The 72,089-nt window shown below is 35.0% G+C and overlaps 3 protein-coding genes across 17 annotated transcripts; 1 reads left to right on the plus strand and 2 right to left on the minus strand.

The window, feature by feature from the left end:
* The first annotated feature begins 37,493 nt into the window (after positions 1-37,493).
* Positions 37,494-40,065, plus strand: LOC120075518 (transcription elongation factor TFIIS). Its single transcript, XM_039028989.1, has 3 exons — positions 37,494-38,018; positions 38,239-38,433; positions 38,863-40,065. Exons 2-3 carry the CDS (start codon positions 38,272-38,274, stop codon positions 39,826-39,828), a joined length of 1,128 nt encoding a protein of 375 aa, XP_038884917.1. The 5' UTR covers positions 37,494-38,018; positions 38,239-38,271; the 3' UTR covers positions 39,829-40,065.
* A 169-nt stretch (positions 40,066-40,234) lies between these two features.
* On the minus strand, positions 40,235-51,475 carry LOC120075517 (E3 ubiquitin-protein ligase SHPRH). Of its 13 annotated transcripts, XM_039028981.1 has the most exons (22): positions 51,249-51,469; positions 50,578-50,797; positions 50,358-50,457; positions 49,976-50,249; positions 49,657-49,863; positions 49,471-49,532; positions 48,857-49,340; positions 47,883-48,083; positions 47,142-47,397; positions 46,641-46,881; positions 46,356-46,525; positions 45,680-46,279; positions 45,279-45,442; positions 44,945-45,161; positions 44,665-44,865; positions 43,666-43,782; positions 43,126-43,365; positions 42,771-42,975; positions 42,011-42,219; positions 41,220-41,371; positions 40,779-41,049; positions 40,235-40,579 (listed from the first exon to the last, which is right to left on the minus strand). In XM_039028981.1, exons 2-22 carry the CDS (start codon positions 50,788-50,790, stop codon positions 40,328-40,330), a joined length of 4,836 nt encoding a protein of 1,611 aa, XP_038884909.1. In that variant the 5' UTR covers positions 50,791-50,797; positions 51,249-51,469; the 3' UTR covers positions 40,235-40,327. The 13 variants fall into 13 exon arrangements, 12 of the variants coding, with proteins under 12 accessions (XP_038884909.1, XP_038884908.1, XP_038884907.1 ...); XM_039028980.1 differs by having other exon boundaries at positions 49,976-50,457; XM_039028979.1 differs by having other exon boundaries at positions 50,358-50,797.
* An 8,412-nt stretch (positions 51,476-59,887) lies between these two features.
* LOC120075389 lies at positions 59,888-64,865 on the minus strand. 3 transcript variants are annotated; one of them, XM_039028737.1, is made up of 3 exons: positions 64,709-64,865; positions 63,650-63,843; positions 59,888-63,372 (listed from the first exon to the last, which is right to left on the minus strand). In XM_039028737.1, the coding sequence occupies exons 2-3, from the start codon at positions 63,768-63,770 to the stop codon at positions 60,347-60,349; spliced, it is 3,147 nt and encodes a 1,048-aa protein (XP_038884665.1). In that variant the 5' UTR covers positions 63,771-63,843; positions 64,709-64,865; the 3' UTR covers positions 59,888-60,346. The 3 variants fall into 3 exon arrangements, with proteins under 3 accessions (XP_038884665.1, XP_038884663.1, XP_038884664.1); XM_039028735.1 differs by having other exon boundaries at positions 64,630-64,864; XM_039028736.1 differs by having other exon boundaries at positions 64,535-64,864.
* Between the last annotated feature and the right edge of the window lie 7,224 nt (positions 64,866-72,089).

Consider the following 72,089-nt stretch of genomic DNA (forward strand, 5'->3'; position numbering starts at 1 on the left):
TCCTTTCAGTCGACTAAGCGAAGTGGCACATTCCAGCCCGTAAGACTAAGGATTCCTCATCATCTTATCTGACGTGCTGGCTATCTTATCCTTCCTCCCATCCAGAGTGGCTTACTTTATCGCATCTTTACAGTCGTGTGTAATATAATAGTAATAAGGGCTCTTAGTTCAGTTGTTAGCTAGAACGTCGATCTACCCAATATCTACGGTTCCAATCCTTATGAGCGTGAAAGTCTGCGAAGTGAGGTGCTGGAGCCATGATTTTCGTCTCCGCAATGGTGATCCAATGCATGCGCCTATTTGGGTATCGCGACTCCATCCGCCTATTGTCTTCTTCTTTGAGTTTCGCCTGTTTTCTATCGTCTCGACTTTCGGAATTGGCCTGACCCTTGAAGGTCCTACGAAGCTTGTCTCACGCCCCCCTCTCACAATAAAGCTAGGGTTTGCCCCGAAAGGGCTGCCGTCCGATGGGTACACGAAAGTGACGAAGTTGCTTTGACTACAGAACCATGCCTGTCTGTTGGCTTTTGGGGAATGACTTATTTGATCTCTTCTATGCTGAGAATCATCTGAGAATCCCCATTTTGATTGACGAGATGCGGAAGAAGGAAAAAGGACATCCTTTGTTGCATCTGGCACGAGATGATAAAGAGAGAGCTTCGTCTATCGATGACCACACGGGTTCTTTGATTCTATTGAAGGGGTTCCCCTTCTTCTATGTAAGGTGGGGCGTACGTCAGAGCGGAACCTATCTCGAACGCAGAGCGCCGGCTCCAGCCCCCTCCCTTTACTCAATGGATAGCGCTTATCCTCTTTCAAGAGAAAAAAGAAGAAATAAATGAGGGAGAAAGACGTTCTGATTGCCATGAATGCTGCCTTCGAGGACATGTACAAGAAGGTCTTTGCCGATTCCTATCAACATCCCTTAAAAAACTCCCAGTGTATAATGGAACGTTCGGGCCCCCCAGTCGTCGCAGGGGTCCCTCACTCGGGTATCAGGACGGGCATAGATCCATTTTTGTACTAATACAAATGCGCACTATCAGGAGCATCTTCCTGTGAGTCTGCCTAGCTATTAGGAAGTAGGGTCCTAGAAACTCGGATATACCTCACCTTGATGTGGTATTCTCAGGGGCTGAAGTGCAAAGCCCCGTAGCTTATCCGTGGTCAGGAAGGCAGGCGAACCGCATGAAGTAGCTCGACTGAAAGGAGAGGGACGAGACTTTCTATCACTTTCGCTCCGAGTTTCCAGACACATTGCACTTCCACTCGGGTCGAGGCCGCCACTCGGCCCTAAGACAGATCAAAGGAAGAGTGGGGAAACCTCTCACCCAGTCGTCATGGAGAGCAACTGGTGAGCACGCTTGACATCCTCCGGATCTTTCGAGGCTTGGAGGGAGATCTTTCAAGATCCACCCGGGTCAAAAAGCCAAAATAAATGATTTTAGCCCTTCTCAAATAAAAGAAAACCCGGGATAAAAGGCTGGTCCCAACCCGTCTACCAATGTCATTTCATGAAGATGGACACTGGCTTGGGGCGGGCGTCTATCCGTACCAAAGAAAAAGGGTAAACCAATGTGATCATGACATTGTAGGTGCTTGCGATGTGGACGGATGCGACTTCCCTCAGTTGGTTTGGTGGTATAGCCCGTTCATTCCCTTCGCGAGAGTATCAAATTTCGCTATCTTATGCCCGTGCTCTTTCTTGAGTGATCCATTCTATAAGCTGTGAGTGGTTGTCAAAGACTCAAATGACTGAAGCGGACTTCCTGGTCACTGATTACTTTTTGTATAGGGCATTTTGACTCTCACAGCTCAAAATTCTTTTCGAATCTTCTTCATCTTGTCTAAGTGCTGAGACACGCTCGTCCCCTCCATTAACCACTCACTCATCGGCCGCTCGGGCTCCGCGTTTCAAGTTCGTTATCCTATCCGTCTCATCTGCTTCACCGGGAGCCTACCTTGACCATCTTCCAAAGAAAAAAAGAATCGACTAATCAAACGTTGTAGGGGCGGACTGCTCTACATTCAGACATGCCACTGTGTGCCCTCCAGCACAAATTCTTAAGCTTGATCGGTGTCATAACCTGGGACCTTGCAAACACTCACTCCTCGCCCGTTGCGCGTGGTCGTCGCGTGAAGGCCTAACCTTATACCAGGGATTCCATTCCATATACCCCGGATGCCAAGTCCCGTAACTTGCTCTGCTCCCCATCGAAAGAGACTGCACTAGGAAATAGAGTAGGCTCCGACCTAAGATATGGTAGTAAAGTCAGTCTAAAGCCTTTGATGAATGGCAAAAACGGGAAAGAAGGATCCACCTTATTCACAACAACAACACTTCTTCCACGAATAGGTGTTCGCCATGGGGAAGTAAAATATGAGGAAGTCATTTAATCAAATCAGCACGAGGATATCTAGAATGGCTGGAAGACTTGTGGTGGTCCCTACCTAAGAAGCCCACCAATTCTCGTCCTGTTCAGTTCTTAAACGAATGAGCTGTGAATATAGAATTTTTTTTCTTCTTTAATTTCACTTTTTATCTTCTAGTTCACCTTAAAGCATTTCCAGTAAACTAAGGAAAGACTCTGGCTAAGGCATTTTAGTGCCCCTGAAAGTGACTTCGGTTCGCTAGTTCAGGCTCAACTCCTCGCTTTACGTTAGCGGACCCACAGTCGGCGAATCACTGATCAAAGAGCGAGCTGCCGCCAGGTTTAATGATTTGGTGGGATCCACAGATGTAGTGGCTGGTGAACCGCTTCTTCTTTTATGGAAGTCAATGACAAGCGAACTATTCTAGGAAGGAAGGAAAGAGTGGTTTTCATTATTCTATGGAACCAGAGAGATTCTAGTTTTCGGGCATAAGAAACAAGCTGGGGCTTTCATATTGATTTGTCCCTCGCAACTCATGGATGCATTAGGGGCGGCGGCGTTCTTGAATGAAGTCGAGATGAACCGAATTAGCACTTCTCAGATCAGGCTAGGCCTCTCCAGCGGAGCTGGGCGTCGGGGCCTAAATAGGGTTCTTTTCACCTTTCCCTCACAATACTTGTACGCTATCGGTCATTGAGGAATACTTAGGCTTAGAGGGGAGCCTGGTCTCAGGGCATCGCTCTTCTAGTAGCAGCAGATTTCGTTCAATATATAGAAGTCATTTTGGGACCATGTCCCCCGAGAAATGACTCGGTCGATATGGCATAAGACGTTTCCTCGTTTCGATCCTTTACTAAGAAAGACCCGTGAGTTGGGTATGGGGAATATGATCGAATGCACCAATTCCACAGGTAAAGGGTTTGGTATGTAAGTAAAAAGGCCTGATTTTCCTGGAATCCTACCAAGATTTTCTAATAAACCAAGGGAATTTATTTATATATATAGTCTGAAAAGATGGATTCAAAAGAGACCCGGATCAATTACTTGAAATTACGGAAATGGTGACTCCAATAACGACCGGTTTGCAGTGTCCGATCCATCCTTTCTAGGCCTTTTGACTATTAAAGATTCATTAACCATTTAGCCAAATGGATTCTCTGGTAGAGGGGAGTCGAGGTGGAATTCTTTGGTGGGCTGGCTTAAAAGAAGCCCCCAATTGCAATTGCAGTAGGAGTAGCTACTTGTTTCATGGCTTTAATTTGAGCTGAAGAGGCGCTTCCCTGCTTTTTCTTTGAAGCGTGCATTCGTCACATAGATGACTTTGTTAAGGAAAGCTGCTTGAAAAGTGCTCATCTCTTCGCTCTCCTCCCTTCCGCTAATGCGAATATCCCGTTCTTGGTTCTTAAAGATATGTCTCCAGCATAGCCCTCGATTTATGTGTTATTTATCCATTTTTACCATTTTTATGCCAATGTTGGTGACTGGAGATAACTCTCTTCAATTATTCCTGGGATGAGAGGGAGTAGGTCTTGCTTCATATTTGTTAATTCATTTCTGGTTAGTGTAGTAAGGGCCTTCTGCTTTTTTTTTCATCGTCACTATCTGCTTTATAGTCGAATCTGGAGAATATGAACTCATCACATTCTTCTTTTTGGTATGTTGTTATGAGCTGCTCTGGTGCTCAATCTTGGGTCTTAGGTGTGGGTCGGATCATGATAAAGAAGGTTCGATGGTTGTATAATTCCCAAGCGGAAAGTCGTCTACTTGCAAAGTCGATGGGGTTCCGTAAGGCTGTTTCGACCATTCCTTTTAAGCGCAAGGGACGAGAGTTGCTCGAGCGTCAGCGAGAGGGATGAGAGTTTGGCTCCACGGGAAGCTGCTGCGTGACCTCTGGCGCGACTATCTTAGTCGTAGATCGGTTCTGAGTTCCTATCCTATTAGCTATTAACTCGTAGCTCTCTTTTTGTAACTAGGTAGCTAGGCATTTGTTCCTATCCGACTAGTAGGAATGACAAGAACAAGAACTACTAGCTACCCAGCTCTTGGATTGGTAATGCACTCGGGCATAGATCCATTTTTGTACTAATACAAATGCGCACTATCAGGAGCATCTTCCTCCGAGTCTGCTTAGCTATTAGGAAGTAGGGTCCTAGAAACCCAGATATACCCATCTTAGTAACGAGAGTAAGTACCTATGATTCACTATTTCCCTCGGGGTTCTGTCTTCTTAAGTAGTTTTCCTGTAGGGTTGGCCTAGGGATCCGGTTTTTGGATGGGAATAAGCGGCCTACCTTATCCTTATAGCTTAAGGGGACAGTGAAGAAAGCTCAATAAACACAGACGAACACAATGCAGGGCATAACATAAATGAAACCGCTGGTCATTTCATAAAACATATATGCTTGACCTTTCTCGATGCTTTTTTTGGGGTGACTCACCAACCGACCCAGCAGTGATCAATGACAGAATGGTACGAACAAATCCAATGACTTGGATTTGGTAGTTCTCCATTTTTTTTCTCTTTACCCCTTTTGATATCTTTCTAAATGGGTGTGCACCTCCAGATGGGCAGGGGCGAACCTCCCACTCTCTTATGCAGCATTTATTAGTTTAGCTGAGTTGGGTGGATCGTGCAATAAACCTCTCTCGACCCTCCCTGAGACCCCCCGGGCAGAAGCTTCACGACATTTTCTAAAAACGAATTCATATTCAAATACAAAATACACACCCCTTCGAGCCTATTGATCAAACTTCCCAAAGACATCAATTGCCATAATGACCAGAGCAAGACAAAAGCCAGGCCAACCTACGCCTTTTCCTCACCGTCACATGAGTGAATCTCAATCTATATCTATGGCCTATTTTGATTGAAGCAAGGTCTGTTCATCAGATAGGTGGATGGAAGACAAGAAAATGGCTGGATTGCTGGCTAGCTCGTGCAATAAAAGTCCTTCGCTTTAGAAATCCTCTCGCCATTTCAACCCATATCTAATATAGGCCCACAGCTCGCCCAAAACCCTAACCTCAGCTTTCCAGGCCATCCAACTCGACCATTTGTCCCACTTCCCTCCCCATTTCATCAAGTGTCGTGCTAGAGACAGAAACAGTCATAGATAATTATTGAGACGATATCCTTCCGAATGGGATAAGATAATTCGAATCCTGCCCTCAATCTTTTTCGTGGCCGTATGCTTGAGGCATCTTTTGCTATGAGTCCCGGGTGGGTCGCTTCGTGCAAGACATTGCTTAGACCAACGGGTCACACGACAGGTGCACGATTGATTTGCACGCTCCATCCTTCGGCCCTTCGCCTATCGGCTTGGCAGGTAAAGCTACCTTGATCCTCTTAGTGGCCAAATCCCGCGACTAAGATTAGTCGCACCAGAGGTCGCGCAGCAGCTTACCGTGGAGCCTCCTACGGATCATCAGGTCCGCCTCTAGTCGAAATATGGGAAAACTCCATTCAATTCTCGATGGAAACGGAGTTTTGCGAATTCTCCCCGAAGCCTTGGCAAGTAGTCTCCTACCAAAAAACTCTCCATCTGCGCCGAGTCAGAAAGGCTTTGATGACTCAAGGTTCATATTAGGGAAAGGAGAGTGAGGGGAAGAGGGGGCCGCCCTCGCTCAAACAGCCGGTACGCTTTCCGGCTTGGAACGACCGACTCAAACGGGCGGAGGCATTTTCGCTATATGGAGCACCCCTTCGACGTTTCAGATCGATATTGAGTTCCATATCCTCTTACAGATATTCCAGATGTAGAGACAAATCCAAAGCCCTTTGATCGAGATGACTTCCTTTATCCAATGCTGTTTCAATATTGAAACTCTTTTCTTTCCTATTCTTCTGGCTCGATGCTAACTAAAGTCCGAAGGACGACCAAGGTTTTCCAATCTTCTTGCTCTTGTTCAGATCGCCTACCCAATCACGAACAATCTTCTCCACGAACAAGCACTCTTAGACACCACCACTCGACAACCTTGGTATTCTCTGAGTGAGAATCCAGGAGGTATAGGCTCTGTTATGAATTTGTAGAGGGATGGAGGAAGGCAACAATCAAACTATATGATCAAGCAAGTGGGAGAAAATATTGTCTATCGCATAGACTAAGATGCTTGATTGTTTAGTAAAACTTGGTTGGTACACAATCATTTAGTAAAACACTCTTGATCTTTTATAATCATTTAGGAAAAGGCGCTTAGCACGCGATTGTTTAGTAAATCGCTTTACACGATCGTTTAGTAAATCACTAGTACACGATCGTTTAAAATCTCGCTTGAAGGCTATCGTGTGGTCTTTCGTGAGCTAAACAATTAGTAATGCACACTATGAAGTGATCTCTTTCAAAATGAAAACACTTTTCATTTTATCCTTCAGTTAATCAAAACTGAAAATAACCTCCCACTTTCACGGCTAATGGAGAAAATAACCAACCACAATTATCTCATAATTGTTTTAATTATAAATAAATATAATAATTTATCATATTATATTTATAACCTATCGTTTTAATATCACATCATATATAATATTTAAACCATATTTCTTTTCTTCTTTATTCAATATAAATCATACTTATATCAAATTCCTCCAATTAATGTATCTCATACATCATGTCAACTATATCACATATAATTGAACCAGTTTAATTATATCATATATAATCAAACTCCCTCTTGTTAATTTGAACACTTCAAACTAACCCACAAACTGATTCTCAACTTGAATCCATTAAGCTACCAAGGGGACCTTATGGACCTGTAGCTTGAAGCTCCAATGGTACGTGAATAACTGACTAAACTATTTAATCACGAGATCCAACATCCGTTAACTGTCGGGCACTTCACTAAAGACCGACAGCTACACTCTTCTTACTACAAATATATTTTTGTGTCCATTGGATATGACCAATCAATGTACGATAACCCTTCACAGATCGCTCGTAAGTACAGCTAGGCCAATTTACCATTTTTCCCATGTAGTTACATCAAACTTCTCAAGTACCACTGATTCCTCTAATGAACAATACATCATAGTCCTACTATGAGTGAACAGCTCTCGGGCCACGAGAAAGTGTGTGGCGTCACATAGTTTAAGCCTCGGAATCAGCCTTTAAGGGAGATATCATCTACTTACCCCTGCTTCGAGGAATGAGTGAATTCCATCTTGTGTAGCTAAGTTCCCAGCTCTTCAATCAGACGAATCCTCAAAATGGTAGGTTTGAGTCGGCAATCTGGTCACTCGCTCCCATGCAAATCAAAAGACCGCCCTCATAGGTAGGAGTTCCCAACTCACTCGGGATTAAGGTCATGTTACCTATGGTCATCCTAGTGAAATGAAAGTCTTTGTCATGAACGACATTATATAACAAGACTAAACACTTCATAGTTCGGTCTTATACAAACTCCTTTGTATAGAACACCCCATTCGCATGTCTCCACATGAATGATCAGGATCAGACCATCTATAGCACTTTACAACACTTGTAACATCTACAAAGTGGGTCGTATCCGTAGTGTCACCAGGATAAGGTTTCCCTTCTATATCCATATACTACAGACCATTTATGTTATCACTTAAGGCATGATCCACTTGTATGTCTCCACATACATGCTTAAGTTACAACGACAACTAGGGATCTGAGTTTATTGGTTTGTGGTTAATGTAAATAAAATATCTCATATTTCATAAACAACAGTGAAGAAAATATCTCATGTTGTTACATCACAAGTGTTTGTTCATACAGGTGTTTACAAACTATAGGACCCTACGAGATTTAGAGCATCAAACCCAACACCTGGATATAGTCATTGGACTGTCGTTAAGAACATTCCCAAGTATCTTCGGAGAATGAGGGACTATATGCTCTCGTATTGCTCTAAGAATTTGATTCTTACTGGATACCCAGATTCTGATTTTTCGACCAATCACTACTATAAAAATAGTGTTTCTTGGCCTTTTTTAAATGTCAAGAGTGACTTTTCTTGATGTTTTTTAAAAATGTCAAGGAAGCCAGTGTCAAAAATGTCGATTTTCTCAACGTGTTAAAAACATCAAGAAAAGTGATACTTGACATTTAAAAAACATCAAGAAACACAAACATTTGACATGTTTGAAATGTCAAGAATATGGGCATTCTTGACAAGGAAAAAATGTCAAGAAATTTTGTGAACTTGACATTTAAAAACCGTCAAGAAACACAGACATTTTACATGTTTGAAATGTCAAGAATATGGGTATTATTGACAAGGAAAAAACATGAAGAAATTTTGTGAACTTGACATTTAAAGAACGTTAAGAAACACAGACATTTGACATATTTGAAATGTCAAGAATATAAGCATTCTTGCTCCCTTAAGGGCTGATTCTTGGGCTTGAACATAGTGGCCACAACTTCTCTTTGGAAGAGAGGATTCAGTCATAGTAGGACTATGACTTATGTTCATTAGAGGATTCAGTTGTACTTAAGGAGTTAGATGTAACTACAGGGGCATAACGGTTATTGGCCGAGCTGTACCTACGAGCGATCTGTGAAGGGTTATCGCACTGTTGATTGGTTAAGATGGACACATAACATATCTGTGGTAAGAAGAGTTTACCTGTCGGTCTTTAGTGGAGTGCCTGGAAGTTAACGGATGGTATATTCCGTGACTAAAGAGTTTAGTCAGTTATTCATGTACCGTTGGAGCTTCGAGCTATAAGTCCATAAGGTCCCCTTGGTAGCTCAATGGATTCAAGTTGAGGATCAGTTCTTAGTGTTGATTAGGAATTTTCAAATTGATAAGAGGTAATTCAATTATATATGATATGATCGATATGATGTATGAGATACATAAAATGGAGGATTAATGTAAATGAGATTTACATTAAGAGCCATGGAATAGAAAAAGAGATATGGTTTATATGTTTCATGAGACGAAATATTAAACTATAGATGGTAAGTTTGTTATCATTTATATTTATAATAATATTAATTATTGGATAATTATCTCTTTTTCTCTAATAACTAATTGAGTGGGAGGTTATTGGTGGTTTCATGGTAACCGTGAGATAAAAGGAAAAATGTTTTCCTAATTTTAGTAAGATTTGCAAAAAAAAAAAAAAGAAGTTGTTTAGAGATTTCCAATCTTGGAAATTACTCACAAAGAGTTGTCAAATAAATAAGATTTACTAAGCGACAACTTGAATGAGCTAAACGATCGTGGAGGGTTCTTAGGCAATAGACACTCAGCTAAGCGATGAGCTAAACGATCGCTTAGCTTTTCTTAAATGATTGGGCATCGACCTATACAACATGTTCTTCCATCTCCCACTTGCTTAATCGTTTACATGATTGTGGTTTCTCCATTTTTCTGCCTCAAACCAAGTCCACACAGAGCCTACCCTATGGATTCTCACGTCGAGAATACCAAAATAGCCTTCTTGGTGGTTTCATACTCAACTCGACACTGTCGAGGTTCTGTGGAGGTCGTTCGTGGAGTTTGGGTCGTTCATGACCTTGGCGATTACTGAGTTCGAGTGCGCAGTGTTCGTGTAGTGTAGCGGTCGTGCGTTCTTGGTTGCCATGTTGCTGTGATCGAGCGTTTGTGATCAAGGAGCTTGAAGATGAGTTTACAAAAATGTGTAGATTCTTGTCCTTGATCTTTTGTATAGCATGATGTAATTTCTATATTTAATACATACCCGTATATTTCAGTTTGTGATTGTAATTGTAAAGTTTATATACGATTGTAATTTGGAATGATCCTTCCGTTGCTCATGGAAATCCTCGTGTTCGATTTCCTTCAATTGGTATCAGAACTAGGTTGTTCTGATATTCCAAATTTCAATTATGTTTTGAACTTCTTTTACAGTCTTGGTGGGTTTTCTACATTTGTGTTGTGGATAGAGTTAATGAATGTTCTCGGGTTTAAGTCCCTTTAGTTAAAGCTTTCTTCAATTATAAAGTGTTAATTTGTAAGGGCCCTTGTGTTTTTGGGCGTAATTAACTTGCAATCAAGTCTATAATTCAAAGAGTTTGAGTTAGTCGAATCGTTCGTGATGAAGTTTCGAAGCATGAAGATGCAGTTCTCAATAAGGAAGAAGACCAAGAGTTGGTCGTATCGTGTATGTAACGACCCGACCTTTTGAGTACTCTGATAACGGTTGTTGCTCATAATTACACATTTACATTAAAAACATTTTGACTATTGAGGAAAATAAATTTCATTAAAATAATAAAGATAGTTTTCTAAAATAAATAACAAATAAGTAAAACCTTTATTCGTGGCCCCTAAAATAATGAAGAAAAAAATAACTTAAATAAATAAAATTTTGACCAACATCGAGTTTCAAATCAAAACTTTTAAATAGCTTGAAAACGTAAACTGAGCGGAAACGATTTACATGTTCCATATGGCACGATCACAGGTCCCACTCGTCACCCACCGGTTTATTCCTATCATTACCTAAAAACATAAATTAAGAAAGGTTGAGTATAAAATACTTAGTAAGTGATCCCATTACCGAGATCAGGCTATGCATCCTTGAGCAAAGAAAAAAAATAGCCCGTGGCTCATACAGCTACATCGGTTTTTTATGATGAAAGGAAAACCAAAAGACGTACTATCTTGCCTTGATACGTATGTCTAGCGGCCCGTAGGCACACCGTCAAACATGAAAATAACATGGACGTGAACCCGTCGACTCGCGCATGTCTAGCGGCCCATAGGCACACCGTCAAACATGGAAATAACATGAACGTAAACTTGTTGGCTCATGCATGTCTGGCTGCCCGTAGGCTCACCGTCAAACATGAAAATAACATGAACGTAAACCTGTCGGTTCACGCATGTCTAGCGGCTCGTAGACACACCGTCAAACATGAAACGTGAAAATAAAAGTAACATGAACATAAACCTCTCAGCTCATGCATGTCTAGCGGCCCGTAGGCACACCGTCAAACATGGAATAATAACATGAACGTGAACCTTTCGACTCACGCATGTCTAGCGGCCCGTAGACACACCGTCAAACATCAAACTAGATCCGTAGGTCCTCTGAAATAAAACATGCGTCAAGGTGAGACAGTAAACCGCTCTATTGGTCTATTCATGCACCACATACATAATATCAGTACTGATTAGAAATTCGAGCATGCTCATAATACTTATAATTGTCATGCAACAAGTAAAACATAATGACAAAATCATGCTTCAAAAGTCAATTAGTTAACTTTATAATTCTAGACTAGGTCGTCTGGCACAAAGGCACCGATAATAGTACCACTTACCTCAACTTAGTCACAAAAGTCCACGCAAATAATTCCTTAAAACCTTTGGAAAACTTGAATCAACCCAAAGTTGTAGCTTGGTCCAAGGAAATTTCCAAAACTTGATTCAATTAGCCAATCTGATCAAGAATTAAATCCAAAATCAATAACTTGATTTTCCACTATTACTCTCAATCCAAAAGAATAACAAACCAACAACTTACCCAAAACTTACCGATCTTTACCAGCAAAACGAAAAATGGTGTCTAGCTTAATGGTCAATGCCTCAAAACTTCCAAATCTTGAATCTAAGTTTCACACCAAAGAGAAGTTACTAATTTAACCCAAAATCAAATGGGTGAATTTCACCTCCCAAATTATAAGGAAAATAAGTCTTACTCAAGGTTTTTCTAAAGATTCCGGCAAAGATCGGGCAGTGGCGACTGATGGCGCGTCGGCTCATAGCTACCATAGATAGGCAGTGGGTGTTGCTGTCAGACGACATAAATTGTTTAGGCTAGCGGTTGGTAGTGAAGGTCTTGCGTGAGGAGTGTTTGCGATAGAGAAGGGGAATTTCTAGTTTTACTGATTTTATTTAGCAGTTATTTTGAACAAATCAGAGCTTCAAACAACGATCAACCGTTCAAAATAAACCTCTATATGTCTCGAACAGACTGACCAAATTTGAGCACGATCCAATGGTTCAAACTTCGACAATCGATAATTTTGTAGAAGCTATCGCTGAAAAGTCGAATTGCTTTCTCCCCAATTTTCGGCATCTTTTCACTCTCATTTAATGTCAAAAAAATCTTAATTATTTTTTTTTTCAAATTTTGAAAAGATAAATAAAATATTTTATCACAATATCTCCAAAATCTCCAAAGATTCTATTAAATTAATAAATCAATTAACTTTTCAAATTATCTTAATTTAGGCTTCAAAAACCAAAATTAAATGGCATAAGATCCATCCATTTGACACAAATTAAATCAATTCAAAACCACATGAAATTAATTATCTCCTTAATTTAATTTTTATTATTTTTATTTTTTTTAAGTTGGCCCTAAAATCCAAAATCAAAGGGAAGCAAAATTCAAAATTTTCAAGATAATCAATTCGAATATCTAATCAATTAAATTAAATTTAACCAATAAAAGTTTTTCAATTATTTTAACTTAATCCCAATTTTTCAAATGAAAGAGAAATTTAAACTCAATAATTTTAGATAATTAACTTAAATTTTTCTAAAATTCGGGATATTACAGTGTAGCCTAAGATAAACGATCGTTGAGATTTATCTAAGCGATCGTGTAGATTTTTCTATACGATCGTGTAGTATTTACTAAACGATGGGGTAAATCGTTTACTCGATCGCATAGTGTTGGTTGCACGATCGCATAGGCTTTGGAGGTAGACGATCGTAGTGGGAGCATTTGATGCTCATCATTTAGTAAAAGGCGCGCGCTAGACGATCGTATAGTCAGCAAGCCTCATCGCATAGCTATTGCCTACACAATCACACGGTATACGATACAAAGGCGCTCGCTAAACAATCGTGTAGGCTATGGTGCTTTGTTGCATCGTAATCATTTAGACGATTCGTAAGGCAGGCGTTGTGCAGAGCGCGCTAAGCGATCACGTACCTCAGGCTTCATCGCTTGGTAAAAGGTACACGATCGTTGCTAAACGATCGTTTAGCACTAGGAGCATTCGCAAACGATAGAGCAAATTGTTTGTTCTTTCGTGTAGACGATCGCGGGGAGTTTGGTGCACGATGGTTGGAGACGTGTTGCTTTGCCCGAATGGTTTAAAACTCGGTTCGCCTGTTTGAACCGGAGACTCCTTGGTTTTGTAATAGTTAACTTTATTTTGTGAGGTTTGAGGCACTTTTACGTGGCTCATCAACATTTGTTTATTATACATGAGATGTGTGGTGTTTATATGGCAAAGTGTTTGACATACAGTTTAAAAACCCACCTTAGGTTGTGCATTTATTCATGTTTCATATACTATAAATGTTATAATAAAGCATGAAGAAATTACTTGAAAGCATGTGCATGCATCATGAAATATAAAAGATATATTTTGCATACAGTGAGCATTATCATGCATCATCCTTTTATTATAACTGTTATAGTCTAAGGGTGAATGGAAGCATGTTATGCTTGTTTCATTATTGTTTTGTATAAGTGTTATATAAAAGAAGTAGTAATGAATGAACAATGTGACAATGTTGGGATTGGTGTCCTAATTCTCCTAGAGTCTCATTGTTTGTAATTATACACATTGTTTATGAATAAAATAACTGTTATTTCATTCTGGCATTTACTCATATCCAATAAACAAAGCTCCATGGTTATCTTATGTAAACTTAAGCATGTATATGTGATATACAAGTGGATCATGCCTTAAGTGATAACTTAAATAGGTCTGTAGTATAAGGATTAAGGTGGATACATGATCCTGGTGACAATACAGATACGAGCCGCTTTGTAGAGGTTTGGAAGTGTTGTAAACTACTATAGATGGTAGATCCTGACCATTCATATGGAGGCATGCGAGCGGGGGTGTCCTATACAAAGAGTTTGTATAAGACCGGACCACAAGATGACTAGACTCTGTATATAACGTCGTTGATACTAGAGACTTGCATCTCACCTAAACAACCATAGGTGACATGACCTTAATCCTGAGTATTTTGGGAACTCCTGTCTTTGAGGGCGGTTCTTTGATTAGTATGGGTGAGAAATGCCAGATTTCCAACTCAACATGCCTACCTTTTTTAGGAATTTTCTGATTTGGGAGTTGGGAACTCAATACACAAGATGGAATTCACTTCTTCCCTAAAGCAGGGGTAAGTAGAGAGATTTCTCCCTTAAGGGCTGATTTTGGGGCTTGAACATAGTGGCCACAACTTCTCTTTGGAAGAGAGGACTCAGTAAAGTGTTCTTAAGGGCTGATTCTGGGGCTTGAATAAGATTTACTAAGTGACAACTTGGATGAGCTAAATATCGTGGAGTGTTCTTAGGCGATAGACACTTAGCTAAGCAATGAGCTAAAGATCGCTTAGCTTTTCTTAAATGATTGGGCATCGACCTATACGACAGGTTCTTCCATCTCCCACTTGCTCAATCATTTACACGATTATGGTTTCTCCATTTTTCTACCTCAAACCAAGTCCACACAGAGCCCACCCTCTGGATTCTCACGCCGAGAATACCAAAGTAGCCTTCTTGGTGGTGTCATACTCAACTTGACACTGGCAAGGTTCGTGGAGTTCGGGGTGTTCATGATCTTGGCGAACGTTGAGTTTGAGTGCGCAGTGTTCGTGCAGTGTAGCGGTCGTGTTGGACGGGCGTTCGTGGGTTGCTGTGTTTCTATGATCGAGCATTCGTGATCAAGGAGCTTGAAGATGTACAAAAGTGTGTAGATTCTTGTCCTTGATTTTTTGTATAGCATGCTGTAATTTCTATATTTAATGCATAACCGTATGTTTTCGTTTGTGATTGTAATTGTAAAGTTCATATACGATTGTAATTTGGAATGATCCTTCCGTTGCTCATGGAAATCCCTCATGTTCGATTTCCTTCACACTACTATAGAGAAAAACCAGTAAATAAGAATGAAGTAATCCTTAAGCACTAGATGTCTACTTAATATGATGAATAAGTAGTCATTGTTAATTTATACTTCTCTTTACTGTTCTCCATAAGGTTTGCTTCCAACTTTTCTTTTCTTTTTTTTTTTTTTTAACATTCTTTTGAGATTGAAACATCACAATTTCCCTATTTGTCAAGAAATAACTACAAATTCTAAAAGAAAGTACACTTTAAAACAAACACTACAAATGAAAAAGGTTAACTTACGTGTCAGTTATATATCTTATATCTATCTGTGATGTTGTTCTTATTGAGTCTAGGTAGTACACAGTATCATCGTATGCATTTATAACAAGTAGTGCCCAATGACCACTAGTTAATAAAATATAATTAGTATTTTTATTGCTAATTGTAATTGATAAAAACAAAATGTGTTTTAACTCACCCAGGATTAAAAGGAGCAAGAACTATTTGGTTTGCTTTTGAGACCATCAGTCTACTACACAGGTTTTGAGTTTGAACTTCCTGAGAGTTATGTCCAGAGGAAATGAGAGATGAATCTACAAAAGTGTATTGTGAACTTTCCTTTGAATCAATAAAGGATAAGTGCAAATACCTACAAAAGATTTATAACATAAATATAGACAACCAAAATTGGAAAGAAACGTCATAATTAAAGTCTACAAAAGTAATAACATTACTTACGTGACGTAAACCACCAAAGTCATTGTCTTGACTTCATCCATATTACAAAAGTTAATTATGTCCTCTCATAAAACACAACTCTTTCGGATGATGCCAAAAAGTCCAACTGGAAGTTGTAAAGAAATACTAGACTCTTTGGTCATCACCTTCTCAACATATCTAAGAATGGATTTCAAAGATACCAAAAGAACTGATATTGAGTCACTAACTTCTTTTTTCTTAGTCATTTTCATTGAAGATTTCTCCTAATGCAGCAAAATCATAGTAACAAAAGTATATAAAGCAGAAAAATTAGACATTTGATTAACTTAATTGATTTTATTTGTCTCACTTACCTTAAAGATTTTCAAATCTTTTGCGTTGCAATTTACATTCACCATTATCTTGTCTCTTCGTTTTTCTGGGGACTTAATCTCCTCCACCCCAATCTTCTCTTTCTGTTTCTTTTTATATGCAGTCTTCATCTTGTCTTTTTATTTATCTTGAGATTCGATCTCATCTACTAAAAATTTCTTGGAGCAACTTCCATGTCTAGAAAATGTTATAGAAGATGACATTTGAAGACGAGCTTCTAATTCTCTAACACATTGACGAAGTGCTTCATTCTCACTTACAATTTCCTTGTTTTCATCATTCCCATGTTTTGATTTTCGTTTCACTGTATGAAAGCAATCCGTTGGAGTGAACCCCACGCACACGCCCGTACCTTTCTTGAGCACCCAAAGCTTGTGTTAAGATATCATTGGGAGAGTGATATTTGTGGCACAATGGATTTGTATTATTCTTTGAGATCTCATCCTAAAAAGAAATGAAATTTAATATAATTAAGTCATATGTCATATACTTCATGTAAATTTAATACTTGTTTTACTATTCGATTGGCGACTTCTTGAACATCTTCATTGTCATATCCTCCTTTCTTATTAACTCGAGCCTTCTTCCATAGGTTAGCTCGATCGAAATTACTTTCATTTGAAGATACTTTCTTCTACATTCAAATGAAGAAAAAAATTAGATATTGTGATAAATTTAGGAATCGTGAGAACATATACTAAATTCTTACCATCTTCTCAACAAGGTTAGCATAACCTTTCCTTGAAATTCGATAATTGTACTTATTCTTAGATCAACGTTCTTGTTGCAAGCGTCTTTTTTACTATACAAACGTCGTGATTATTAGTAGGAAATGACATAACAGATATTTATAAAATTAAATTAATAATATACCTGAAACATTACGCACAATCTTGATCAATAAATGAGTACCTTTCTGGTGGATTTATTAGAAGTTGAGGTTCATCTTTAAATGGCATAATGTATTTTGTTGTTAATCAATTCTTAAACTGACAAAAAGCTATGCCTGCAATTTTCATAATGTTCTTCTTAGATCTTATATCAATTACAAAGATGGCCTAAACATTGAAAAGTTAGTGAAAGCATTACATATACATCTACAATATTATCAAGACAAAAAATTGAATATATATACCTCAACTGTACTATATATCTTATCTTTCAACTCAGTAGGCACACATTTCCAAGATGTATATATAATAGGTACATGATAATGCATAAGGACCAAATGAAAGTCTTTAACTTAGCTCTATTTTCACCAAGGGGTACGCCATCTTCATTGTATTCTACAAACTTCTTTTCTCCCGCACTCCTAATCTGTGTTACATCAAACATAATAGTAGCTTCCTATTCTCTCTTCTTTTGATCAATGGTTTCATTTGACCTAACTACTACTATTACTTTGTCACCAAGCTCTAAATCTTCGTCACCCACTGTACTATGCTCCATGTGGTGTATAAATAAAAAATTGACAATCAAATTTAAGAAACAATTAGCATTGTATACATATTAAGCAAACAAAAAATCAAATGTGATGGATAAAATTTATAAATTAAAAAAAATAATTACCATATTACATAATATATAACTTACCCATAAAATGTTATGTAGGTATCCATGTGCCTTCACAATTTGATCGTACATATGTTGACATGTTCTCATCAAAGTCATCATGTACATCAATAATCGACATATTATTGGGTATTTCTTGATAGTGTAATATTGTATCTCCAAGTTCATCGTTATTATATTTATCTTCAAAGTCCCTTTGTGGTGGGGTAAGCACAATTGACCATCTAACATCACTTGGATCCTCAACATAAAATACTTGTCTTGCTTGGGTTGCTAGTATAAAAGAATCAGACTTGTGACCTATTCTATTTAAATCAACTATGACAAAATCGAGCTCATCGATTTTGATACCACTATTGTTCTCAACCCAATCACATCTAAACACAACAACATTAAACGTATGATAATTATCTCTTGTATCATTTCATAAAAAGACATATCTCCAATTATGAGATTTTTATCTTTTGAATTAGACACTTGCATCGTTTTTGCAACTAAAGTAACTCCACTATTTTGTACACTTTGATCCTTATTACAAGATTCTGTATAATAGTGACATCCATTAATTACGTAACTACCATAGGTAATCACAAAAGAATGAGGATCATGAGCAATCCACCTCAAGTTATTTGAAACTTCAGTATTTCCCATTTCGAGCTCAGTTGCAACCTACCATGAGAATTTTCATAACAACTCAAACATTAAAAAGTGTATGTAAAATAATAGGTTGAACATTTTACCTCTCCTCGTAGCCAAGATATAGAAGTCCGATTATGTTCCTCTTGAATCCATTTATGATTTTTTGACTTATTTCGATGTTGCAATTGCAAAGCCTATGTTTTCTTTGAAGTGAACATTGAAACATTGTATAGTTAGATTTATATCATAAAACTAAATGAAAAAATAAAACCAAAATCATTGAAAAAACTTGCTCCAAATATGGTTACACATCAATTGTATTTTCCAAAACATACCGATGAGCTTGATATAAAAGTTCTTGTTCAGGTTTGAAAGAAACTCCTTTGGACAATGGTCTACCAATATTTGAATTGTTTAAACAGTCTTGTGAATTATAAGTGTCAGCCCCAATAGGATCTGCTCCAGATAGGAAATTAGAAAAAAATTCAATGGCTTCTTCTACTATATAACTTTTAGCAATACAACTATTTGGACGATATCTATTTCTGACAAAGTTTTTAATGACTTTCATGAATCATTCAAAGGGATACATCCATCGTAGATATACCCACAAAGTTTGACTTTTCTAACTGTGTACTGTGAGATGCACCATAATTGTGAAAAATGAAGGAGGAAAATACTTCTCCAATAAACATAATATAAGCACAATATCTTCTTCCAACTTTTCTAATTGATGCACATCTAGAACCTTGTTGCATACCGAATTGAAAAATATATACAATCGGGTTATGGCATATCAAACATGTTTTGGTAGCACTGATCTTATCGTAATAGGAAATAATTGTTGTAAGAGCACATGAAAATCGTAGATTTTAAACTATTAAGCTTTAAACAATAGAAGAAATTTGGGCTTTAAACCGACATTAAAGGGCTTTAATGTCGGTTGACAATCGACATTAAAGATAGTGTTATCAAAGCCCTTTAATGTCGGTTTCCTTTAATGTCGGTTTAAAACCGACATTAAAGGACTTCAATAACACACCCTTCAATGTCGGTTGCAACCGACATTAGAGACCTTCAGTGAAATTTTCAACCGACATTAAAGCCTGTGTTTTTTTTTTTAATTATTTACCGACATTGAAGCCCGAATCTGTCCGTTTTTTTTTTTTTCAATTTCGTTGCTGAATCCATTTTTTTGGTCAAAAAGTGTAACATGACACATCATCATTGAACGTTGTGGCTATGACATATTATTCATGTATGGATTGTAAATCTTTCACATTTAATCCACAAATTCTATTATAAAATTATAATTTAAAAGGTCGTACAATAATTCATGCCTTGAAAACACAAATTACAAGTAATACAAACATTATAATTTTACAAACATTATGAGATTATTGTCTCTCTCCACTTGGTAAGTATGGATCCCTTCATAATTTTTCTTGAACCAACCCCTTAGCTTCAGTAGTGTCTGGTTATAGGTATCTTTGTCTGACCACTGTTGTTCAAAGGATCACAAACAAAAAAGGTTTAAGATAAAGGATTGAAAGTGAAAATGTGATAAAAATTCATATTCAACGAACCGTGTTTATTGGGAATGTGCATAAATGGTACATTCAAGGCAAATTCTTGTAATGAATGTGTTGGATCTAAAGTTCCCCAAGAAAAAGCATAAAGAGGTTGCGATACAAAATATTTACTCCTTTGTTGCATCTGCAAAACAAGAAAACTCAATAGTTGAATAAATGAGAGAATCTTTTTTTTCAAGATCTTGAAGAAGAGAAGCTTGGTTACCTAGATATGAGATACGAAGATGATGAAAAATTTTCGGCAGCATAACGATGCTACCACAACAAAACCAAAAATTTACCTTGAACCTGTTCAAAGAAACACACTCCCAAAAATATTTCACAACCACTTGTTCTCAAACTATTAGAATTCCCAAAAAATGAATATTCAAGAACACATACATCAATAAGGAAATTTAGCTCACAATGTAATTCCTGTCTCTTATACACATCTAGATGTGTATAAGAGACAGGTCATAAACGGGTGTTACATTCTAATCCAATATGGTCCAAAGAGAAATAAGCACACTATAACTTCTTAAATAGGAATTTTCATATCATTAGAGTCACTTGAAAACACTTAGAAACTGTGCTTAAAACTGAAAGCATTCAAAAATGCACTTACCAGGAACAATTTTCACTTGAATCCCTTGCTGTTGCAAGAAATCCATCTCCTCCCCACCCCTTCCAAACACCTAAAAAACACACAAACAAAAAAGGTTTAAGACAAATGATTGAAAGTGAAAATGTTATCAAAATTCATATTCAACTAAACGTGTTTATTGGGAATGTGCATAAATGGTACATTCAAGGAAAAATTCTTGTAGTGATGCTTATCGAATGATCAAATAATTTAAATCGAATATTAGAATGATGCTTATCGAATCTTAATATGAAAAATGTTACTAATGTAATAGAAATACCGATTCTGTTACAGAGTTAGATACTAACTATTTAACCGGATGTTAAAGAACGCTAGTAGAGCAAATTCATCATAAATTCATACTTGTAATGATTTTTATCTATATGCTAACCTAGCATTTTCACATTTATTCTAGAATTTCTAGGACATTTTAAAAATTGAACTGAAATTTAAATATTCAACAAGAATTTCAGGAATATACACATAGATAACCATATAATAAGTTCAAATCTACATATGAGAATGATGGTTACAAAGTTCTAACCTTCGATGCCTCCAAAAGTCAAAGTCACAAAGTATGAACGCCAGAAAGTATAAGCCAGAGTCACAAAGTCACAAAGATGGAGTTTTTTATCCACATTGTAACCTTCAATTTTTCCCAAAAGTTGAAGATAAAGCATAAGACAAATGCAATCACTTTATGAATCCAAGAAAGTATAAGCTTATCCCTCTAAGAGAAGATTAATAGCAATCAAATTTATTTGGACAAATGCATAAACATAATTAAAAAAAAAAAAACTTATAAACACCTAAACTTATAAAAAGAAATAAGCTTGGTTAGTTAAGGACTATCATCTCAGTTTCGATTAAATTCTCATAAATATTGAGAACTCCAACTTTTAACCCAATTTTCTCTTTTACCGTGTGTATTTTTTTCCTTTGAAACTTGGTTTAGTTTTAATTAGTAAACAACAAAACAAGCAGTAATCCAACACTGTGTAAAATAATTTTAAAAAAATCTTAATCCCTCACTTGTTCTTTAATCCGCAAGTGCTTTTTTCCTCCGAAACCCTTTTCTTTGACGACTAAATTGGTGCTTTTACAAGCTCTCCCTTCTCACCGTTCAACACTAAAGACTGAGATAATATTGACCCACCACGCATAAATCCATGATTAAACTTCGTATAATACTGACCCACCACACAAAAATCCACGATTGTAGTTGGCGCTTAGTTGAGTTAACTGAACCTTCATATAAATGGAGGTTTGAGTTGTTTCCTTTGGCAGTCACATAGTCGTTTCCTTTGAAAAGTACAACGTCGACGACCAGATCGGAAGACCCACGAGTAGATCGGGCAAATAAACGATCGGATCGAAAAAATCCACAACTAAATCTATAGATCCAACGCCAGCAACTCACCTTCACGACTAGAACAAGCTGGACAGACGACGAGTGACCCATCGGAATCTACAGATCCAAGGAGAAGAGAGAACTCCACCACTGACAGAATCTACGAACGATGAACTCCACCATGCCGGTGACGAAGACCAAAACAAGTTGGATCGGATGATGACCCAAATCTATAGATCGAACCACCAGAAGAACGCCAACGACCACAACCAAACACTGGAAGAATGCCCACAATGATGACCAACCACCGGAAGAACGCCCACAAAGACAAAGATCCAAGCAACGCCAGTGACAACAACGATCGGAGTGATTCGCACGGCCAAGTTAAGAAGAAGAGAGGGTTTGGTAAGAGAGATGTGAAAGGAGAGAGAAGATTTGATATGAAATGAAAAAGATGCAAAGTAAAAGAAAAATAAATGTAGGCCTTTAATGTCGATTTTAAACCGACATTGTAGCCCATCTTCAATGTCGGTTTAAAACCGACATTAAAGATCCATTTTTTTGTTAAAACCGACATTATACATCTGATTTCACTTTTTTCAACCAATATTAAAGCCCAAAATTCTTGTAGTGAAATTTGTCATCGACACAAGGTTTTTAACATTCCAAGTGTAACCTTCAAGAACCTTTATTCCTGACAATGTCTTTAAAACATAACATTTTTCTTCCTTTTTAAGAGTATAACACGCAAAAGGAATGAAATTTTTTTTGTTACTACTAACAGGTGCAAGCTCTTGTCGAATTTTTAAATGAACTAAATCATGTCTAGTATTCAATCCATCCTTACTTTTCCCTGGAATATCAAGAAGCGTACCTAAGGTATTCATGCAAACATTTTTTTTCAATGTGCATCACATCTAAACAATGCATGATATGAAGGTCTTTCCAGTATGGCAGCTGAAAAAAAAAGAAGAGAACAGATCTTTGAACTTCTTTTCGTGGTTTGTTTTTTATTGTTCTTCTTTCCTTTAGGAAATTCTAAATCTTTGATTTTTAAATATATAGCCTCCCCAGACAGTGGTTCTAGAATTGTACCAAGTTCTTTTTTTACCGTTAAACGACTTTTTATGCCGGTACGGATGATTTCGTGCTAGAAAACTTCAATGTCCAAGGTATGCCATTTTCCCCCATATTTCAATCTTATAAAAAAACGTATTCTCTCCACAAATTGGACATGCCTTATACCTTTTCACACAACATCCACTTAGGTTACCATATGCAGAAAAATCGTTGATTGTCCACAACAAAACTGACCTTAAGCTGAATAGTTCTTCTCGATAAGCACTAGTGGTGCTAAGTATGTGTCAATCTCGTCCCCTGGAAATCAACATTGATAGTGTCATGTACTTTCTTTTCATACACAACCATGGTGGAATATTATAAATAACCATCACTACAGGCCAACAATTATATTTAGAACTTATTTCACCATGTGGATTTAATCCATCGGCTGAAAATGCTAAACAATGATTCCTAGGTTCAAAACCGAAGTCTGGCCATTTAGAGTCTTTTAACTTCCAAGCTGGAGAGTCTACTGGATGTTATAACTTACCATCTACAATTCTTTCATCAACATGCCAAGTCAAGTTTTTAGCACAATCAATACTTCTAAAAAGCCTTTTGAATCGTGAAATTGGTGGAAAGTACCATATCACTTTTGAAGGTGTTTGTTTTTTTCCCACATTTTGTATCCTTCCCATTTTTCCACCTTGATTCACCATATTCAGGACATTCAATTGCATCTGCATATTCTTTTCTATACAAACAACAATCATTAGAGCATGCATGAATCTTCTCATATTCCATTCCTAGTGCACCTAAAGTTTTCTTTGCTTCATACATTGAATTTGGGAGCTCATTGCTAGTGGACAAAATTTCCTTTAAGGTTTTGAGTAGTTCTAAAAAACTAGTATCACTCCATCCATATCTAACTTTTAAATTATACAATTTGACTAATGTAGACAACTTAGTGTATTTTTTGCACCCTTCGTATAATGGTTTTTCAGCATCATTAAGCAACTTCTCAAATCCATTCGGATCTCTTGAATATTCCTCATGAGCAACTTCAACCATTTCTTTTAAACTTCCAACATTAGTCTCTTCATACACATAGGTGTCAAATTAGAAGATTCTCCACAAAATGATGATTTAGGAAGTTTTTCCCCATGCCAAAACCAAATCTTATAACTTTCATCAATCCCATTGACATATAAATTATCTCTAATATCCTTGTTACTATGCTTTTCACAATTCCCACATTTCAAACAAGGAAAACGAATATAGGAGCTATTTGTATTAGAAAATCCAAGTTTTATGAAGTTTTTCACACCCAATTCATAATCTTTGGATAATCTACTCTTGTGCATCCATGATTTATCCATGATTGTAAATCTAGTAAGAAAAGAGAATAAACAATGTTAACTTCAAAAACACAAGTTGTGGAAAACAAACAAGTTTCCAATACATACAACTTGTCATTCTAACTCTATAATATTCCAACCTCAAGAAAGTAAGACAAATTAGAGAACCTTAAGGAAAATTAGAGAACAAAGACAAACACATCTGAAAAAATTGAACTCAAGGTGTAATCAAACCTAAAAAAATTGAACCCAAGGTGTGCACGTGCGCTAATGTGCTAAACATATATTAATTCCAATAACTAAAAATTGAACCCAAATTTGGCAAAGCATTACTTAGTTCATAAGGCCCTAACAAATTAGACACATCGACATATTTAACTTTGGCAAGCATTTAATTAAAGAAAAGTGGCAAGTTCTTGTAAGTTCTTTAAAATTAAAGCCCTAACTTTGGCAAAGCATTGAATTAAAGTGATAATCCCAACTTTCGCAAGTTCTCTGAAATTCAATCTCATTCAAGAAAAATATGAAACAAGATTTTATTATGAGATTCAAGAACATATATGAGAGATTAAACCCTAACTTTGAAAGTTCAAGTCTCAAACCAAAAAAATCAAGCCCTAACTTTGAAAGTTCATGCCTCAAACCAAGAAAATCAAGCCCTTTGAAACTTCATGCCTCAAACGAAGAAAATCAAGAATTAAACCTAATCTAAACAAGATTAAGCCTAATCTAAACAAGAAAATCAAGATTAAGCCTAATCAAACAAAGAAAATCAAGAATTAAACCCTATCTAAAAAAGAAAATCAAGATTAAGCCCTAACTTCGAAAGTTCATGCCTTAAATCTACTTACCTCAATGAAGAATCTCTTCAAGATTGATGGAATAACAAAGATGCATCAAAGGGAAGTGAAAAACCAAGAAGATTTCGGGTGTATTGCAAATAAAATCGACTAAATCTACTGGAATTTCTTTTAAACCTGTCTGATAGGATTGCAACGCTACTAAAAGAGTGTTGCAATGCTACTAAAAGAGCATTGCAATGCTGTTGAAGAGTGCACAATTTTTCCGTCAAAGCCTGTAGCGTTGCAACGCTGCGTACGCGTTTTTCATTTTTCCGTCAAAATACGTAGCGTTGCAACGCTATGCTACCCTGTATATTCTCAATTTTTTACGTTTTTAAAATGTCAAGGATCCATTAATTGAACTTGACATTTTTAAAACGTCAAGTACTATATTTTCCAAGAAAAATGCACAACCCCTTCTTTTCAAAATCAATTCTTGACGTTTTTTCTTTAAAATCACCTATTTCTTGACATTTTTTTCATAAAAATGTCAAGTATTTAAAATTGCAAACATCAAGAAAGGTGGTTTTTCTTGTAGTAGATGTGGATTCTAGGAAATCTACTTCGGGATCAGTATTAACTCTAAATGGAGGAGCTATAGTAGAGATTAAGCAAAGTTGTATTGCTGACTCCACCAGGGAAGGAGAATATGAAACTACATGTGAAGCAACCAAAGAAACAGTATGGCTTAGAAAGTTCTTGATTGATTTTGAAGTGGTTCCAAATATGCATCTGTCAATTACTCTCTATTATGATAACAGTTGAGCAGTTGCAAACTCAAAAGAATCAAGAAGCCATAAGTGTGAAAAGCACATCGAGTGCAAGTACCATCTCACCTGGGAGTTATTACATCGAGGAGAAGTGATCGTCACGCAGACAGCCTCAAAAGACAATTTAGCTTATTCATTTATGAAGACCCTAACGACTAAAGTGTTTGAGGGTCACTTAGTCGGACTAGGACTATGAGCTTCATAAGTTTAGGGCAAGTGGGAGAATTCATGGGTATATAGATGTTTTAGTTTATTATATTTATTCTTATATACTCAATATTGTATATTTGTATATATTTAAACCAACTAGAGTTTCAGTACAAGTGGGAGTTTGTTGGGTTATATGTCCTAAAACTCACAGTTTGTAAACTTTAAACATATTCTATTCATAATAAAGATGTTATTGAGATTTTTTTTTTCCAATAAAGTTGTTATTGAATATGTAAATTACATTTATAGATTCCTAAATCCAATAAACTAACAAACCCTTGGCTATAACCTGGATATTTAAACTTTATGTGGAGACATAAGAGAGGATCAAGTTTGAGTATATAGCCAAAACGGTCTATAAGTATATGGATAGAGTTGGGGTACCTTATTCTGGGAACACTATGGATATGACCCGCTTTGTATATTGATACAAACGACATGATCTCAAAGTTGTTCATGTGGAGACATATAAGTGGGGGCATCCTATGCAAAAGATGTTTACATAAGATTGGACCATGAAATAGTCACTTTTCTCTATAACGCTGTTCATTTGACTATTTCAATTCGATGACCTTAGGTAACTCAATCTCAATTCGATGACCTTAGACATAAGAGAGGATTAAAACTGACTATTTCAATTCAATGACCTTAGGTAACTCGATCTCAATCCTAAGCTATGAACTCTTGTTTATTTGAAATTATCCTTTAATCTACAAGGGTGAGAGTGGCTCAACATTGCCACTCAGTAAGCCTCCCATTTTAAGGGTAAGATCATATAGATAGTTGGAGACATAGTCTTGCAAGACGAAATTCACTCCTACTCGTTTTAGGGTTAGCAGATAGGTTGTTCCCTTAAGTACTGATGTTTGGTCTTAAACAAAGAGGCCACACCTCGCCCTTTATATGGCTGAGAGGGATTTGCTTTATTGGTAGGACCATAAACCAATCGTTCATTAGAGGATCAATGGAGACTTAAGGAGTAAGATGTATTATAGGGGTAAAATGGTAATTTGACCTAGCTATAAATACGAACAACCTTTGAAGGATCGACTTACTGATTATGGTTAAATCAAATGGACAAAAATATATCTACGGTAAGGAGAGTGCAACTACTGAGCTATGTGGAGTGTCTTGGTAGTTAACAAATATTGATTAATTCGGTTTAAATAGTTTAGCTAATTAATCTCAAATCGTTGGAGCTCATGATCTATAGGTCCATTAGGTCTCTTTACTAGCTCGTAAAAGGATCAAAACTTTAGAATAGCGTGTTGAGAGGATTTGAAATGTTCAAATTTGATTTAGGGTTTGGATTATTATATTCGATATAATAAAGTTTAATCAACAAACTAAACGGATTTTAGAGAGTTGAAAATATTTAAATTAGATTTAAATATTAATAATATGAATTAGGATTCATGTTTGAATTAGGTGTTTTAATAATTTAATTAATTAATAATTTATTTATTTATTTTGAATTTATGAAACTCAAAATATATAATTTAATTCGATTAAATTAACTTAATTATAAATAAATCAAATAAAATTGAATTTCATTTTATGAAAATAATTTGAAATTTCGTTTAAGATTAAAATAAATGAGATTAGTGGAAAATTTTGGATTTTCCCACTATCTCAAACACCCAATCCACTAATTGAGTGGAATTTTAAGTATCAATACCACAATTAAGTCATTTTGCATGTTCAAGTTACTTAAGTACAAGTTAATTTGAATGATTTTTTTTATGCAATCTGAATTTCAAATGTGAAATTTCTAGAAAATTTTCCTTCACTCAAACTCTCAATTTTCACTCAAATCTCTCTCAATTTGGATCTCACAATCCAATCCAAAGCCTGAGAATAGTAGAGAAGTTCCTTGTGGGTGGTCACAACAAGTTGTAGAAAAGAATTCACAGGTAGATTGCATCAATTGGAGGATTCATCAAAGGTTGTATTCTACAAATTCTATTCTGCTTTTTCCTTGAACATGCTTACTAATTCATTAAAGTTAATGTAATTAGAGTGTTTTTAAGATCCAAATCTCTTCCCATGTTGAATGTCAACTCTATCAGGTTGAGAGTTTTTTTTTCTGTAAAAAGGTTATAAAGAAGAAAACATATGGTGCTCTCAAGATCCCCTTAAAATTTCCTCTTTATATTCCCTTTCCTCTAAAAAAAAAAAAAAGAAAAAAAAAAAACCACAATCCATTGTTCCTTACCGAAGAATACTAAGGAAATCTTTTTGGTGGTGTCTATATTTGTGGTTAGTGTTGTTCGTGGAAATTTTGTTTGAGGGAGATCAAGTTTAAAGTTGTTCCAGACTTGGAGAGGAAACATCGCGAAGAGGAGTCTTCAAGGGTAAATTTCTCATAATTTCTTCTCAAATCAGCAGCATGCTTATTAAATTGTAATACTCTATTTATTCTTCCTGTATTTTACAATTTTCAAATTGATTTCCAAATGCACAACATTCACACGCTTCCACGAGGAATTCAATTCCTTAACAATTAGCTCATTTGATGGGTGGCTTTCAAGTACACGAGGCAACTTCTATGGAAGATTAAAGCCCCTTCTAAGGCTAAGATCTACTATTGGAGAATAATCACTGATATCTTCCCTACTAAATACAATCTTTCAAATCAAGGTGTCCATTCTGATTTTCGTGCGTGTTTTGTAAGGAACATGTAGAAATTGCGTCTCATCTTATTTGGAAGTGCCTAGTCCTTAGGGAGATTTTGCTTAGGTTTCTTTAAACTAATTTTGATGTTCTTTGGGATGACAGAGTCCATTTGAGCTACCAGACTATTGACATTGGATTTTTTATCATGTTACGACTGTCGACCTCAATAAGATCGTGATCATGGTGTGGAAGATTTGGGAGGCTAGGAATAAAGCAGTGTTTCAAAGACAACAGATTGATGTTAAGGCTATTTGTGACTCGATTAATAACCACATTACATAGTCTAAATATGGTGGGAAGGGAGCTAATAGTAAAGGCAATGAGTCTACCATTTCTTTCCAAATCTCGCCACAAGTCGATTGGTAAGCTCCTGAGCCCTATTAAAAACTCAGGTGGTTTGAGTTGGGTGCTTCAAGACCACTTGGGATGTGCTCATATGGCTGAGTTGAAGTTCATCTCCCGATGCAAGAAGGAAAAACTTCTTGAAATAATGACGATTTGTTCTAGCTTAGAAGGATTTCTTCAATCTATATCTCGAATGTGGTAGTTGAATATGATTGCTTTGAGGTTGTTAATTTGTTGAATGATGTTATTGTTGATTTCTTTGAAGTCCTCTTCTTCATAGTGGAGGCAAAGAATCGAGTTGGTGAGCTGAAAGCTGTCAGCTTCTCCCATCTTCGTCAAAATCAGAATGTTATGGCTCACTATGCAGAAAGTCTTGGAGGATTGGGAATCTTCATTACATTTTATTTCTTAGCTTGAGTAGTTTACATTAGTTATGCCTTGTGTTTCTCTTTTCTAGTCGTTTGGATTTGTCTTAAGGACTGTTTGGGGTGTTGAGTTGAAATATATGATGTTTGCAGTTCATATGTATATAAAGTTCATATATCTGTAGAGTTCATATATCTGTGTTTGAGGTACAAAGTTATTTGGTCTGAGTTCTTATGTCTGTGTTTGGGGTGCAAAGTTGAGTTTATATGTCTGGGTATCTGGTACAGCTTTTTGAACTCTAAATAATATGCTTTTATGATCACTATTTCTGTTTTGAAACTTTTTATTCAATAATTCTACCTATTTTTGTTTGAATAAAATATGGATTGCAATTTTTTTTCCTTTTAATTTGTAAAGTTGTTCTTTCTTTCTTTCTTTCTTTCTTTTTTGGGTAATGAATAATAATTAATCCACTATATTTCTCGTAGAAATATGGCTACATAAAATGAAAAACTAAAGAGAAATCAAAACTTTTGATTCTAATTTTTCTTCATGAATTTCATCATCATCATGTTCTTCTTCTTGTTGTTGTTATTGCTCTGTATCTTTACTCTGTCATGATTTTTCTTTTTTAATTGAATCCCCCCCATCATTTTAGGAGCCAATGGAATACTACCACATTCTTTCAACAATTTCCCTTTCAATTCCTCCAAATTTGGAGGACTATTAGAGAATAAATCTCCATTTTTCATTAATTTTTGCTAGAAAATGTTAGAAAAAAAATCTCCATTTTATGGTTTTGTTTGCTATGTGTTACATACTTTTTAACTACTACAATGCTTTTCCGAATATTCTTAATACTCATTTGATATGCGAATTCAATTAAATAAAAATATATTTTACAAATTTCTACGTAGATAAAATACTATAATAATCGAAAGTAATTGTTGAAGTTGATTATCGATGATGATTTTTGTTGGAGTTTATAGTCAGAGGTAGTTGTCGGAGCCTAAAGTTAGTTATTAAAGTTTGTCGTTGCAGGTAGTTTCGGAGCCCAGAGTAGGTCGTTGAAGGTGTCATCGAAGTTGAACACCAGAGATGATTTTCGCTAGAGTTCGTAGTTAGAGGTGGTTTTTGAAGCTCGAAGTTGGTCACATGAATGTAGTATTAGAGTTGATTGCCAAAGTTTATCATTGAAGGTGATTATCAAAGCTCGGAGTTAGTCGTCGGAGTTGGTCGTCGGAGTTGCTCACTTGAAGTTGATCATCGAATGTGATTTTTGTTAGAGTTTGTAGCCGAAGGTAGTTGTCAGAGCTTATAAAAGTGGTTCTCAGAGTTGGTCACTGGAGTTTGTTGTCAGAGTTAGTTATCGGAACATGAAATTGATCACCGGAGTTGATAATGCAAATGTGGTCATCGGATTTGAGTCATTAGAGTTGTCTTCAAAGTGTTGGGATGTATACCTTAAAGCCTCGTAGTAATATGTTATTTGGAATCATGGTTGATTATTTTTTATATGCAATAATCCATTACAGAAAGATCCAAGGTTATTTTATGTAACTTAAACATGTATGTGGTTGACATACGAGTGGATCATGTTTAAGTAATAACTTAAATGGTTTGTAGTATGTAGATAAGATTGGCTGCCTTATCTTGATGACACTATAGATACAACCCACTTTGCAATTGTTACAATAGTTGTAAAGTGTTACAAACGATTTGATCCTAATCATTCATGCGGAGACATGCGGATGAGGTATCCTATACAAAGAGTTTGTATAAGACCCGACCACGAAATGATTAATCTCTCTTTATAATACCGTTGATTGAAGAGAATAACATTTTATAGGATGACCATAGGTGACTCGACCTTAATCTTGAGTGAGTTATGAACTTCTGTCTATGAGGGAAGTTCTTGATCTGTATGGGTGAGAGTGGGCAGATTCACAGACTCACTAAGTTTGCCATTTTGGAGATTTTTCCGTGTCGAGAGCTGGAAACATAGCTACACAAGATAAAATTCACTCATTCCTATCTTTAGGGTAAGTAGATGAATTGCTTTCTTAAGTGTTGATTCCAGGTTTTGGACAATGAGACCCCTCCCTCTCACTGACCTGAGAGGGTTTTGTTTATGGTAGAACCATAATAGGTTGTTCATTAGAGGGTCCATGAGACTTAAGAAGTTAGATATAATTACAGGAATAAAACATTAATTTGACCCAGTTGTAATTACAAGCGATTCGTGAAGGGTTAACTTACTGTTTATTGGTTATATCCATGGACATAGAAATATATCTATAATATGGAGAGTATAACTGTGGGTCTTTAGTTGAATGACTTAAAGTCAATGCATTTGATTAATTTAATTAAAGATTTCAATTAATTAATCTCGTATCATTGGAGCTTTTAATTTGTAGGTCTATAAGGTCCCATTGCTAGCTCACAAAGGGTAAAAATAAAATTAAGACATAAATTAAATATATGATATTTAATTAATTGATGTTAATTAATTGGGTTAATCACTATTAATTTAATTGAATTGAATTGAATAATATTTAATTAAATTAAATATAAAAGTTAACTCTGTTGTAGCTAGCAAGGGAGTTAACGTAAGATTCATAGGAGTTATTTTCTTTTCCACACGTCTAATTCACAGAAGAATTTTGTGATGTTAGAGACAGAAGAAGAAAGGAAGACCTCGTGTTGGTGTCCCGTTGAAGTTCGTGCAGAGAAGTTCGAGAGAGATTTTCACTGTATGAAGAGTTCATGGTATGGGAGTTTGTTCGACAGGAAAGCATTGAAGACTGTCTCCAAGGGCATGTTTTCTTCCATGTACAACATGCTTATTAATTTATGTTTATTCTGTTTTGTATGTTTTCTTTGTTTTTTTTCCTCGATTTTCAAAACGAATTTTGAAAGCACAAGTGTTCACATACTTCCGCTGAGGATTTCGATTCCTACACGGAGTGGTTGTTGGAGCCTAGAATCGGTCGCTGGAGTTGTCATCGGAGGTGGTTGTTAGAGCCCGCAGTTGATTGTTCTCGGAGTGTGGCAGTAATAGTCATCGATAGTAGTCGATGGGTGGAGCCACTGAAAACAGGAATAAAAGAGAGGTTGAATGGATTGGTAAAATATACCAACTCTAAAGTTGGTGGGCCAAATATTGAGTTGGTACAACTCATGCTGGTGAGCCAAATATCCTCTTATTAGTTATTGTCCTAAAGAAAGAGAAATACTTTTTTGGTTCTTAGATTTTTGATCTAATTTCTATTTAGTCTCTTAGGTTTCAAAATGTTATACATTTTATCCTTAAGTTTTGAGCTTGATTTCAATTTAGTCTCTAGGTTTCAATTTTATCTTTGACATTTGAGTTTTGCTTCAATTTGGTTCTTATATTTCAAGATTTACACTATTAACCTCGATTTTTCACTAAATATTCACTTTCCGTCTTTAGAGTTAATTTATATTAATAAATTAAAAAACGTTAAAAGAATTATAAATAATTAAGTTTCACTATTTTACCACTTTTAAAATTAAATTTTAAATTTTATTTCCTAATTATTTTTAATTAATTAATAGAAATTGACGTTAATGATTGAAATGAGTATTTAATGAAAAATTGAGGTTAAAAATGTAAAATCTTGAAATCCATAGACCAAAATTTAATCCTCAAATCTTAAAGAAAAATTATAATATTTTGAAACTAAATTGAAACGAAAATCAAAACTAACATTTTAAAACCTACGGATCGTAAAGAAACTAGAGCCAGAACATTAGATGAAAGAAATATTATTCCTTATTTTACGTGTGTATGTATATTTATATGTAGTTAATTAAAAGGATAAATGACAATTTTACCAAATGACACAGTGGGGGAAAAGACAATAGAACTGATAAAAGAATAATCCCGATAACAAGTGGCGCGTTCTGATTAGGAAAAGGTGCGGTCCACCTCATCAAAAGAATCAGACGGTTGAAAATTATTCCCGGTTGATATGGTGGCTGGAACCGAATCCATCGTATAAAAACTTCCTAGTTTTAGTATTAGGTTTGTAATTGGAATTGAAAGAGGAATTGAGAGAAAATAATGGCAGGTGAATCGACTTTGTTCAAGTTCTTGAGCCCAGGACGCCGTTTCCAATCTACGGACATCCAAGCCGCCGCCGGCTGGGGTGTCGCCGCCGCCACAACTGCTCTGTGGCTCGTTCAGGTTTTCTCCATTTCCAAATCCATCGATCTATACTGTTATTTCTCGTCTTCGGAGATTTATACAGTGAATGTTTTGACTTTCTATGTTAGATTAAATGATGCATAGATGCATCGATCTTCTTGAAAGTTGATTATTGATTCTGCTTTCTTACCTATGGCCGCGTTAATGATTTCTGTTTCTAGTCTTGGACGATTTACCTTGGCGTACTTGGATTTCTATTTTCACACTTCATCTTTGGATTTTTTTTTTCTCCATCGTTAATTTGGGATTACGCAGTTGAGATCTGAAAGAAATGTATTCCTATGGATTATGGTGTCTATGGACATACGTTGATGAGGAGCAGAGAGATTTATTTTCTGTTTTCTTTTACTATTTTCTTCTTTTTGGTCGGTGATTGAGCACAAAATGATCCTCTTCCCCATTTCTGCATGATAACTGGTAGAATTGTAGAAATATTAAGAGACGGCGTGCACTAACTGTTTTACACTTTATATATGTTTAGAACTTAAGGACACAATTGTACAACCTTTAGAATAGATCTCCTTCAAGTTAGGTTATCTCTATTTATATAGAGCACCATGTTAAACATTGAATCTCACAGGGGTTTCTAAAAATTTTAGTAGTTCATTATCTATGGCTCCACGTCCTGCTGTCTTTATGATCACACTCTGGTTCCACATTGTAAAAGTTTGGTTTACTTCCAATTCCAATCCAAGTTTAGTTTTTCATTATGGAGCTTTTAGCCACTCACCAAGACCCAAAACCCTACCTGAGCAAAAGTTTTGATCCTCTATCCCTGCTGTTTCTATAGTATTTTTCAAGTTTCACAATTTTATCACTATAGTCTGCCTGTTTTGTTGGTTTTTAACCATTAGTGAACTTTCTACCTGTACCGGCTGCAAAATTTCCATCGATGGTGTGAATCAAAATCCTTATCCTAACTTCCATCAATACTCTCAAACAGAGGGATAATGTCAAAAATTTTGTTGTTTGTACTTTCTACCCAAGGTTCTGTCCATCAGTCCACTGAGCAAGGTGAGAGGCTTTCCTTCAAAGCTCACGACTGATGTCTTGAACTCCTAGGATCTGGCATTCATTTTGCAATGAAGTATTGTTCTGCTTAAAAAATGTCCTCTTTATGCAACGTTTTATGCAGAGACCTCCTTTCACAATGTTCGATGTTTCTTTCTAGTACATGCCAATCCTTTGAGTTATGACCACACTGCAATTCTTCTATTATCAAATTCAAAATTGATCTCCCTTCTATCAAACCGATCATATGTTCTGTGCACTTCCCTCAAGGAATCCTCAAAATTGGAGTGCTCTAATGGGAAAGCTGATAGATTCCTTGTAATTTTATTTAACAAGTTTGATTGATGGTATGGGGTTCTATTAGCTCTAGTCCTCTTTCTCTGCTCCTCATGTTCTCTTTCTATATGCTTAGTAAACGTCCCCCAACTCCCCTTGGCCCTTCCTTAACCAACGGCAACTACATCATTGCCTCTCCTCTTCTACCGATTAGGTTCACTGCTGTTTTTTCTGCCCTTCCCAACGAAACCATAATGGGCTCGTGTTTTTTGCTGTGTGTTTCTTCAGATTATTGCTTGAGAAAAATTGTTGTCTTTTTGGCCATCTACAACAAATTTTTGGATTCCAGATGGGCTCCATTACATTTGATAGGGATACTACATCCTATCTTGGTTGGGATTTTGTTAATTCTTATTTTGTAAAGTTTTCTGTATTTTATTGCAAATAAAGGGATATAGATTTGATCGTACAAACTGTATAATGTGTAATAAGATTGTAAGTAGAGTCTATATGCCTGATCACTCGCTATGCTTAATTTTCAGTACTGTTGATCTTTTTCTGATGACTTTTCTTATTCAATAAAAGTTGGTTAACCTGTATAAACTGGAAGCACTGCCGTGTAGTAGAAAAAGATTTAATTATGTACATTTCCCCCCGATTATTTCGCAAGGCTGCAAACCAACCTAAATTGTTTGAGTTTTCAAATATTCATTTCTTGCCTAAACAGTTTGTTCCGATTATTTTTGTACTATATGTTATTTTCTTGATTAACTAAATGGTTGCCTTTTGTGTTGTGTTTGAGATTTTAGTCCTAACTATTATATATTTGTAGAAATTCAACTGTATACAATCTTCTCTCTTTTTGAGTCTCCTCCGTAGTGCATCAATATGATGTTTAAACGTATCTAACCATTCCTTTTTCTTTTTTGAACTGTCTTCAGCCATTTGACTGGATCAAGAAAACGTTCTTCGAGAAACCACAAGAGGAATGAATTGTTATTTGTGAAGACTCACCCCAGTTTTTGTTAATAAGTATCAGTTGATTGCCGCAAATGGGTAAACTGCAGAGTTCATTGGAATAACATGTTTGTAATAGACTCTGTTTTGATTAAATTGAGCTCCTCTATTTTCTCTAACGTTTGAAATTTTATCCTTAAATTTTAAAGGTATGTTTGATAACCATTTTAAGTTTTTGTTGTTTTGATTTTTAAAATTAAGCTTATACATACTATACTATTCGCACCTATAAGTTTCTATATTTTGTTGTCCACTCTCTACTCATGTTTTCAAAAACTAAAAAAAAGAAATCTTCAAAAATTTATTTTTGTTTTTAGAATTTGACTATGTGTTTAAGGTTTTTTTAACAAAGAGAAAACCATAATTGAAAAACAAGAAAATTACAAGCATAAATTTCAAAATTAGAAAAATAAAATTATTATCGAATAGGACCAAAAGCTTGGTTTGATATGTTTTCTTCACCCCTACTTGATTTTCCATGATGTTTTCCTTCGATGTGCACGGTTAATTTGCTATTCTCCTTAGTTGCACCTAGGTTTGGGATTTTTTTATATACGTAATCAATGTGGAAGATTTGAACCTTAACATTGTTTTGTTCTTAGAAAAGGTTTTCTTAAGAAAATTATTATTCTTTTACATAACCTTTCTTTTAGTAAGTTTCTACTCACCGTTTGACATTATAATACCATATTTGAAATTTGATTGAATTTCAACAGAAAAATGAACGTGTTCTGATTTATTTTTTCTAACAGAAAAATGACTCTACTTGTACTCTTGAATAAGATTGAGACGTAGATTATATAGCTTATGAGACAAATAAATTTAATTTTTAACTTATATGAGAAGTGAAATAATAAAATTTGATGACTTATTTGTTAAGAATATGCTTTGATGATCTATATTAAAATGCAGAGATATTTTGCGATGCTTATACTTACGAGTTAAAGATCACTTGGACATTAAACAATCTTGTTTTTTTTTTTTTTCCTTTTTTGTAATACAGTTTATGATTCTTGTTTTTGAACATATTCCTATCACATTCTCACGTATGATTTACATTAATTATTAAGCAATACGCATATATTTAAACCTTAATTTCCAATGATTGAAGTTTTTGTGCAATCCGTTTGGGTCTTTTCCCCCTTTTATTGCATAATAAATATTTTAAATAAGAATTAATTTGTATTTATATTAATTAATTAGTTAAAAGGAAAGAGGCGAATCAAAAGTTTATTTGCCTTTTAGATTTAGATTTAGATTTAGATTTAGATATAGATTATTTCCTAAAAGAAAAAGCATATAGATTACTTCGAAATCCTTTTATTTATTTTCCCAAAAGGAAAAGGAAAAGGAAAAGAGGGCGTCTTGGGTTAAATGTGAGAAAACGACGTCGTTACAGAAAGAAATAAATACAATTCAATTACGGAAAGCGTAAAGGTGAAGGACAAGATGAAATACCCAAGACGCCCTTCCATTCTCTCGCTATCTGTGGGTAAATAGGTAAAATCAAGCGTTTTGACCTGTTCTATCGCTCTAGGATCTCACCATTATCCTCTACAACACGTGTTTCGTCTCTGGCCGTCGGATCAAACTCTCCTCTTCCTCCCTCTACCCTTATACCTCATCTCTAAGGCCTCGTTTCAATTTCTCTACTCTTTCAGCCGCCGTCCCTCTGCCGAAAAGGGGTTTTTCCGGAGCCGATTCTGATTGATTTCCCCTTTGCTGTTTCCAGTTTCCGTTTTCCCTGCTTTAGTGTGGTATCGCAAGGGTTTTCTTTCCTGTCGGCGATTCAGATCTCTGTAAGTGATACTCATTCGAATTGATAGTTGGGTGTCTTTTGATTCGTTGCTTTTCTTTTGCTTGTTCATTGAGAAAAGAAGTCGATTCGATTTTGATTGCAATACCTTTTTTATTTTTTTATTATTTATTTTTATGCGTTTATTTGTGTCTTTCCGTTTTTTTTTTTGTTGTTGTGGTTGTTGGGATCTGATCGTTCTTTTCTTCGAATGTGGTTGATAGATAATATAAAAATTCCTAATTGGCGGTGATTCGATGGAGAATGAGCTGGTGGAATTGTTTCAAGCGGCGAAGAAGGCTGCAGACGCCGCTGCAGCACCATCAAATGATGGGGGAGCCGAAGAAAGTCGTTGCCTAGATGCCCTAAGGCAGCTCAAGAAATTTCCTGTTACTTATCAAATCCTTGTTTCCACTCAGGTTTTCTTCTCATTAGACTTGAAATTCATTTCTTTTGTTGATGTTGGATGGATGGTGAGAATATAAATAGCGACTAGTTTATTAAATCCTAAATCCATTGTCTGCTCGCTTACAAATTGGTTTCATAAGGTGTTGAGTTCACTCTATTTCATCTGTTATTTATGTTGTTCACATTCACATAACAAAGTCATCTCACTTGTGACCCTTCTCAATTTTGGGGAGAGAATAATGACACGATTTTCCTTGTTATATAGAGCTCATTTGGATTGACTTTCCAAGTGTTTATAAACACTTTTTCTTTTTTCACTGAGACACACTTATTTAAACACTTAAGAAGGTAGTCCAAACACGTCATTGATCTTCCGTTGCATCTTTGTAATTGAGGTCACTTTGCCTGTATTGATTGCTTATATATCTTGTTTTCTATAGGTTGGGAAGCGACTTCGGCACCTCACTAAACACCCCAAGAAGAAAATACAGGAATATGCTTCTGACCTGGTTGAGATGTGGAAGGAAATAGTCATCAAGGAGACTAACAAGAATAAGAAAAATGGAAATGGCAACTGTAAAGATTCACCTAAAATTGGTTCTCCAAGCGCAGAGTCTGTTAAGGTGGAGAAATTTCAGAAATCATCTTCCATGAAGGTTGAGAGAGTCTCCAAGGTTGAGCAATTTGATAAGAATGGTGCCACAGGCTCTGTAAAATATTCCAGATTGGAAAGCGCAGTCTCAGAAAGAAACTCTGTCAAGGTTGAGAAAACTGATTCAGCGGTCAAGGTTGAAGGGACAGTTAAAGAAGAGAGGAGAATATCAATAGACAAGAAACCATCAGGTGGAACTGCTGCACCTCCAAAACTTACTTCCATGATTAAATCAAAAGATGCTGCTCGAGACAAAATAAGAGAACTTCTCTTTGAGGCTTTTTCCAAAGTTCCTGGTGAGGCTGATGAAGATGTTATGGATGAAGTAAATGCAAGTGATCCCATCCGTGTTGCTGTTTCTGTAGAATCTGTGATGTTCGAAAACTGGGGAGGTTCTACTGGTGCACAGAAGGCTAAGTACAGATCTATAATGTTTAACCTCAAGGATCCAAAGAACCCAGACTTTCGAAGAAAAGTTCTTCTTGGACTTATAAAACCAGAAAGGATGATCAATATGAGCACAGCCGATATGGCAAGCGATCAGAGAAAACGTGAAAATGAAGAGATTGCGCAAAAAGCTTTATTCGATTGCGAACGTGGAGGAGCACCAAAAGCTACTACCGATCAATTCAAGTGTGGTCGATGTGGTCAGCGTAAAACAACCTACTATCAATTACAGACGAGGAGTGCAGATGAACCTATGACCACCTTTGTAACTTGTGTAAACTGCAATAACCATTGGAAGTTCTGTTGAGTCTCTTTTGAGATGCTGAAAATGTTACTTGTTTGGAACAATCTACTGAGCAGTTAGTGTCATTTTGCCCTGACACTGGTTGCTGCAGGTCTGTAATCGCGTTCCACATTGTTACATTTAGAACGTAGAGGAGGTTCTCAACTATAGGATTTCTAAATGCCCATTTATTGAGAAATTCAGTGTATAAACTTGCTTTATTTGTTATTTCGTTTGGTATTTTTCTGAGTTTCATACTTACCAACTAGGATCTCTTTAACTCAACATTCAACATAATTGTTGGTTTGATATAAGATCATGTATGAGATTTGATTTTGAAATAGATTTAAGTCATTTCGTTGCTCCAAAATGTTGATAAAACATGATAAAACATGATTAAACAAACATGATAAGTGATTTTAACACAATGTAGGCCAATAAACTGCTTTATTCACTTTCCTCAATAGAAACAAATCTTCTGAAACTAAATAATTTATAATCATCTAAGAATAAACCATCATCACTATGTGGTATGCACTTTGAGTCTCCTCTCAGCTGCTATAGTAGCAGCCATAGAAGGAGCCAAATGCCTTAGCGTTTCACTTCCCTTCTCATCATTTTCCCTTAATGGTGATGCTTTGGATGCAAACAGAGACTCGACTTCTTTAAGCGTCAAAAGGGGCTGATCTTGATTCTTTGTATTTCCAGTGATGAAGGAAGAGCTCTCTCTGCTTCTGTTTAGCTTGTATATGCTCTCTTCCACGGTGTCTTTAACCTACAATAAACCCAAAATGAGAAGAAAAAATTAACTGTTAATTTGTCCAAATTGTAGTAGTTTAGTTTTTTAGACAAGTGTTAAATCTGATGGATTATTGCTATATGCATAACATTATACATGCTAGTGTTTGTTGTGTGTTAAATCTATGGTTTGGTGTGAGGTCTACATGAGTGTACAAAGAGGAAGTTGTACATACTATGAATCGGTGCACGAACGTTTTATTTTTCTGTCCAATTCGGTGTACCCTGCTAATTGCTTGCGCTTCTGCAGCTGGATTGAGCAGTGGTTCCACAAGGACAACATGTTGAGCTTCGAGAAGGTTTAGGCCATTAGCTCCATGCTGAATCAAGAGCAATAGAACCTGCGCAGATCTTAATTCTGGCACCTTTCCCGATGGCCGTTTCTTTTGATTTTCTTTTGCATTGATCTTCTGTCCTCTAAATTCACTAATAGCTGTATGAGATTGTCTGCATTTGCAAAGCCAATCATCAATATTGTTCTTACTGTATAATGTGGAAGAGTAGAAAGTAGTCTATGGAGCTCCACAATCCAAAGAAAATGACAAGGGAGTGGAGATTTGGAAAGAAAGCTATACTGCTCTAGTCTGGAATTTGAGTTCTTCAAATTATCATCTTACCTGCCTCCTTTCATCCTGATAAAGGTAATGCTGTTGGCAGCAAAGGCATATTGTAAAACATCAAGAACATCATTCCAACTAGAGAAAACTAGAACTTTCGCTTTCGAATCTGTATACTTGATCCACAAGATTCGTCTTACAACCGCTTCAACCTACCGAAGGTTTTAGATAGTAAATATTACTTATAACAGCAAAACAATTAGACCAATGATACAAAAACTAAACTGATGAAAAATTCTCTCTATGCTTTTTGTTTGAAGGACAACAATTATGATACAACTAAATTTAACCCGTAAAACTGATGATCATGAGGCATGCATCGGAGATAATGTCCTCAAATAAACATATATTCCACTAGCCATCTGTACTAAACTATTATCTAGGAAACGTGTTAGAGCTCCCTTACCCTCATGTTTCCCATTTTTCTTCCCCACACCACCATGAACTTGGAAATAAGCTAGGCAGGAGCCCCTTCGCCCCTTGTTTACAACCACTACAAGAATGAAAAATCAGGCACGCTGAACCAGAAATTTTGCGAGGAAGCTCCAAGTCCAACTAGTCACATCTAAAGCGTCAATTTAAGACCTTAACTCAAGAAGTGACGCAAAAAAAATGGAGCATCTCAGTGAACGAGTTTATGCAATGAACAAAAAGAGCCGAGTAAGGATGGGGAACATCCGAGGGAAACATGCAAGCAATGCAAATAAAAAAAACAAGGACCCAAATTGACTCAATAACATGCACCAGAATAGGCATCACGCATACTATCGGTGTTAGGCAGGACTGCAGACCTTCGTTCCATAGGAACCTTGAACTGTAATGGACAATTCATGCTCCCTAGAAGTTTCGTGCAAAGTTGAAGGATCAAGTGTTTCATTTTTACTATCATCTGCATAAGCAATATTCCCAAAATCTGTGTGTTGGCGGCAGGTGGGGCACATCACCCATTTAGTTTGAATTTTACTACCATGCAGCGTCTTTTCAGTCATTGCAAACAAACCTGCGGGAAACAAATGCCATTAGAATTTACAATACATAATGTAATAAACATTTAAAAATGTATGAAACCATCGTTGACAGGTTTAGGAAGTAGGACTCAGAAGGGAACAAGGTTCACAGATGAATATATAAAATAAGATTTCATCCTTCCTTTCTAAAGGGATTTTCCTGGCACAAGAACGGTGAGTCTGGTATGAATTTTGAGACTTTAAAGAGTTCTTTAAGTACCTTTTAAAACTTCCATAGTGTTTGGTTACAAAGTCAAAATTGATCTGGAGACTAATACACAAAATTAAAACCAGTTTTAGAGTGCTTCTCATATAACTACTACTCTCTCAGGAGTCATCTCGAACTCTCAAAGTGTAAGGGTCGAATCAGCTGGAATCACACTTTTATCCAGTGCAGGAAAACATGAAAATCGTACAGAACTTGACACTGCAAAGATGCCATTATATCACGAACTAAAACATCGATAGATTATCTTCTATGGTCTGATGCTTTAAAACAATTAGGAAAAAGAAGATTATCTTCTATTAAGTGCAGGAGACTCACATTTACAGCATGTAATGTGTCCACATTGAAAAACCATCTTTTGATTGCTTAGTTTTTCTTGGCAAACAGGGCATGATTCCTCATCAGCTTTCGATGTGTTCTCACTTTTTTGTTCCATAGATGTTGACATGGTAGCTGGTTGTTGAGTTAATGCTAGATTACTGGAACTATCTAATGGTATGTTCTGTTTAGATTGCACCAAACCCTGGAAATAATAGAAATTGTGAGTAACAATGTAAAATGGCATACATAATACCAGTGGAAAGATAATGAAAAGAGGAGGGGGAAGAACTGTATGAGAGGGCTAAGCAGGGTACACTCATAACTATTCTAACAAATCTGGAAACTTTTTAACCTTCAAATAACGAAGTTTTCCTTTTACACGCGCTAACATAGCCAAGGACATGAACTTGTCGCTAGAATACTGGACACTAGCTGCAGGTAGCTCATGCTCACTGATAGCATAAGCTGAGCTGTCATCATCATCCCTTAAGCACAATCTCGTGGTTGCCATCTTAATTTCATCATGAGCATTCAAAACTTGAGCTTGCGCAATGGCTAAGGACCTTGCATGTCCATACTCCTTTCGCATGTACTAAACAAATGGAACAGTAAATTCAGTTAAAAATCCAGCAAGTTTTCATCTCAAGGTATAATAAATTATATTGCACATATAAGATTTGAAAATTTATTTGGTGTTGTCTAAATTATAGACATATAGATCACTTTTCTATCACGATACCTAGTCTTACAAATTAAATAGGTCTCGAGATTAATTGATAACGCAAATTATTTTCTCCAATAACTTGAAAAATGGTGTCAAGGAATCAGTCATCAATATACGAGGACATTTAAAGGGTATTTTTCTCATAAAATAGATATGGGCAAATAATACCTCCAGAAGGTGCAGCTGCTTGTTGGCTGCTGCTATACTTTCTTTTCCTAGTTGTGTCTTACAGAAGTTCTTGATAACACCAAGAACAACCTCCAATTCAGAAGGATGCTTAGACACCTAAAAATCAGAAGAGCCAAGTCAAATTTTGTAATAAGGCTTGTTGTAAGATAACATGACGTTAAACAAGAGAATCCTTTTTTAAAAAAAAAAATAAAAAAAAAAAAATACATATATAAAAGGAGTTGTGAGAGAATCTTTACATCTACATTTTTCCCTTACATCTTTGGTAATTCCTATTTTGACCTTCTTATATCTCTTCGGGTCGAGGTTGTTATATGTGAAATGGTGGATTCTTTTGTAATGGATTTGATCTAGATCATAAATATGAAACATCACAATCTAACGATGAACATATGTTTGAACAAACAGTCACGTCATTCACCCTGTTACAACTATTCGGCTGTGATCTAGACCATACAGATGAAAATCACGATCTAATAGTGGTAATAAGCTTGAACAAACAATCACATCCTTTGTCCCATTACAATTATTCGAGAAGTGGTTACACAATGAAGTGGTATATCCTTTTATGTATGGGTGTGTTAAACCATAAATATAAAACATCACAATCTAACATGGCATATGGTTAAACGGGCAATTAAGTCATTTTCTATTTAAAATTTCAATAATTTTTATTTTATATTTCTCTTCAAATAGTTACTACTATACAAGTCAAACAATATAAAAAAACTATTTCATTAATTAGAATCTTTTTTAAACCTTTTTTAATGTACTAAAATAAAACTATTAATTCCACGTGTTATGGTCTAGTGTTTTGAAAAGGAAGGGAAACCACTATTAAATTATATTAAAACGAAAAAGTATCAAGCAATCAAAACTGCTCACAATCAAGACACTCTAAATTATCATACTATAAGGCCCGATGTGAACAATCTGAGGCACTCCTAAGACAAAAGTAAGGAAAGAAGAAAAACTAACCATAACTTTTTCTCCAACATCTCTTTTGTTAGGTTCTTCATACCCAACTCTAGATGAACTTGAGTTTTTATTTTGCTGCAATAGACTCCAATAGAAACGATTGAGTGCTGACTTTTTCTTTTGAGCTTCAACGGCCTCTTCAACAGAAGTAACCATTCCTCCTTGTACTTTATTAAGGCGGAAAAGCCTAGCCTCATATTCCTAGAAACAGAAGAGAGCCTATATTCGTAATGAAAGTCAAAGAGGAAGCATCAAGGTAATTGAATCAATCAGGAAGAACCTGAAATAGATCATCTAGTTCACAAAGAACACAAGGTGGTCCGTTACTGTCTGCTTGACAATTTCGACAGTACCTAACACGTTCAATATCTTCTTCTTTTGGATTTTCCATGGTCTGATCAATTTCTAAAAGTCGATCAAGCACAACTTTCCTAGAAGCTTCCAAAAGGTCCAAACCACTCTGGACATGATACTTCAAAGCATTAATGCTGCGGAAACTGTTAACGAGCTCAAAATCCATTAGTATTCATGCAATATACATGCTATAAAGTGTGAATTGTTGGGACTGCGGGGGAAAAGTAATGATATAATGAAGAGATTTTGACGCCATTTACCGCGATCCAACTCTAGATTTTGAGTTGTTAAGGTTTCCAGATACAGCCTCTTCAACCTTTCTTATCAACTCGTGAGAGAAGTCCTTATTCTGTTCAGCATGGTGAACTGCTTCCAACCACCAAACGTGGTTAAGATTTCCCCTGTCTTTGAGTTCACTTCCAACCTTCATATTGTGTGGAACAAATAAGGCACATAAGTTAGTGGTAAATGAAATTTGCACCCAAACTGTCCATCAGAAAGAAATAAACGACATCTTAAGCGAGAATAAAAGGGGTCAATAAGCAACTAAATAGCAGAACATAATGGTGATCCTACCATCAATCCATATTGTCAAAAGGATCTTACACAAGTTATATAGTGAATGATGATACACATTCAGCAGCAGGACGTAGAAACATACCTGCATATAGGACTTTGTGAACTCTTGCTGGGCAACAGAGAGCTTTGAGGAAAAGACAGCTAGATATTTCTGCCTCATAGCCTCACATGCTTTTCTTATAGAGATATCATCGAAGTAACTACTTGACAGATGAGGCTCACAATTTTCTTCCTTTTTGGTGTTTGTATCTTTTCTTGTCAGCTCAAGAGGACGGTCTATCATCTTCCCTGTATTATCTTCACTACAAGGAGCATACAGGGTCTCACTAACTTTTTGTTTCTTCATGACATGAACATGATTATCATACTTTTCAGAGTCATCCATCCTGGCTGCCTTCACTTCGCTAGTCCTTGGACAAAATTGATCTTTTAAACGAGATTGTGACTGGTCCACAGCTAATGGAAGTATCTCAGCAAGATTGTGATGGATGTGAATGCTCAATAGAGGATCTAAGCGAAAATCTTCATTGTTCTCCTCTGCCAATTCTAGAGCTTCTTTATATAGCGAGAAGGCTTCAGAAAATTTCTTCTCAATAATAGCTATTCCAGCAAGTGCATTTAAAGCAACAACTGATCTCCTCAGAGCTTCCTCTCCTTCTATCTTGGTCTTACTAACAAGGACCTGAAAATAAAACCATTTAGACTAGAGTCTTACACCAGATTTCATGAAAACTTACATATCTTCACTTGAGGAATACCATCAATATTTCCTCCATTGTCATTGGGGATTGTTGCAATGACCGCAGTCCCGAACTTCCTACTTGTGGGTGACAGCAAGCTTGGCGAAGCTTCAAAAGTGTGCTCAGCAGTTTTCCAGCATCCGCATGGTTGATAAGAAGATCAGATGGAATATCAGAAGAGATGCAATCTGAAAAAAGTTGGCAGTACAACAATGTAAGTTATATTAACAGCAACCTTCTCCCTTATGATGTCGATCATACTGATGAACAGAGAAATATGATTCTTGAATGTAAGTCATCAACCTGGGACTTTCTTTTTGACAAAATCATCTTTCAAACCTTGAATAACTTCACGGGCATAACTCACACAAGTTTCATGCTGCCTCTGGTAAAAATGCTCTTCAATTGGTGAAAACGTTAGCCAAGTGACTTGTTCCTCCTGGGGAGGTAGCTGCAATTCATCTGTAACATGTATTTTCAAAGAACGCCACATGATTTGCTTAAAGAATTTGTGTGTGAATTCCATAGCACCAGGATCCCTCCTCTGCAAAAGGTGTTGGTAAAAGAAAAAAGAAACCAGAAATGTCAAAAGTAAAAAATAACGTGGGTCAAGGACAGCTATGAAGCAATCCCAGGAGAATACCTACAGAAGATGTAAGAAATGAGAACGTACAAAAAATAGTAAGAATGGCTGAGTTGTTATGATAACAAAGGCTGACAAAGGTTTTATCTGGCAGTTTGTCTCTCTCTTTCGTTTCCCTTTCTCCCTAACTATGATTGAACAAATCTTTGAAAGCCACGTACCTCATATGGATCTCTTATAACTTCAACCCACCATCTATGAACATTAAATGGACTTGCTTTGACAAATCGCAATAGTCCATATAAATCTTCAAGTTTCCTTTGTATGGGAGTCCCTGTGATGCACCACCGGTGACTAGCATAAAGTCGTGAAGCCATTTCAGTAGCAGCAGTAGCATTGCTCTCTACCATTTGTCCCTCATCCAAACAAATCCTCCACCAAAAGATCCTAGTGAGAGGAGTAGGGATAACAGGGTACCTAAAATGAACAGTCCACATATATTATCAAAATTTTCAGTTTCAAAAGAGAACTGCATTGAAGAAAACATGTAAATATTTCCTTAAAACATTTTCCCCAACTCCTCATGACTGACAATAAATCAAATAGCATAATAACGGATGTATCGTGGTCATATTCAAGAGTTACCGAAACAGGCTGCCAAACAAAAAATTTGCTATTTAGAAGCAGTGACTGATCTGGTTAGAAATTTAAAATTACTTGAAAGTAGAAACACAAGCATACCACTACAGCTCTGCAGTCAAGTTGCTCGCATGCAGTAAACACAGACATTGAGAGCATAAAGATTCATGTGGATGGATACAAAAGATATTATATCTAGAAGCAAATTGGTTAAAACAATATAGTACGACCTTAATCTAAAATATTGCACTGACTAGTTATGAAGTAAGAAAGAAGCGATTAAATTAATTTAAGGAACATTTCTCAGGAAGGTAAGAACAAACCTCTTCTGGAATCTCATGAAGCGACGATCACCTTCGTGCCGATCAGAATCATGCGATAGGTCTTCTTTAAGCACATCATAGGATGTTAAGACTATATCAGAATTGATGAGATCATTAATCTGCACAGACAATGTGCTTAAAAGAGAAGTATCCCTCACTCCTTCGTAGACAAGTAGTTTTATTGAACCTGGATGAGTATGACTGGGATAATAAATAACAATTGAAAAGTCAGCTTGCACTACCATTTGAAATGAAAAAACTTTTAAGTGAACTAGTGACAAAATAGTCTTTTCACAAAAACATCTGATCAAAGAAATATGCGTGCATGTGAAAACAAAAACAGGTGCAGCCATAATCTGCAGGGAAATTGAAATTGAAAGGGAGTAACGTCAATGAAACTACACTTTTTAACTCAGCTCATCATAAAACCTACATTTTCAGCACTAAACCAATTCCAATTTCCAATTCAACCACAAAATAGCCATGTTTAGAAGCTCACCAACTGAACGGTCTAGACAAATAACCTCATTCTGATTTCTTCCCAATAAAAATCTCCCTATCCATACCAGAACTACTGATTGGCAATTTGTCATCATAAATTGGCTCAGAGAAAAGAAAACCACACATATTTCTCTCTAATTAGTTAATGCCTAATATACGTGGATGATATATGATGTCCTAAGCTAGAGATTATATGAACCATCATGCTCAGATGAAAAGCATCTCATTATGCGGATGCTGCATGATATTAGACAGCAAAAGTATTTTTGTAATACTTGGCTGCTGATCTTAGGAGAATAAGCAGATCCACCACACCACCTTTTATTTCCTTTACCATTATTTATTAAGTAATCCAATGTCTAACTGGAAGAAAAAATGTATATTAGGCAGCCACTTACCAAACCTGATGTAGTCGCAACATTTCTAAGTTAATAGAGATGGTAAAGTAGAAAGATGGTCAAATGAGATTATACCGTAAAATCTCAGCTTGCCACTGGAATAATATGGGAGCAGGACAGACAATTAGAGTTGCACCTGTAGCCATTGGGGAATCGGTAGCCTGCATCAGCTCTAAGCAAGGCGTACAAACATGTTCCTCAGCTCTCACAATTACATTCAATGTATTCCTATTATTTCTCTTTTCCTTTCTACAGTTCCCACCCTCGGTGTCAATGGGTTTGAGAATTCTTCCTTTAGGTGAATAACCAACGCAGTCAGCATGTTGCCATGCATCACAAATATCACATTGCACCCATAACCCTTTGTATCTGTGATTTTCACTAACAGCTCCACACAGACACTCAACACGCTCCCTTTTCAATCTTTTAAATTCGGTTCTCTGATCTTCAACAGGCTGTTGCAATTCATCATGAAAACCTTTTCCACCTTCAAACACTGACATTTGATGAGAAAGTATGCATGCCAGTAGTTCAATTGTTTTTCCTAGACCCATCTCATCTGCAAACATTGAATCATTCAGACAAAATAAAGACCCTAGGAATAGCTAATTGCATGAGAGTTAAGTGCTCATATTAACTGAAATGCCTAGTTTGGGAAAATGTAATGATTTTTAATTAGTGGCAATTACCAGCTAGAATGCCCCCATAAACATGCGGCAAAGTTTGCTCTGCATTCAAAGTAAGATTTCCACTGGAGATAAACAAAAGTAAGCATACAAGAGGAGACGTAGGATTTCCTAACTCCATCGAAAAGCACATATTTTTCAACTTGATTCATGCAACAAAGCCACGCTCAAAAGTAAAGATGATGATACCTGAAAGGATTGTAGAACACTCTTGAACAAGTGTCAACACATTTCAGGGCCATACACAGGGGAGAAATAAGTTGGACATTTTCCCCCACACCTAAATTTCCAGAAAATCCTTTCTCCCGCTGTACCATCCAGTAGGCTGCACGACGCTGATATTGTCTTAGTTTCGGAAGCAAATTGGGTATGTCTTCATCAAGCATGGGTTCATCTCTACATTGAACTTATATCATTAGTACTACCAAAATGGGAAAGGCAAAAAAACAAAGACGTTCTGTAAATTAAAAACTAGATAGACGAGTAAATGAGCACTGATTATACTCACTTGGATGGCTTAATGGCATCATAAAAGGCAACAGTATCAAAATTTACATGTTTCCTAGAGTTGGACGTGTCATCCCCTGTCCCATGATGCAAACTAGTGTCCATATTAGTGGATTTAACAACTCCATACTTGACCTCAGATAATACTACTTCAGGGCGCAACCAAGCAATGGTATTCATCATACTCTTTTTCCACAACTGCCTGCCATTATCAAATATTGACTCACAAGCGGCAAAAGCACTCGATAGTATTTCCACCCTCAACCTGAGAGATCCTGTATTTTGGGAAACGGAAACACCCTCAACTGGCCTCAATGTCGCAAACTTCAAATTTGCAAGATGAACAAGGCCAGAAATGGCCTCATCAGGTCCATCAAAATTACCTGATAACACCACCGAGCAAGCTTTCATATCTTCCTCCATGTCTCTCTCAATGAGTTCCAATAATATATCATTTGAAGATAAAACTGGCCAATGCCCAAACTTAATACGATCAAGAAGCGATCCATTTACATTGCACAACCGAAACCTTAATGAGTATCTCGAGTTCTCACAAAAACTTTTATCCAAGCGAAAATCGACAAAAGGGTGTTCTAACCTTACATCCATTAGAAAAACTTCAGAAATATCATGGTGCTCATTGGAATTCCATCCAGTTCGATCAACTTCAACAAAAATGGGCTCGTTAACCTCAGCAACTTTGATGTCTGACGATTCCACAGCCCCATTAATATCAATCTGTGTCTTGGGATCCCCCCGATCTTCAAATCTTATTCCACCAGAGCGATGAGGTTGCCTCTGCTTCCTTCTACCCATTCTATAACTAGTTTAACAAAAATAAAGCAAGCTAAAACGATTAAAATGTAATTTAGATGGAAAAGGCAAACTATAGTGGTAGTAGTAAGCAGACAACAAATGAAAATGAACTCAAATGAGTATCCAAATGAAAAGGAATATAAAGCCACTGCTTAATACATTACACACAGACAAAACCCAATAAGCATACGTATATATTCATAAATACATAAGAAAAGTATGCATACATATATAGAGAAAGAGGTGTTGCATATGACAGAATTCAACAAAACTTCACCAGAACAAGAAATCCTACAAATTTAAACTAAAATGCGAGGAAAGAAGATAAAATAAAACCTGAACCTGGGAAACAACTATATAATTCAAGAGAGAATCAGCTGACTGGAGTATAAAGTCCTATTAGCTAGATATAAAAACAAGAGAAGTTTAGAACAGAATGTGAGAGAGGAAAAACTGACCCTGGGAAGCAAAGACTCAGATTATAGGTGCGCGACCATGATGAAGAAGAAGCCCAAATTCTTCGTGTTGAGTGATGAAATTTAAGTAAAATTAGAGAGAAAATACATTGGGGTAAACTGCAGGGGAAGCCAATGAATTATGAATAGAACTTCCATTCAGAGTTCGATACGTCGTTTTGGGTAAGAGACTCATTTTCAACCGATCTATCGATTATGTGATCGTCACGGTGACGCAGAGTCGGTTTGGTTCGGCCTCCACGACACAATTACATATGAAATAATAAATAATATATATAATAATAATTTAAAAAAAAAAAAAAAAAAACTCACACGATTCTTTAGATTTTGATTGGCTCTTTTCTTGGTTGAAGGCGTTTTTTTTTTTTTTTTTTTCATGTAAATTGTTTATACAATCAAATTTCACGTTTGTTTTCGAACCCAAAATAAACTATTTCCAAGTATTCTCATTTTTACAAAACAAAAATTTTTATTCTCTTCCTTAAATTTTCATTTTTTCTCCCCTTATATGTTTTTTATTTATATATAATTTTATTTAGAAATAAATTAACGAATTAATATTAAATTTAACAAAACTAATATAAATATTTATTTTAATAAATGAATAGTGATCAATTGAAATATTTAATTAATTTATTTTTATAACAAAAAATTTATTAAATGTACATTACATAAATAAATAAGTAATTAACTAATAATATTTTTAATATATTTAATCAATGAACTAGGATTAGTTAAATTTAATAAGTTAAAAAATTCATTTTACAATAATAATGGATTATTTTATTGTTTTGTAATAATTAAACAATTATTTGTCGAGATTAATTTTAATTTAATCCTTTATTAGGAACAATAATAATTATTGATTATTTTAAATTAGTTAATATTTATTATGATTAATTTATGTTATTTCATTCATTATTAATATATCATATTTAGAAAAAAAAATTAGTATTCTTTATTGATAAATCATATTTTTATTTTTTTTCACGTTGTAGAATATATTGTTTATTAAAATATAATTTCTTATGTTATTAATTGAAATTGAAACTACTACTGTTGAACTTAATTAATTTTAAAAAGATCAAGTATTAAATTAATATGATGTTCAATGAATATATTAATTGGTTAATTTTAAGTATAAATTACTCCATTTTCAACTATTTATAATTAAAATTATTATTGATTCTTAATTGATTAATTTTTAATTAATTAATCTATTAACATTATATAAGATTTTCATGCTTAATTTCATAAATTAAATACAAATATAATTTTTTCATAAAATTTTAATAGTATTTTCCATGCACAATAAAACACAATGATTTTGATTCTCAGGCATCCTATTCCCCAACATTCTTTATTTCTAGACATCTATAATGCATTAAAACAAATGGTCCTTAGGGGGTGTTTTTTCAAGGGTTGGGTTTATGATGGGTTAAGCATTCTAATTGAGCCACCTTTTGGGTTGGGGTATATACCTATGGAAGAAAATCTCCAAAAGTTAGAAAACAAGAAGAAGAAAAAGAAGAATAAGAGTCTCCTTGTTTGCTTTCTGGCTGTAATCCATGGATCTCCGATGTCGAAAGCCAACATCGTCAATTTCAATCCCCAGTAAATAACTCATAATAAGTCCCCGTCAACCCCATGTCCGGTCGGAGGACAGATTCTTCGTATCAGAGTACATAACTCAAAATAGGTGACCTAACGGCTGCCGCCCGACTAAACATACCAATAGTCACCAGATTCATATGGTAACTGAGGAGTAAGCAATGATCTTCTTAAAATTGATCTATCTTGAAGTGGTCAAGGAAGTATATATTATAGCAATCGCAAACCATAGCTCCAACAAGGGGGGCGAATAAGCCCAACCCTTGTTTAGAGTAAAGGTCTAAGAAGCCCCGACTTCATACACATTTTCTCATGGGTTTGAATACTAATCACTATTCACCCATTGGTTATCTCTCTCTCTCTCTTTTTTTCCTTTTAATTTAATCTATAATGTTTGTTAGCCAACTTTTGGACACCACCTCCAGTGATTGCCTTCGACCAACCTTCGATTGCCATTTTCAGTGACTTCGCGGGCGAACTTCTTAAAGGAACTCTTATTCAAGAGTACCTACGAACGGAAGCGGATTTTTCCAATTCATTGTAACAGAATTATCGCATATACATTTAAACATACTTTCATAATGCTAGAGGGATCAAGAAATCATACCGGGTGAAGATTTCTTCTTCACAACGAGTCTGAAGCCCAACCGTCTACCTCGAACAGTCACCACTCGAACAGAAGGAACCGGAGAAGACAACACCACTCAAAGCCTTCAGTATTCTCGGAGTGAGAATCCAAAGTGTGGGCTTTATTCGGATTTGGTAGAGGGAAGGAGGAAGAGAGACCATACACAACGATCAAGCAAGTGGGAATATGGTTGTCCATCGCATAGACAATATGCTTGATCGTTTAGGTGAAATATACGATCATGTAGTAAAAGTAAACGATCGTCTATACGATCGTGTAGGAAAAGGTAAACGATCATGTAGGAAAAAGGATGAGCGATCATCCAAACGATCGCGTAGGAAAAACTAAGCGATCATCTATACGATCGTTTAGTAAATACCGGGAGCTAAATAATCGCTTAGGAAAAAGGTAAACGATCGTTTAGGTAATAGCGTGCGACGGTGTAATCGGTATACGATCGCTTAGTAATATCATATATGTAAGCGATCGTGCATTCCTATCATATAGACACTGATTTTCTAAATGATGACACTATCTTTTTCACAATACCCGTGCACACTGAGATTAACACACCGTCTGTTATTTATAATGCACTCATACGTTATTTAGAACGAAGAAGCGCCTTCCTATTTCCTTTATAACCGTCCAACGAATGTGATCTTATCACATTTATAACTTATAAATTAACATCAAATATTAATTATAATATTTTTCTTCTACTAGATATAAATCATATTTATATCTAATTTCCTCCAAATTAATGTATCTCATATATAAAGTTAAATATATCATATTTAATTAACTCGTTCAATTATATCATATATAATCGAACTCCCTCTTGCCAATTTGAACATTTCAAATTGACCCAAAAACTGACTCTCAACTTGTATCCAAGCTACCAAGGGGACCTTATGGACCTATGGCTCGAAGCTCCAACGGTACGTGAATAGCTGACTAAACTCTTTAGTCACGATATCCACTATCCATTAACTGCCAAGCATTCCACTAAAGACCGACAGTTGAACTCTCCTTGCCATAGATATATTTCTATGTCCATTGGATATAACCAATCATCAGTACGATGACCTTTCACAGATGCTCGTAATTACAGCAGGCCAATTCACCGTTTTGCCCCTGTAATTACATCTTCCTCCTTAAGTACCACTGATCTCTCTAATGAACAATACAACATAGTCCTACTATGTGTGAACACCTCTCCGGCCATGAGAAGGTACGTGGCACCACATCATTCAAGCCATTGGAATCAGCCCTTAAGGGAGCTATCTATCTACTTACCCCTGCTCAGGAGAATGAGTGAATTCCATCTTATGAAGCTGAGTTCCCAGCTCCCAAATCAGACGAATCCCCAAAATGGTAGGTTTGAGTCGGCGTTTTGGCAACTCGCATCCATGCAAATCAAAAAACGCCCTCAATGGCAGGAGTTCCCAACTCACTCAGGATTGAGGTCATGTTACCTATGGTCATCCTAGTGAAGTGAAGTCTCAGTTATGAACGGTGTTATACAACGAGATGTTAACACTTCGTGGTCAGGTCTTATACAAATTCTTTGTATAGGACGCCTCCTAAACGAAGTATTGATTACTAAAAAAATTATTATTGGGTGTATTTATCTCAACGCTCTAAAGCATCTCTTATTTATTTTCTTCTTTTTTCAAAATAGTTTACACATTCAAAAAATGTTATTTGAGTAGATCATTTATCAGCAACATTCGAGCTTCTTTGAGGACTCCATTGATGCACCTTAATGGTTTCATCGTCATCCACCCGTACCTAAACCTTCATTGTGTGCTTGAGTCTATTGCTCAATACCAACGTTGTCAAAAAAAAACTCATACAACTTTGATTTATTCCTTTGATGTCCTCAATGGTTTTGTTAAATTTTTGAATTTGGATTGACATCTAGCACGATAAACATAATTCTTTAATGTATTGAATTTGTATTTTTTGTTGAAGTTGCTAATAATATGTCGTAAGCAGAATCGATGGTGACATTTTGGTCTCATCCAACCCTTTTTTGGACTATTCATTGCTGAGATAATGCCAGTATATCAATTTGAAATTAAACCAACTTCTTAGTGTGTAACAATTTCTCTCAAATATTTCAAAAATCATTCCAATAAGTCTATAAACTTCTCATCTACAATGGCAAATGCAAGAGGAAGAAGGTGACCATTTGAATCAACTAATGTCAATCAGTAAATTTCCTTAATATTTTTCATACAAGTGGGTTTTGTTTATTTGAATAACCGATCGACATCTATTAAAAGCTTCTATACAAGGATCAAATGCCCAAAATACAGAAGTAAGGATGACATGTCCTTCCATTAGCGTTTCCTTTACTCTCCACTCTACACGCGTCCTGGGATTGGTCTGCTTAACCATATACAACCACTTGGACAACAATTTGTATTACTCGTCCCAGTCACCGAATACTTTAGTCAACGCCTTTTTTTTGCCCTCCAACACCTTATGATAAGGAACATGATATCTAAATTTTGTTTTTATGTCAGACTATAGTTGTGTCATGCTGATGGACGAGTTTTCTCTTACAACATCACAAAACTCTTGTGCAATCAATGAAGAATCTAACTACACATGACCTTAACTAAGTTCTGAGTAAAAACATATATGTTGCTCAACATACTTAATGATCTTAAATAAGCCATGTGATTTTTTCTTTGTTCCACGAAGTCTCCATTTGGAACCTTTTTTCCACTTCTTACACCAAATTGTCAGTTTCGATTCTACGAACTTATATGGTGCATGACACTTAATAGCAAAACACTTGACCGCATGTTGTAACATTTTTTTGTCTTGACAAATCATCCTCTTATATAATTGGGTATTGTCAACATCTGCAGAGGCTACAATTGGGTCTTGTTTGCAAATGTTATCTATTACATTTATTCTAAATCATTGAATGTATCTGAAGATAACTCATGTTCACGACCATCAAAGTCCAACTCCTCAAATTCACCATATCTTCATAATCACGGACTGGTGAAACTGATTCAGGATCAGGATCAATACATTGAGTCAAATCTTCAAATTAACTAAAGAGTTATGCATTCAAGTTCATATCCAACTCTACCTTATTCACATTAACATATAAATGCATTAAATTCAGGAGTAGCATCGTGATTAAGAACATCAGGTTCATTGCTTGTCCATTAGGAATAGGGAATGACATAAATCTTATTGATCTTGATGGTGTTAGATTAGAATGTCTATACACTATTCCTAATTGGTTTGCTCTAGCAAATGACATCCCTACTATTTCAATGGATTATTAAAAAACAAATCCACGGTTCACATTTATGCTAAAACCCCCACAGGGTGGTTGGTCATAATCAACTCCATCAACACCATCAATCACATTACCATTTGTAAACAACATAGATCCCAAACATTTGTCTACCATTTTCTTAAAATAAAAAATAAAAATAAAAAAGGACAAACAATACAATTATTTTACTAGTCATCAAACTTAAATACAAATAAAAACAAACAAAAAAATATTAAAAACTATTAAAAAATTCAAAAAAAAAAAAGAATACTAAAAAACTGTAAATATAAAAGACAAAGAAAACTCAAATTACAAATATATTGTACTAAAAAACAAACTCTAGTAATAAACTTTTTGTAATAAAAAATCTTGAACATCAAACTTAAATACTAAAAACATTGAATATTATAAGAAATATATATAAAAAAATAACTCAAATTAATAATTTTATATTAAATAACAAAAAAATACTAAACTTTTTAAACTATAAACATAAAACTTAAATTTAAAAAAAAATCAAATAGTATAAAAAATATAAAAAATTCATTCAATTAGGAATTTTTATTAAAAACAAACAAAAATATTAAACTTTTTTAACTGAAAAATAATACTAAAAAAATATAATATTATTAAAAAAAACAAAGATACTTCTTTTTGTATTAAAAAACTATAAATATAAAATGAAAAAAAAAACTCAAATTACGAATATATTGTACTAAAAAAACAAACTCTAATATTAAGCTTTTTGTAATAAAAAAATTTGAATATAAATCTCAAATAGTATATAGAAAATATATATATATAATATATATATATATATATATAAAAAAAAATTCACTCAAATTATTAATTTTGTATTAAATAACAAAAAAAATACTAAGCTTTTTAACTATAAACACATCAAACTTAAATTAAAAAAAAAAAATAGTATAAAAAATATAAAATTTTCATTCAATTAGAAATTTTTTATTTTAAAACAAACAAAGACACTAAACTTTTTAACTAAAAATAATACTAAAAAAATAGAATATTATATATATAAAAAAAGATACTTCTTTTTGTGTTAAAAAATTATAAATAAAAATGTAGAGAAAACTAAAACTAAAGAAATATTGTACTAACAAAATCTAATGCCTAAAACTCTCATACTAACTTTTCTTCAGAAGAATACTAAACCCTAAAAACTCTAATACTAACAAAATAACTAATACTCAAATAACTAACATTGTACTAAAAGAATAATACTAATACTAATTTTTTTTTTTTTTTAAGAAAAGTCTAACGCTAAAAAATCTAATATTAACAAAGTCTAATATTATTTAAAATGCATAAGAAAATATGAACATGGATAATCTAGTACAATATAAATAAGAATATTAAAATATAGAGAAAAAACTACTATATCAATATATAAATATTCTTGAATTCAACAACTATTAAAATAATAGACACGGTAGGTCTTCTAACATCAATATATAATTAATACTAAAAAAACTACTAATATCAATATATAAGGAATTAAAATGGTATATCTAGCATAATATAGATATAACAAAAATATTAAAAACAAAAAACTAGTAATAAATAAAAAGTAAACTACAAATTCAATAATTGTCCTACTTTTTTCCTCAAAGTGACAACTACCTCCTTTTTTTTTTGTTATTTGTTATCCGGCAACAAAAAAAAAAAAAATGAAATTTCATGAGAATATGGACGACCTATAACTTATTTTTTAATTAAAAAAATAGAAATTTAGCTGAGTAAATGTATACCTCTTTTTTGTTATTTTTTTTCCCAAACAACAATTAAAACTATATATATATATATATATATATATATATATAATAATATATTAATATATATATAACGTTGAGAATAGGAACAAAATTTATAATTATTTTTTAAAAAAATAGGAATTTAGTAGAGTAAATGTGCAAACCTCACAATTTGGTGTACGAATGTAGGAAATATGAGGATTTAATATTAATTTTGGAAAGAAGAAGGGGGAAAATTTGTGGGGAGAAAGTAATCTGTGAGTTTGTGAGATGTAAAAATCGAAAGAGAGGAAGAGAGTAATCTATGAAATTGAGATTGATATGTGAAGTAGAAGTTAAAAGAGAGAAAGAGAGTAATATGTGAAATTGAGAGTGGTCTATGGAGGACTCTTAAAGGTCTTTCAATCTGTGAAGGAAAATAGGGTTAAAAAGAGATAGGTCGAATGTTCAAAACTCGACCCACGAGTTTAAAAGCAGATGTGACCAAACGGCGTGACCAGACAGGGCGGCAGAGGAGTGGCAGAGATTCAGTCAAAGGCAGGTCGAGACTTCAGGTCTCGAGTTGGGCAAGCGTGCATGGCTGGCAGGCAGCTTCTTCAATTGGACAATTCAAACAGCGATGGCAGGATGTCGAAAGTTGAACACTCAACCTAATATTAAATTTTTAATTTTTTTTTTACTCTCGATTTTCTAAAAAGACGGACACACTACCACAAATCTTTAAATATTTTCAAAACCACCATATTTTGTTAATTGTTTTTTCAAATTACAATATTAAAATAAAAACTCCAGTCCATCCTCTCTTATTTTTCTTCAATATGAAAGATATAATAATAAATAATAAATAAATAAACCTCCCAAATTTTTCTTAGACTAAAATTTGGGTGCAAACCAAATTGCATACTAATAAAAATCTGCAATCTGACATGTTTTTTTTTTAAAAAAAAATAGATTATTTTTATTTTTCTTTTACTATATAGGAAAAATGGGATGCATGAGATTATATTCAATTAATCATTGCTCTTTTTCTTTTATCTGACTCTCTTTATTCTCTTCTATACCCCTTTTCGGCTTTCCTAAATCTAGAGATTTGATTGTTCAATTTTGAAATCTAGACGTAGAGACTAATTTGACACAAACCCTAAACCCCTTTTTAAGGTAAAAAATTTCTCAACTCACAAAAAGTTCTCAATTATAAATGTCAAATAATCCCTAAAATTATTATCATTCCAGGCTTGGCTAAGTGTAAGTTTAAAACTCGGGAGTGGTTGTCCTCAACCTTCAAAACTAGCCATGCATGTAATAAATCACTCAAATGCTATTGTCTTTCCGTTCTACATAAGAATGTAATATACATAACCTTTATGTAACAGACTCCTGTCTCTATTATTATAGAACAACATATCAAACACCTCTTCTGTAACCTGTGTTAAATACAAATCATAGAAGCAAAAGGTAGCTGCCTATATTACAATGAATCTCTAAATACATTATTTATATGTGGAAGATCGCTGAGAACATGGTCGAGCTCAAAAGGCATCGCTATTTTACGTGGAAGATCGCTGAGAACGTGGTTGAGCTCGTAATGCATCGCACTATTAGCACATCCCAAATGTTACAGCTTCATCAGTTATTCAGTGATCTAAAATCATAATCATCAACTCTAATGTCGGATTCCAGAAGAACTAATCGTTTCCATTCCATTCCTTTCTTACTTTGATAAATTCTCTCTGTTTCATTCTGCCAACCAAACACTACCTTAGTATTTCCTCTGCATGCTTCTTCTTGATGCATCCAACCCTTTAAAGACTTGGCTTGGAGAAGAATAGCCCATGAGTCGATGAAGCGGGGAATTTGACTTGGTCGAGAATTTTCCAACTTCAGAGGACAACTTATCAGCCATGTAGGCATGGGAGGACGGATCACCAGATTGGTAACTTTTCTTTATATGCTCAAATTTGTTTTGAGACTGCTTTGAACCAAGTTCTTTCTTTGTGTCTTGTTGGGACGAAGGCGGTAAGACATTGGAATCGTCTATTTCTCTTGAGCCACGTTTGCCGTTAGCGAGAGAATAATCATCGTGTTCATTGGCCTCGTGTGATGGAGGTTCTGCAACACTCTGAACATATGGAACAATATGAGTTCTGCTCTGAAGGGAGAACTCAAGAACTTTTGAGCAATTACCACACTTGAGCCGGTTGCATTGCCTTTTCACCAAGAGAAATTCAGCAGGAATCTGCAGTAGCTTTAAGCAGTAGTAACAAGTTATGAAAGGGGCACCTCCAGCCATCGGCCGTAGATGATGCTTGGCCAAATGATTTTTCTCTCTCAAATAATTCCTCCCATGATTTCGATGGCTCAAATAATCAGATTGCATATGAATGCCCCTTGTAGATAACTGCGTGCTTCGAAAATGTTGGGGACTAGATGAACATGAGCTGTATTGACTATAATAGTCGTGATCAATATGCGGCATATGGGCCCCTTGATTATGCCAGTGTTCAGATGGAAGCATCTGCCTTGAGTGAGGGAAGTTTTCAGGGAAGTGTTCCATGCCGAACGAATGTTGTCCAGGATAATTAACTTGAGGACCACTAACAGCCTTTACAGCAGAAGTCATCCGTGACAAAGAATGCTGTCCGGGATAATTAGTTTGAGGCCCGCTTCTTCGGTAGTAAGAAGGATATTCTGAGTCATGCCAGATTTCCTCCTGAGGAATCTGATGATTGTAGTACATTGGCACCCATCCATCCTTCTGCACAGAACCCATGGATACCCTTTCACTCGCATTCCCGTTTAAATTGCAGCTTTTCTCTAGCTGATCCTGCAGTTCATAAACCATTCTCAACAATTTAACCTTGTCCTCATCATGGTCCAGAAAATTGTCTGATGAATGCATTCTTGAATCATGGGGCTCATCAAACGCAGAACTAGAAGCGCTGCCACTTTCATAGCCACCTTGGCAGTTGCCTCCAAGTAACGACAACTTACTTTGGTATTTCTCTCTCCTTAATCTGCTTCTACTTTGCATTGAAATATCCTGTCTTCTATGTTGCAGTATATCATTTTGATTCCTTTCACGGTATTCTACGCCATAATGCTTCTTATGAGACAAAATTTCCTGGGAATTCCTTCCTTCAATTGGAATTTCAGGATCTCTCGCCATTGCGTTGCTGTTCATCAAGGACTCTTCCCTTCTTGTACGTTCGACAGTGGTAAGAAAGTTGGCAGCTTCATGATTGTTCTGTAATGAACGTCTACGATGGTCTAAGAACTGATCATCCATTCCATCATATGAAGGTACACTTGCATCACATGCAAAAGAACGTTTGGTTGTTAAAAATTTGGCCATACCAGGAAGGTCACCACTTGGTTCAGAGCACTGATTCACTTCCATACATGCAAAATTTTCTACAGGAATTCGGCGATTGGAACCATGGCTAATAGTTTCCTCAGGTGCCTCTGCTTGTTCAGCAAGAGGAGCAAGATTCTTAGATGAAATGCTTGTTCCCACTTGTGTAGCTAATGCGTTTGAAATACCTGATCTTTCTAAATTAGAATGAATCTCCTTACTATCATCAGCTTCTGGACTTTCTTCTCCCAACAGTAAGATTTCATCAATTATCTCATCTTCCGAACAGTCTCCACTTGAGTGCCTGTCATTCTCACGATTAGCAACCTCATTCGAAGAAGATACTTGATCTGAAGATCCAGATTGCTCGTCATGGCGAGCAGGAGATCCATCAATATTACTGGCATTCTTTTTGTGTTCACCAAAAGATGTCTGAACAAGTTGCTCGCTGTGGCTTTCTTCTTCTTCCTTTTGATCTTTCTCATAATTTGGATCCAAATTAGACTCGCCAGAGAATGGGATTGTCATTACTTCATGAATTGAAGTGCTAGTTTCCACTGCTTTTGTAGGATCTCGTCCTGAGAGATCAGCATTCCCATGAGAAGCAAATTCAATTCTAGAATAGGATTGATTTGAGCACCTCGGTTGATTGTCGTGACATGCAAGGGATTCATCATTGCTTCCAGCATTCTTTAGGCATTCACTTGTCTTTACATGAGCAAGCTGCTGCTGACTAACGTCGCTACATTCCTTCAGGCCCTTCACATCATTTGGGTCTATAAAACACTCACCAGAGGATGGGATAGTTGCTTCAGGACTTGAAATGCAATATTCCTCTTGTTCTGGAGCATCTCTGCATGGGAGCTTGCCATTATCACGATTAGCAGACTCTTCTTCAGAACCAACTTGATTTGAAAATCCTGATGGCCTGTCATTACCAGCATCAGATTTATTGTCGTTTCTGGCATAGGTTTGCCGTTCAACCAACTTCCTACGAACAAGTTGCTCACTGCTACTACCTCCAAATTCATCTTGGTCCTCCTCAGCATCTGGATCGATAACACACTCACCAGAGGACGGAATAATAGCTTCATGACTTGATGAAGAAATGCTAGCTTCCTCTGCTTTTAAGAGATCTCCATCAGAGAGTTCGCCATTCTCATGATGAGATTCATCATCATTTCTAGTGTTCCTTTGCTGCACGCTCAAAGTCGAATGAACAAGATTCTCGCTGCTCAATTCTCCAGATTCATTTGTATCTCTCCCATTGTTTAAGCCCAAATTAGACTCGCCATGATGTGGAATAATTGCTTCATGGTTTGAAATGCCCGTCTGCGTATCTTCAGAAGGGGGATCAACTTCACGCCTCTGGGTAGAACCTCTGTTTTGTGAACCCAATTCTGTATTGTGGGAACTGTCTCTTCGACTTGTTGCTGCATGAAGGTTTAAGATAAAACTAATAAGAGCTTTGGAAGAAAACAACAGTTATCACATACAGGGAAATCCAGAAGACAGAAATGAAATAAGAACTCCAGAAGTACACAAAGAATACCATAAATCAAAGTAGTTTTTCCCGTATCCTAAAACTTTCTAACTTCAAACATCAAAATGTGAAATATACTTGCATACTGGAAATGAAAGGTCAGTAACTTGGTGGTTTTGTTTCCCTGAAAGCTATCTACATTGTCAGAAATGTGGAGGAGCATTTACCTACGAGAATTGCATCACAGCCACCACATTTGTAAACAGGAATATCAGGCAACTCTGGAAGAAGCCGACGACATCTAGGACACTTAACCAATCGAATTTTAGCAGTCAATTCAGTGGCCATGTTGTTCCAAAGACTGGTCTCTCCAAACACCTAATGGCCCCACCTCAGCAGTAAGTGAAGATGTTTCATAAATCTGCAGTCAAATTATAAGCATTAAGATATTTACTTAACTATGAACAGGTACACAAAAGTTTTTAAATCAACACTAGAAATTCAAATGCATAAGGACAGGTTAACTATAATTAGTCTCAAAACTCTCCTTACTTCAAAATTAGCATGAAACTCAATAAATGACAGTTGACATTAATTAGGAAGAAAATAACATCACACAAGTTCAAACGCACCTGAGTTAAATCATCAACAACCTATTTCACAAACTAAATCTAAGAATTCAAGTCGATATTTGATCATTTAAGATAATTTAATTTTATCAGAAGTCATAAAGAAAAGTCAACCTTCAACACCCAATTTAATCTTAACAGTTAACACAACATCAACACTTCTTATTGACAACCCAATTTCACTAATTTCATAAACTATCATACTTCGCACTAGCATAAAAAGTTTTTTAACTGCTCGAATGAGACACAAACAACTAAAACAACAACGAATTAATTTCCAACACATGAGCTGGGCAGAACAGAATCCACAAAAATTTAGAAAGAAATGAACATAAAAAAGCAAAAACAGTAATTAGAAAACAGAACGCCATCCAAAAAATTCCAAAATTGAAAAACAGAACAAGCTCCAAAAGCATAGATCAGATCGAGAAAAAAAAACAAACAAGAATCTGTACAGTAGATGAAACAAACCAAACCTCCCACCTAATAACACTGAAATTAAGTAAAGAATAAACAACCCCAGTTCCCAAAATTTATCGTTAATTGAAGATTTCGCAGAGGGAGAGAGAAACAAGAACCTATGCAGAAATTTTGCATGAATTTCGTTTTTTATACGCAAGGCATATGAAAATAAAGACGACCCAAAAGAAGATTTACAAAATCCTCGCAGTTCATCAAGGAAAGACAAGTCCAGGCCCTGAAAGAACGTTGCAAATTTCTCATTCCCTTCGAATAGGAGAAGAAGACTGACCCATCCCGCGGGTAAAGAAGAAGAAGAAGAAGCAGTAGAACTTCAATGGGAGGAGTTGAAGTCAAAGGATGGAGCCTTTTTTCCTTTCCGAAAAAAAAAATTAAAAATGGGGTTGACTGGACCGAAGGAGCCACTTGTTTTGTGCCACGTGGAAAAAGATATTAGTAAATTTGCCCTTGTCTTAAGGGCAAAATTAAACTCTGTGGAGGAATGTTAAATGCCGCAGATTCTAGACTTTTAATAATATTATTGTATTATATGATGAAGCATTTTGTTTTTTTTAAAAAATATATATATATATATATATTTTCTAAGTGTTTAATTTTAAAAAATAAATTATTTTAGAAAAATAAATATTGGACAATCAATCAAATTAGATTTTGAAGTGTATTTTTAAAATTTTTTGTCAAAAGTATTTCAAAAAAATAAGTTTTTTTTTAAAAAACATTTTTTTTCTCAAATCAATCCAAACGAATCTTAATTTTGAGCAATCAAATTTGTTGCAATTGTAAGGGTCTTTTTTATTATTTATAATTCACATAATATTCTTAACAAATTTTTGGAAGCAAACCTCACTTTTTATATTGGGATGGATTGATTACATAGTCTTAATATCTTAAATTTCGTCTTCACAACTAGTTTATTATTGATTTTTTAAAAATATTTTGTCATCTATTAACATTTTTACTGTAAATTTTGATAATATATTCACATATTATTATTATTATTATTATTTGCATGAAATTTATTCTTGTTATTTAACTAATCTTGATAAAAAAAAATAATTTCACGAGATTGAATTTAAGATTTATTGATATATAGATTAAAATTAGACTATCTAGTATAAAAATTAAAATTAAACAACTTAATGGTATTTTAACCTAAATCATGGTAAATTATTTTAAATTAAAAAAGTGTTAAAAATATTTACACATAATATTAAAATATCGAAGTCTATCTGTATCTATTTATATCATAATAGATATAGATACTAGTCTATTACTATCTATTACAGTCTATCAAGATAGACTGTGATATTTTATTATTATTTATAAATATTTTGGTTCATTTTATAATATTTAAAATAATTCCTAAATTATTTTAATGGATGGGTTTTGCGTAATTTTTTAAAAATTTTCCTACTACCATAGTTTATGTTATTGGAAATGTAGGTGGGGTGACATCATAGTGGGGACCACATTCTCATTTTAAAATTGTTTATAAAATTAAAAGAAGTGTAAGACAGGTAGATAAGATTAAGAGACAGGAAAAAGAGTACAGGTAAGAATAGCGTTCCCATTACTATTAAAAAAAAATGATAAAGATTGTTTGGAATTTTTGGTTGCTTAGCGACAAATCTAGTTGTGATTAAAGTCTATAACTTAGAATATTACATAATTCTTACTTCAAAATATATATTTTAATAATCGTAATAATAATAACTAACTTGTGGAAATAGAAATCGTGGACCTAAGTGAATGGACTAAATTGACAATTAAATCCATGGATATTAATTGAATCCATTAAGCCAATCCAACTATTTTCTTTTTCAAATAAAAAAGAATAAAATCTTTTTTTCTTTTTACTCTTAAATTTATCAAGTTGTATCCTTTTGTTATTCATATCCCCATCCTTCAATTTCATCAAGTTTTTCATCATATTGAAGGTCAAACTTAGATTAGTTTTGTAATCCTAAAACTTAAGTGTTGTAAATGATACTAATTATTTCATTAATTAATGGTTGTATATATAAATACAAGGTCAATTGCCTATTAAGATAAGATTGTCAATCTGTTACATTAGAGAAATTTATATGGTAAATACAAAATACAATAATAGACAATTATGGTGATTAATTACATTTTATTTTTCTATATGCCTCCTCGAAATGGTGGATCCCATAAGCTACACCAGTCTTGGATTTTAGAAGATGAAATTGATGGAGAGATATAGGTTTGGTGAGAGCATTTGCCAGCTAATCTTTGTAGGCAAGGTAGGCAGCTGATCTTTGGAAGCAAGGCAACATATGTGACATGGAGTTGACCATTTCGTACTTTGTCACAAACAAAATGAAAATCAAGTGCAATGTGTTTCATCCATGAATGGAATACTAGAATTGCACATAAATATGTAGCTCCAACATTGTGACAATAAATAACTGGAGGTTGGCATGAAACAATGCCAAACTCAGCAATAGCAGAAGCAATAGACCGATATTTGGCTTCTATAGATGATCTTGCAACCATTTTTGCTTTTTCGAACGCAAGAGATTGGATTTTTTCCAAGGAAAATATATGCACTTATGGATGTTCGATCATCCTTATGACCTGCACAATCAGCATCTAAAAAGGCATGAAGAGTTAGAGTTGACTTTTTATCCAAGAAAATATCATGTGTTATTATGCCTTTCAAGTATCGAAGGACATGAATAGTTGCAAGTTTATACATAAATTGAGATAGTTTTTAATAATATAAGAGATATTCAATCGAGTGAAAGAAAGATATTGTGAGCTACCAACAACTTGATGATACTCAGTGACATCAGGTAACATTAAACCATCCAACAAGGACAGGATTGAAGATGTTGATAATGGTGTTTGAACATCATTGAATATACTTGTTGAGTAAGAAAATGCCCATTTGCATTAGCAGTGACCTTAACACAAGGAAAACAATGAACTAGGCTAAAATCTTTAATGGAGAATCGATAACCAAGTTGTTGCACAAATTTGTTAATCAAGCCCAAAGAATTTTCAATTTTTCAAATTGATGTCCTAAATCTCATGGTTCTCGTGGTTTGTAAATATGTATAAATGAATTGTTATTAATAAAATAAGAGTTATTTAAATTTGTGCATTAACTCAATCAAATAAACTAAGATCCGAGGTTATTTTATGTAACTTAAACATGTATTTGATTGACATACGAGTGGATCATGTTTAAGTGATAAACTAAATGGTCTATAGTATATAGATAAGGTTGGGTGGCTTATCCTGATGACACTACGGATATGACCCACTTTTTAATTGTTACAATAGTTGTAAAGTATTACAAACGATTTGCTCCTAATCATTCATGTGGAGACATATGAGTGGATGGATCCTATACAAAGTGTTTGTATAAGATCGAACTGCGAAATGATTAGACTCTCTTTATAACGACATTACTTGAAGAGATTAACATCTCAATAGGATGGTCATAGGTGACTCGACCTTAATCCTGAGTGAGTTATGAACTTCTGTCTATGATTTGTATGGGTGAGAGTGGTCAGATTCGCCAACTCAATAAGTCTTCCATTTTGGGGATTTGTCCAAGTACAGAGTTGGTGTATAACTAATTGTTCATTAGATGAATCAGTGGTATTTAAGGAGTTAGATGTAACTGAAGAAACCCTGAGGTCCACTGTAGAAGAGGGATCGGTCGAAATTTTCATTTTTCACAGAATAATAAATTACAGTACAAACAATTATACATTAATGAAGAATTTACAACATGTTAATAAAATTGGAGGAATAAGGTTAGGGTTTCAAGAAAGATTACCCTTGAAGAACCATTCTTCTTCACGAATTCACTCCTTAATCTGGTCATGAACTCTTCGAAATCTCCCAAGAACTGCAAAACTCACCAGTGAACCTCCTGTATTCTCCTTAGGGATAGGGGTTAGGGATTGAGAATTAGCAGGAGGTGTGGGCTCTACTATTTTTTTTTTTTTTTTGGAAGAGGGAGGAGACTTTTTAGAAGAGATTTTCTTTGGAGAATACATTGAGAGAGCAAAAAAAAATTCACAGACCTTCTGAGTAAGGAAAAAAAATTGTGAGGAAGATGATGAAGTGTTAAAACTAACTCCCACATCCTCACGTTCTTGAGAGTTAACTCCCTCCCCATATTAAATTCAAACAATAAATTAAATAAACTTTAATTTAATGATTTAATATATACATGATAACTACCTTATCATATAATATATATATTGAACTATATGTTATATCAAATATAATACATAACTTATAGTTTTTATATTGTATCAAATACAATATATCCTATAGTTTTAAATTCTCTCAAACATTTGTGATATTTGATATAAATCACATTAATACTATATGCAATTATATGAATCTAATCCATATAATTAGTATTTGAATCATATTCAAATATTTAATTCCTCGCAAAATGAACTTTATATTATAATGTCAAATACATTATATTAATTATATCACATATAATTAATTCCCTCAATTAATTTAAATAATTCAAATGAATCCAAAATTAATTCTCAATAATCTCTATTGAGCTACTAGGGACCTTATAGACAAACTCCAATGGAACTTAAATAATTAATTATACTCCTTTAATTAAATTATTTAACATTCATTAACTATCAGTCACTCCACTAAAGACCACCAACTCTTCGCATTACAAATATAGGTTAATGGTACTAAATGTCGAATAAAATATCTCATATTTTATTAAATAAATAATTTTTTTTATATATTACAATTACAAACTACAGGACCCACGAAATTTAGGACATCAACCCCAATAATCTTCTACTTGTTCTAAAGCTAGCGGAGTGTACAATATAAAAGTCATACTAATATAAGAGTACACAAAAAATAATAAACTAGGACATAAAATGTGACCATGTCGACGTTGGATAGTCCCATTGTGCTCACGAGTGTGAGAAGGCGTGAGAAAATGAGAAATGCCATTATTAAAAATAAAAATAAAAAATAAAAAAAGTTTGCATATTTTGAAATTCACTCTTAAAGAGATATATGAGCACTGAAACAATTTTTGCACAATAGATTTAAACTTGAAAAAAATAACAAACACTTCTAAATTTTGTTTCATTGGGTATTAACCAAATGTATTTGGTAAAATGATGAACAAATATGAGATAGTATTTGAAACCATCATAAAATTGAATTGGGAATGGACGCCAAACATCAGAATAAATGAGTTCAAGAGGGGCTGAACTGGTCAATGAAGATATTAAAAATGGCAATTTATGCATTTTATTACATTTGTAAGAATTGCAGTTTACAAAATTCTTTAAGGAGGAAGAAAGAGGAAGATCAAATGTATGAAGAACATGGCGCAAAATTCTTAAAGAAGGGTGCCTTAAACGACTGTGCCAATCTTGAGCGGAGGTTTCGACAGCAACAAGAGCAAGCATTGAAGGAGATGAAGATGGCGCTTTGGTTGGCCATTCATACACTCTCATGTTTCCCCGTACAAAATTTTGAGACAGAGCAAATTCATTTTCATGTCAGGAACACATAAGACATCCCTGCAAAATAAAAGGAGAAGAGGATGTAGAAAGATTAGCAATTCTAGGTTATGTAACTTTTTAGGGTGAGTTTGAGGGAGATTTGGCAGCAACTAGAGATGTCTACGGGGCGGGATGGGGACAGTGAAGCCTTCTCCGTCTCCGACCCCGCCCCCTATTCCATCCCCTGTTCCCGCAAATTTCCTCGTGGGGAACGGGGCAGGAATTTCCCGCCTTTATTTTTTTTATAACATTTTTTTAAATTTTAATTAAATATATATATTTTTTTACAATTCTTACCCATGCAATTTAAAAAATATATTTTATATACAAAGTCGGGACGGGACGGGGAAGTGGGGCGGGGAAAGAAATTCCCCACTTCCTCCCCCATTCCCCGTGTATTCGGAGATTTCCCGTCCCATTCGGGGCGGGTCCCCGCGGGGTCCCATCTCCATGGATTTTTTGGACATCTCTAGTAATCACACATTTAATAGTTGTTACTGAGAGGCATTGGTAGAGAAGAAGAAAAATGAGAAATCGGAAGAATGCTCATTCAAGCAAAGAAGATCTAATACCATAACACAAAGAAGACGAGCAGAGAAGATAATTAATCAATGGCTGTATATATGGATACAAGGGTAAGATTGTCAATCTACTGCGTTAGAGTAATTTTATATGATAAATACAAAACACAATATAAACAATTACGATGATTGATTACAATTTATTTTCCTAATAGATACAACTTATTAAACATATGTATGATACAAATTTTTGCTTGGAAATTCGTTCAAAAGAAACATTTTCATATGGTTTCAAAAGAAATATTTTCATATGGTTTCAATGACTTATTAAACACATATACGTTATGATTTGATAATATTTTGAAAACAAACGATATTGAGACTGAATTTGTGTTGAAATTTGTAAGTTTTCACTATGACATTTTAGTGATTGATTGGTTGATTGATCAAATTTAAATGTGCACTTGATATTATTAAAATTAGAAGTCAAAATAAAATCATTGCTGTTTACTAAAGTCAGTGGAATTAGTCAAAATTGATTAGATAGGAAGATTTGCAGTATTTAATTAAGTATAAGATCCAATTGTTGTAGTAGAAGGCTTGTGGTGAAATTTGATCTAATGTAGCAAGTATTGGAGTAAAAATTGGAAATTTCTCCGGATTTTATAGTTTAATTAACTGGATTATTGACTCACTTTTGGTTTATGTATTTTTATTTTGTTATGGTATGTTTGCAAGGGATTTTCTGTGGGAAATATCACTTTTATTTTCAAATATATTTTTTCAAAAAAAAATATTTTTTTTTTTCAATATTGATATTCAGGGAGTTGGAACTGAAAGTATCTAAAATCATTTAAAATTAATTTTTCAATAATTATTTAGTGGAATGCTAGACAAGAAATCACTCCAAAATTTTATTCTCACTTCCTTTCGAGATGTTTTCAAATATAGAAAAATGAATCAAAATATTTACAAATATAATAAAATTTCACTATCTATCTACAATTAACCGCAATGAACTACTATCTGTTTGTGGTCATGATAGACCTAGATAATCTATTGCATAATATTTTACTTTTATTTATAAATATTTTTAATAATTTTGTCATTTAAAATAAATTTTGTTTCCATTATTTATTGAAATGTCATAGATCTCCAGCATTTTTTCTTTAGAAAAAAAACCATAATTTGATAATTCTAAAATTCCATTTGAAACTAAACATAATAATACAAAAATCCCAAAAATAATTATACATAAAATCTCTTCTTCTATAAGTTTTTTTTTCAATTCACCACACACCTTTGCCCATTTGTTAGGCTAATTGGACCGATTTACAATTGTCATTGTCCACGTAAATATGAGTGCCAATCTGATGCTGTTTTGGTATTTTAGATTGTTTTTTCAATTGAAAATAATTCAAAATTACTTTAGTCAAAACATTTAACATTCATTCATCAACATTTACAACACTACAAAAAACCAACTTTAAATTG

This window comes from Benincasa hispida, chromosome 4 (assembly GCF_009727055.1).
Source record: "Benincasa hispida cultivar B227 chromosome 4, ASM972705v1, whole genome shotgun sequence".
In the NCBI taxonomy this organism is placed as follows: Eukaryota; Viridiplantae; Streptophyta; class Magnoliopsida; order Cucurbitales; family Cucurbitaceae; genus Benincasa; species Benincasa hispida.

Bases quoted from the DNA above. Each gene is read 5' to 3' on its own strand.
- LOC120075518 (XM_039028989.1), top strand. From the start codon at position 38,272: ATGGAGAATGAGCTGGTGGAATTGTTTCAAGCGGCGAAGAAGGCTGCA. The intron at 38,434-38,862 runs GTTTTCTTCTCA...TGTTTTCTATAG, and splicing joins AAATCCTTGTTTCCACTCAG to GTTGGGAAGCGACTTCGGCA.
- LOC120075517 (XM_039028976.1), bottom strand. From the start codon at position 50,790: ATGGGTAGAAGGAAGCAGAGGCAACCTCATCGCTCTGGTGGAATAAGA. The intron at 41,372-42,010 runs GTCTGCAGTCCT...AACCTTCGGTAG, and splicing joins AAGGTTCCTATGGAACGAAG to GTTGAAGCGGTTGTAAGACG. The intron at 41,050-41,219 runs GTAAGATGATAA...TTGCAAATGCAG, and splicing joins ATCAGGATGAAAGGAGGCAG to ACAATCTCATACAGCTATTA.
- LOC120075389 (XM_039028737.1), bottom strand. From the start codon at position 63,770: ATGGCCACTGAATTGACTGCTAAAATTCGATTGGTTAAGTGTCCTAGA. The intron at 63,373-63,649 runs GTAAATGCTCCT...ACCTTCATGCAG, and splicing joins CTGTGATGCAATTCTCGTAG to CAACAAGTCGAAGAGACAGT.